This window comes from Prunus dulcis, chromosome 3, assembly GCF_902201215.1.
Source record: "Prunus dulcis chromosome 3, ALMONDv2, whole genome shotgun sequence".
In the NCBI taxonomy this organism is placed as follows: Eukaryota; Viridiplantae; Streptophyta; class Magnoliopsida; order Rosales; family Rosaceae; genus Prunus; species Prunus dulcis.
The window spans coordinates 8,724,199-8,793,572 of NC_047652.1; the positions used below are offsets into that span (position 1 = coordinate 8,724,199).

The 69,374-nt window shown below is 38.2% G+C and overlaps 9 protein-coding genes, 3 non-coding genes and 3 pseudogenes across 15 annotated transcripts in view; 10 read left to right on the forward strand and 5 right to left on the reverse strand.

Moving 5' to 3' along the window:
• The window catches only part of LOC117621689, a 2,225-nt pseudogene extending 1,315 nt beyond the window's left edge, over window positions 1-910 (forward strand).
• Window positions 911-24,350: 23,440 nt separating this feature from the next.
• On the forward strand, window positions 24,351-27,022 carry LOC117622254 (protein Mpv17). 3 transcript variants are annotated; one of them, XM_034352860.1, is made up of 6 exons: window positions 24,351-24,676; window positions 25,700-25,855; window positions 25,983-26,115; window positions 26,215-26,254; window positions 26,509-26,638; window positions 26,725-27,022. In XM_034352860.1, exons 1-5 carry the CDS (start codon window positions 24,425-24,427, stop codon window positions 26,594-26,596), a joined length of 669 nt encoding a protein of 222 aa, XP_034208751.1. In that variant the 5' UTR covers window positions 24,351-24,424; the 3' UTR covers window positions 26,597-26,638; window positions 26,725-27,022. The 3 variants fall into 3 exon arrangements, with proteins under 3 accessions (XP_034208751.1, XP_034208752.1, XP_034208753.1); XM_034352861.1 differs by having other exon boundaries at window positions 26,737-27,022; XM_034352862.1 differs by having other exon boundaries at window positions 26,070-26,115.
• A 795-nt stretch (window positions 27,023-27,817) lies between these two features.
• Window positions 27,818-29,482, forward strand: LOC117622255 (RING finger protein 215-like). The gene is made up of 3 exons (XM_034352863.1): window positions 27,818-28,251; window positions 28,339-28,424; window positions 28,900-29,482. Exons 1-3 carry the CDS (start codon window positions 28,093-28,095, stop codon window positions 29,330-29,332), a joined length of 678 nt encoding a protein of 225 aa, XP_034208754.1. The 5' UTR covers window positions 27,818-28,092; the 3' UTR covers window positions 29,333-29,482.
• A 1,083-nt stretch (window positions 29,483-30,565) lies between these two features.
• Window positions 30,566-34,789, forward strand: LOC117622256 (ATP-dependent zinc metalloprotease FTSH 8, chloroplastic). The gene is made up of 4 exons (XM_034352864.1): window positions 30,566-30,669; window positions 31,579-33,083; window positions 33,667-33,907; window positions 34,225-34,789. The coding sequence occupies exons 2-4, from the start codon at window positions 31,579-31,581 to the stop codon at window positions 34,561-34,563; spliced, it is 2,085 nt and encodes a 694-aa protein (XP_034208755.1). The 5' UTR covers window positions 30,566-30,669; the 3' UTR covers window positions 34,564-34,789.
• A 2,145-nt stretch (window positions 34,790-36,934) lies between these two features.
• Window positions 36,935-39,160, forward strand: LOC117622258 (pentatricopeptide repeat-containing protein At2g41080). Its single transcript, XM_034352865.1, has one exon. It carries the CDS (start codon window positions 37,003-37,005, stop codon window positions 39,013-39,015), a length of 2,013 nt encoding a protein of 670 aa, XP_034208756.1. The 5' UTR covers window positions 36,935-37,002; the 3' UTR covers window positions 39,016-39,160.
• Window positions 39,161-40,127: 967 nt separating this feature from the next.
• On the reverse strand, window positions 40,128-40,323 carry LOC117623670. Its single transcript, XR_004585196.1, has one exon. It is a non-coding gene; the product is annotated as a U2 spliceosomal RNA (small nuclear RNA).
• Window positions 40,324-43,249: 2,926 nt separating this feature from the next.
• LOC117623088 (pentatricopeptide repeat-containing protein At5g18950-like) lies at window positions 43,250-44,746 on the forward strand. The gene has a single exon (XM_034353942.1). The coding sequence runs from the start codon at window positions 43,535-43,537 to the stop codon at window positions 44,744-44,746; it is 1,212 nt and encodes a 403-aa protein (XP_034209833.1). The 5' UTR covers window positions 43,250-43,534.
• On the forward strand, window positions 44,676-49,083 carry LOC117623089 (annotated as a pseudogene). Its single transcript, XR_004585079.1, has one exon. The product of XR_004585079.1 is annotated as an NAD(P)H-quinone oxidoreductase subunit H, chloroplastic-like (transcript).
• Window positions 45,474-49,083, forward strand: LOC117621690 (NAD(P)H-quinone oxidoreductase subunit 1, chloroplastic). Its single transcript, XM_034352248.1, has 2 exons — window positions 45,474-46,026; window positions 47,168-49,083. Exons 1-2 carry the CDS (start codon window positions 45,474-45,476, stop codon window positions 47,704-47,706), a joined length of 1,092 nt encoding a protein of 363 aa, XP_034208139.1. The 3' UTR covers window positions 47,707-49,083.
• A 243-nt stretch (window positions 49,084-49,326) lies between these two features.
• LOC117623671 lies at window positions 49,327-49,522 on the reverse strand. Its single transcript, XR_004585197.1, has one exon. It is a non-coding gene; the product is annotated as a U2 spliceosomal RNA (small nuclear RNA).
• A 2,832-nt stretch (window positions 49,523-52,354) lies between these two features.
• Window positions 52,355-54,620, forward strand: LOC117623091 (pentatricopeptide repeat-containing protein At5g18950-like). Its single transcript, XM_034353944.1, has one exon. The coding sequence runs from the start codon at window positions 52,738-52,740 to the stop codon at window positions 54,499-54,501; it is 1,764 nt and encodes a 587-aa protein (XP_034209835.1). The 5' UTR covers window positions 52,355-52,737; the 3' UTR covers window positions 54,502-54,620.
• A 197-nt stretch (window positions 54,621-54,817) lies between these two features.
• Window positions 54,818-56,570, forward strand: LOC117623092. The gene is made up of 2 exons (XM_034353945.1): window positions 54,818-55,110; window positions 56,274-56,570. Exons 1-2 carry the CDS (start codon window positions 54,818-54,820, stop codon window positions 56,458-56,460), a joined length of 480 nt encoding a protein of 159 aa, XP_034209836.1. The 3' UTR covers window positions 56,461-56,570.
• Window positions 56,571-62,345: 5,775 nt separating this feature from the next.
• On the reverse strand, window positions 62,346-62,530 carry LOC117623673 (annotated as a pseudogene).
• A 1,125-nt stretch (window positions 62,531-63,655) lies between these two features.
• LOC117623672 lies at window positions 63,656-63,851 on the reverse strand. The gene has a single exon (XR_004585198.1). It is a non-coding gene; the product is annotated as a U2 spliceosomal RNA (small nuclear RNA).
• A 1,535-nt stretch (window positions 63,852-65,386) lies between these two features.
• The window catches only part of LOC117623093 (probable alpha,alpha-trehalose-phosphate synthase [UDP-forming] 7), a 4,425-nt gene continuing 437 nt past the window's right edge, over window positions 65,387-69,374 (reverse strand). Inside the window, exons 2-4 of the mRNA XM_034353946.1 lie at window positions 66,955-69,004; window positions 66,403-66,676; window positions 65,387-65,966 (exon numbers count right to left, since the gene is read on the reverse strand). Coding sequence (XP_034209837.1) covers window positions 65,655-65,966; window positions 66,403-66,676; window positions 66,955-68,933 — 2,565 coding nt within the window. The 5' untranslated portion in view covers window positions 68,934-69,004 and the 3' untranslated portion in view covers window positions 65,387-65,654. The remainder of the gene's footprint in view (window positions 65,967-66,402; window positions 66,677-66,954; window positions 69,005-69,374) is intronic.

Genomic DNA, 69,374 nt, shown 5'->3' on the forward strand with positions numbered 1-69,374 from the left:
ATATAAATTCAAGGTAAAGATTTAACCTTTTTGCATTATTCTTTTACCTTCTAAGACTTAATATGAATTGGTTGTTGTAGTCGTGCTTTTCTAGGATGTCGATATAGAAGATTCTTGATAGCATTCTTTTGGGAAATTGGTTTGCTTCTTTTTTGTTTTGCTATTGGGAAGTTAACTCGTGTGTGGAGTTTCTGTATAAAATATGCCTCTACCCCAGAAGGCTTTATATATGGACCAACATTTATGCATGATTGTCATCTAAAGATCCATAAATAACTCAACATATTCATGAATTGGTTGGTTCCCAATCAATTTGAACTGTCGTCTATGTTTTGATTCAGTCTGCGATTGTACATGGTTGAGTTTTATCTTTTGGGTAGATGAAGAGAGCTTATTTGAATTTCTAATGTTGGAAAACAATAAATTCATTTCTCATTTTGGAATATCCTTGTGTAAAAGCCACTTTTTCAAAATTTCCATAAGTCATAACTTTTTTGAGGGACTGAGGCAAAGCAATTGACAACTTCTATTTATTCTGTTTTGTTATTCTGTCTGCGTATCTGTTTTAAAATGGTACTCAGTAAGCCATTAAGAGAACATTAACCTAACACATTTGTTCAAGTATTTTTTTAAATTCCTTGGAAATGACCGGTATCTGTTCAAGTTTTTTAATTTTTGATGTCGCAACTGCTGATACAGGTGTGCAGGTTTGAAGCTGCTAGGAGAGACCAAAGCTCTTTTTCTGGAGGAAGATATTGCGGAGTTGGGATCAGATTTTTATTCGACTGACAGTTGTGAAGATTACGAAGATTGAAACAAGCACCCACACACCACACTGATAGAGGTGGTGCAGTCTAACAATGAGCTAAAACACCATTTTGTTAGAGCAACTCCACCCATTTGCCCTTAGTTATGGCAAGGGGGGAGATAGGGCAGTCACTATTTACGTGAATAGTAATTGTCCTTGCAAATAGTATTTTGTGTTTCCACCCATTGCCATGGCTAAGGGCAATTACTATTCATTTTTTTGTTTTTTTCACAACTTTTTTTAATGAAAATAATTAATTTGGATAATATTTTCAGATAGGTTTTCCGGGTTCCTACGTGTCAAGACTATTCATAATCGGATAAAATTTCAGGATAAGATTTTTGGATTCAAATTTCGGATGAATGACCCGTCGGAATAATTATGAAGCGTTTGCAATATTTCACCACCTCCCAACATTCATGATGGTTGAAACTTTTTTGCCACCCCCCGGTTGCACCGAACCACATTTGTGCTTGAATCATCTATTTAACAAAAAAACGGAAATGCAATAAATATTTAAAATATATTGGATATGCAAGTAACAAAAAAAATAATAATGGAAATGCAATTAACCTTACAAATAAATTAGAAGTGCAAGAAAATTAAGAAACAAGTGGAAATGCAAGAAATATTAACAACATATTGAAAATGCAAGAAATATTAACAAAATATTAATAATGCAAGAAATATGAATAAAATATTTAAAATGCAAGAAATATTAACAAAATATTGATAATGTAAAAAAAAAGGAACAAAATATTTAAAAGAAGAAATATTAACAAAATATTGATATTTCAAGAAATATGAACAAAATATTTAAAATGCACGAAATATTAACAAAATATTGAAAATGCAAGAAATATTAACAAAATATATATATTAGGAGATTAAACTTAATAAAACAAAAATTATAAAATACTTACCTCGTTAGTACGATTTTCCCCGCTTCTATAGTTGTCCATCGCTTTTGCTAGGGCATCTCTCCATTTTCCCAACTCTTTATTGAGAATTTTCCATCTACTAGATAATGTCATCTCCGTACGAGTAGACCCCGGAATTTTTTCACAAAATTCGGCATGAATTTTTTTCCACATATGAAAAAATTTCATCTCATTGCCGGACACGGGACAATAACAAATTTGGAGCCAAGTCTCACACAAGGAAACATCTTCCATGGTGCTCCAAGCCCCTCCGATTTCGATTGAAGAAGCCATAAAAATATGAAATAAAAATACAACGTGAAAAAGAGGAAAATGTTGAGTAAAGAGTGAATAATAGTAGAAGTATAATGAAATGTATGAGGATTGGTGTTGAAAGTGAAGAGTATTGATAGGTATTTATAGAAAAAAAAAATTCTGAATTTTTTAGAATTTTTATAAAAAATTTCGATTTTTTTTTTCATAGGTTTATTGCCCAAAAAATGCCAACCGTTGGATTGGATTCAGATATGCTGATCGGAGGGCTGGGGGCGCCACACGTGGCATCTTATCGTTGGAGCTGACGTCAGCGCCCGCGAGCAGAACTCGCCTTTGGGCTGGCCCGAGTTGGTGGGACCCACAAGCCCCCCGGGCTTGGGCTGGCCACTGGAACGAAATTTTTTTTTTCCCCCCCTAGCCTCGGGCTCGGCTGGCCCGTTGGACTTGCTCTTAAAGTGGGCTGTGAGCACCCTTGATTAATATTATATAGTTGGACACCAGAACTTTAATTGGCCTCTAACTTAGTAACCAGCTAGTGTTTTGTTTGATGATACTTCAAATATTTTTGGATTAGAAGTTAAATTTCTTATTATGTTTATGGAAGTACAGTGATGTTAAAGGCTTTGCTTATATCATCTTTGGTTGATTTGGTGAATGAAGTATGTCTTCAGTACGCAAAAATAATTATTGACGCACTTACAACTCCCAATGGTGTTTTTACCCATGAGCTTTGGTTTCTCTTGATGGACCGAAGGTTGATGAGGCTGAGGTTTGTTTTATTGTCAAAAGCTAGAACTTCTTGTAACTGAAAATATAAAAGTCGTGACTTGTTAACTTAACTGTGGCCACCACAGGGGATTTGCAGCTGAGCAATCAGATGAAATGAAATTGTTTCTCTCAACAAACAAAAGAACCTTGAAGTTGGGGAAGTGAAGCCACAATCAAGCAACAAGTCTTTCCAACTTCTCTCCATGATCACATATGAATGAAATAGTGAGATTTGTGTCTCTAAGGAAAACATATGAGAGGAGGACAGATCCGTTGCACGACAAACCCACAATCAGTACACTCGTTGACACTTAACTGGACTATGAATTGGAAAGGTCCCAAAGAAAAGTCTCCATATAGGAGGAGAGCAACCCCTCCTCAATTCTCATCTCCTCTTCTTTTTTATTTTGGATTAGTGAATAAGTTCATTAAGCGCTTTGAATCAGAAGCCTTTTGTTGTGATTTCTTCTGAGGCATGCTCATATCGAAGTTCACCTTCACTTCTTTTGGGCTATGTACTCAATCAGATCTTGCTCCCAAAACCCTTTATCTAACACTTCTCATCTTCTCTAAATTTAGTTCTACCTCCTATTTGAAGAGTTTACTATCCAATTGGTTTTTGCCATGATTAACATATTTGTTCGCTGTTATTCGCAATTAGATCACTGGAAACCAAATTTTCTCCAGATTTATCACATGTTTTGTGTTCACCTAAAGACTATATGCCCTAGTGGGTGGGATTGTGACTCTTGGGTTGGTTTAGCGCTTCGGTTATCTTGGGTTTTGTGGGGTGTCATTGAGATTTAGCTTAATTGTAGTGATGTGGGCTAGTAATTGTTCGTACAGCTTTTGTCTGCTTTAGTTTTGGTTTTTAGCGTGTTAATCTTCTTGTTCTCTTGGGCTTGGTTCTTTAGATGGTACAAGCGATAGTCTAAACTAGAGGGAGAGGGGAGGTTTGTCACACACACATGCGCACTACCATAGTGCCATAGAGGTTCAACTTTAGACCATTAGTTTGCAAGTCTTTTTCACTGTGCTACACTCTGTTAGCGTCATTTAGATATCTTAGTTTGTATTCTTGAACTTTATTTAAAGAACTTGTTTTTTTATTTTTAAAAAAGATAAATTTATAATATAACTCATTTCTTGCATTCATTATATATATAAACACTAAAACCTATAAATTGAAGAAAAAACCACAAAAAAATGACCAACTAATGTGTAAAGTACCACTGCTATCCTTGCATTATGATTTTTAGAAAGAAAAAAAAAAAAAAAAAAAACCTCTAATAGTAGTGCTGTAATTTTTAGGTTTTTAAAGGCTTGTGCAGTATATTTGGTCTCTTGGAAAAGTCAAAATGGACTAAAGCCTAAGGTTTAAGTATTGTAGGGTTTTTCTATATTTTGGACCGTACTTATGGGCTTACATGTGAACAACCAAAAAAAAAAAAAAAAACCCATTGGATCTAAGCATTTTTTTTGAGATAAAAACTCTAATAGGGCCGAAGATTTGAAAAACTAAGGATAAACTATTATAATTTTATCACATTTCCTTTTTTATATGTGGATGACATACTATTGTTTGGGAATGATAGTGAATACTTTACTTGGGATTAATATCTCTCTTGTGCAAGAATTCTGTAGTGAGGGCCTGATCCACATACAACCAATCACTTTAATACTTTGTTTAGTTACGAATCCACACTACTAGGCTCGGTAATTATAAACCTCAGTTTAAGGCCTTATAAGTCTTCCTATATTTCAGTAAGTTTTAGATGTGGGACTCTAGTGTTGTTTTAATTTGTGTAAGAGCTAGAGATAACTTGTATTGTAAGTCTGTTATCAGTAAAGGAAGGAACCTGAGGTGAATTGCAGACATCTCTCTTGCCTTTTTTTTCTAGTGTGTATGCTGCTAGAAAGGTAAGAAGCTGCTCGGAAGTATTCTCGAAGATCTTTCAAGCTTGACTTAAACACAGACATGGCAGTCCCACAACTTGTCCTGACGGACGCGCGATGTCCCACAGCAGTCAAAGTTTATGAATTTGATGATGTTTTATAAAGACTTGGATTGGTTGGTGGGGACGTGAAGCATCTCTCAAAAAGGGCTGTTTTTGTCCATGGCTAAACTCAAATGAACTGTTTTTGTCGCATATATCAGTCTGATTAGAAGAAATTTTAATCAGTTCGATTTATTGCATAGGATTAGAACCACAAAACTCATTTGCTGCTAAAAACCACTTTCATAATTTGAAATACAAATTATTCTGTTTAAGGTTCCATAATTCTCTAACTGTTTGTCTCCAACAGGGATTATACTTTTTCAATTCCAGCATTGTAGACTTCAAAACCGAACTCGTCCTTTAAATTTTTCAGTTTTTCATCTCCTTCATTAATAATTATCTGTACACTCAAATCCAATATAATCCAGAAAGGCATATGGGAGATGAGAAGTTCTGGATGACATTAATCAAGTACAAGAAAGTTATGGCAAGAGAATGAGGGACCAAAAGGATGACAATCTTAATGTAAGGGATAACTATTCGTACCAAAATTAACACGGGTTAATTACTACATTTGAAAGGTCAATCTTATGGCTTATTAACTAAAGGTCCAAACCACCAAAGGCTTATTCAGTATCTGCGAAGGCCCAAATGGTAATCAGCAAGCCCAAAAGCTTTTCGGACATATGCCAGCCTCGAACATTGACAAATGCGTGGTTAACAAGCGCTTCAGACACAAGTACCGCTTTGAACACAAGTGTCTGATGCTACAGTGTATCGTTTCAGACACAAGTGTTCGAAGCTACAGTCCAATTTGGACATAAGACTTGTCCGACGCACAGTCATGGTTTCGGACACAAGCGCTATAGTCCCCCTTCGGATGTAACAGATGTTCGATGCTATAGTTCCATTTCGAACAAAAAATGTCTGAGATTACACACTAAAGTGGACTAATAACCAATCGAAATTATTTTTCAACTGCATTTCATCTAAGCAAGCAGCATGAACTAATTAAACAGCAATTTGAGCTTTGGGTCGAAAACAATTCAAACTGCTTCGTTTATACAGGTGGTGCGCATTGATTTCTAACAAAACAATAAAGAAGTCTGCTCTGACAGGGAATATTCAGTCCCTGACAGGTAAAAAATGGTAAAAAACTCAGAGCTGGCCCATTGCGGCGCATCCTGTAGCATAGTCCCTAAGTTCGAGACTGAAGAGCATCTCCCCTGATCAACTTGAAAGGCATGCGCTTATTGTCTTGTGAATTCTTTATGGTTTGGAGCAGCAATGTCCATAAAGTCATCCTTTTTTTCTGAAGACCTTGAAGCCTATAAATAGAGGAAGAAAGCTCAGTATTAAGGATCCAACAGCGAATTAATCAAATCTATTTTGAACAGCCTTCAAAACACGCTTACTCTCGACAACCTCGAAGTAACCCAGACTCAAATCCTTGCAAAGCGTATCATAGAAGACCAAAGCCAAGTCTTGAATCGAATCCTCTCCGTGTCTTTGAGTTCCCAATTGACAACTCCTAATTGGAATTCTAATCTTTTCCCAAACACATACTCTGTCCAGTCCCCAGTTGACAACTCCTTATTGGAATTGACAGGACCCGATCCAAATTCCACTTTGAAATTCGAGTCGAACCCTGTGCGTGTCCGACACTTGGCGAATGTCGGGCACAATTGACCTATTTGCCCTTCTAATTACAACTTATTTTAAATTTAGCCTTGACTCCTACCGAAAATTCGGCAGAGTCTCCCCTGTAATCTGTTCAATCCCAAATTTACACCTGTCAAAACAAGCATGTATATTTATACAACCAACTGCCAGTACTTAAATATACATGCCAACAGTTCAATTCTTAATCTAGGGCAACATATTAGAGCAATTACTTATAGTTTACAGATGAGTAATCCTTTTACAAAACAAAACTTCTATAACAAAAGAAAGGCGCGGAAGACAGAAAAATGGCCCGGTGGTGGATTTCTGTGCACGTCTACAGCCTGGGGGCCCAAAACATTCAAAAAAATGTGAGTGGACAAAAATAAAGGTTTAGAAAATAGCATAAGAATATACTAACCCCCACTGTAAAAATAGTTATGTAAAACTGATTATTTAATCTGCATCTGAATCATACTAAAATCAAGGCATTCACATATTTATATACGTATATGCAAATCATAGTCAAGATCAATAAAATTCGCATAAAAGCACTGTAATCAATTTAAAACTACCACCTAGGTGTACCCTTTTAATTCCGTCAATTCCTGGTATCCGTCAATTCCCCTGGCAGGTCTCGGTGACACAAAGTCAACCTGAGCTGCAAACTGGCAGGATTCAGGGGACCGTAGTCAGACTGATCTGCATTCCTGGCTCTCACGGTCCGGGCGTCCCCAAAACTCGTGAGACAAATGTCAAGTGCACTGACAAAACTGAAGGCAAACTGGATGTCTATGGACATCGTAATATTCGAAGGCAACATATACTGAAGGCAACCTGTTTCTGTAACTGGGTACTTCAAGTGGTTTAAGAAAATATAAAATTTCTGAAAAATCTAAGAAATAACTGAATTTTTATTAAATCTGGAACTCTGCTGCCATTTATCTGACATATATATATATATATATATATATATCTCAATCTTTACTTTCCATATCTCTTTAGCATATTCAACAAAGCAGCATATAAATAAAGATATTTAACTTCACAAATCATGCTAGGAAAATCACAATCAATAAACTTATTCAAGATCAAGTAATGCAATTCATTTATATAAAATTATTTATAAAAGAAAAGTTCACTCACTCCTGGTCCGAGCAAGTTAGACATCCTGAAGGTCCCTCCTGTGGGTCTGCCTTGCCCCGAATGCCTGGTTAAACCACCATAAATATTTAATTAATAAAACTGCTCGGTATAAGTATTTAATTAAAACCCTGACCCGGCTCCTAGAAGTGCGTGCACTAACTTTAAAGTCATTCTTATGCCCACTTAAGCATTTCAGACGTTTAAAACTGTCTTAAAAGACCTGAGACTTCATGAAGCGATAAACTTCTATATTGGTCAATACGGAACCTCGTGGGATCCACGACCTCCAATTACCAATCTGAGAGTTCCTATAGGTTCCTCACATTTAAGTAACCATGTCCTGCTAGTCTGGTATGAATTGGACGGCCGGATTGACCACGATCGTGTAATCGCATAATTTCTAAACCCTAGCCCTAGGGTTCGCGATTTCGGAGTAACCGGGACTCCAATCCACTTTCCCTTGAATCCTACAAAATTCTAGAATTATCAAGAATAACATATCTGAAATTGAGTACGATCCAACTGCTCAACCGTATTGAACCCGAAAAACGCACAATATGAAAAACCCGTTCGAGGCTCAAACGGTATCCAAATTGAGATCCGCAAATTGCTACGCATTCGTGACAACCCAAGGATCGCATCAAGACACAGTGCCACTATCCCCGCCCACGCTCCGCCGCACGAGCCGGCAGCGATGGGTGTCCAAAGCGATTACACATTGTCAGAAAAACTCAAAACCAAGGCTCCAAACTCCTACCCTAGGTATAACACCATATTTGGAGCCACTTTTGTTCTTGGACCTACCCCAAAAACTGACCAGAAGTTGCCAAACACAGAGGCCGAAAATCGGCCAAATTTTCAAGTTCGAAAATCCAATAGCTACACTGAGAACTGATTAATTCCTACCCAACAGGCAGCTAGAACAGCTCGAGAGGTTCAAAATCCATACCTGGCTCTACGGAAACGGTGGTCGGAGGAGGGAGATCGGAGGCTGTGAAGATCGGGAGACACCAGCCGCTTCTTATCAAAATTCCGGAGAAACCGCGGCGGCTGGAGGCGGTAGCTGGCTGGGACTGGAAGAGGACGACTTCCCGGTCATTTTGGTACCGGCCACGTCCACAGCCGTGGTTGGTGGCCGGAGTTTCGAAGGGGAGAAGGGGACGACGCGGGAGAGAGGTCGAGGGAAAGAGAGAGAGAGAGAGAGAGAGAGAGAGAGAGAGAGAGAGAGAGAGAGAGAGAAATCTGATTTTTATAAAATCCCTTTTTGAAATATTTACGATTGTGCCATTGAGTTTCTTTTGACCATAACTCTCTCGTTACAACTCCGATTCGGTCCCGCTACGTGTCTATGAACTCATTTCACCGTGCTCTACGCAACGGTGTCTGTAGAATTGTCAAATTCCTTTCCGGTCAAAAAGTCAACTTTTCCCTAATAAAATATTCCAAGGGCAAAATTGTCTTTTCTCATAATAAATTACTCCTTAATTATGAATTTTGGGTTTGGGTTATTACAGGAATTGCATTGCGATTGTTTCTAACCAATATGCTCTGCCAGCATCGCTTGGTATGATTTGATAGTTGGTCTCGATTTCCAGCTCATTTAAATCAAAACTCCTGTCTTTGGTTTGGACAAGTACTAACTGCAGATATTTTGATAAACTTTCGTCGGACATACCTTTAGCACTGTCTCAAGTAGATTGTAGTTATGTTCGATAAGGCTCCTCTAGTTTTGTTGGAATCAGCTTTACTTTTAGTTGTATTTATTATTAAGTACATGTTGGATATATAATTGCTTCCTGATATTATTTCATCCATCAGACACTTTTCAAGCAAGGCTTGTCATTATACTCTTTGTCTGATGACAGTCTAACATCATCATCCATCTTGCATTTTATTCCATAACATGTGAAATATTAAAGTCGTCTTCATTGAGGCATAAAAAAGAACCTATCTAAAGCCAGATTTCCCTATTTAGAGCACAATGGCTTTGATTAGAAGATAAGAAAATAAGGGTACAACACTTTAAACATAATCTTCACTTCACTCCCTCTCTCTATTAGAAGAATATCACTAGTAGTGGCACGCCTATCACAAATCACTAAAGAGAAGCTTTCGAGCCACTTCAAGGCTTGGATCTCTCTCGCATCACTTCTTTCACCAATAAGCAACCGCTAGCTACCAATGTAGAGCCTACTAGCAGCCAAGGGCCTCGCGGTATTCAAAACCTGACGAATAATAACTAATCTTAAAAGAAATTACCAACAAGAAACTAAGGGTTTAGTTTCTCCATCTCCAACGTATAGCTCGAATGGTTTATATAGGAGTTTTCCAAGTAGAGGTTTGGTTATTAAACAAGCAATTAAGCTGCATAAAATGTTTCCACTGTTAAAAAAGCAATAAGTTGCACAAATGTTAACATGGTTTAAAACCAAATATGAATATATCAAATTAATACACAATTAAATCATTGCCAGTTACATTTGGCCTACACGTTTTCTCAAAATTTAAGACATTAAAATCCAAAACAAAGCTACCATAAAAGATCTGTAGGGGCTTTTTTTTCTTTTGGCAGCTACAAATGGGCTGGGCTGTCGTAAAGAGCAAAATGGCTTAAATTTCCCCCTTGTGTCTGAGTTCAAAGATCAGACCCCAAAATATTTCGAAAGGATAGTAAAGCCTTAGGAAACACCTTGGTTACTTTCACCAATGAAAATAATGGCTGCTTATAGATGAATTCTTAGAGCTTACAGGTAGAATCTTAGCTTGACATGAGAGGCTTGTGGCATGGGAGCAAAGTTGTCATGATTTTAGCACTGAATAGAAAATTAAGTGTTCATAGGGGAAAGATGGGGTATTAAGGTAGGAAAGAAAGGATTTGGCATAGAGGTTTGGTTGAGCATGAGGGAAAGAGAGGGATGGGTGGCTTGAGTATTTTTTTCGGTAGCTTGACAGAGACTCTGTCAAGTGCTACATTTAGTCGCACAAATTCAAGCGCGACAGAAAATTCGTCACGCACAATCCGTCGCGCAAAGAGAGTGAAGAAAGACTTTGCGCGACCAATTTTTCTATTTGTCGGGCAAAACTGTGCAACGGTTATCCTTCGTTGCACAAAAGGTTTAGGGACGACACAACTGTTCGTCGCACAAACTTATGCGCGACGAAAGAAGGTTCGTCGCGACAACAATGCACAACGGATAATATTCTTCGCGTGATTCGTGTCGTAGACATTTGTGGCACCAAGAGTTCTTCATCTCGCAATTCGTGTCTACAACGTTTGCGCGACGAAAATGCCGTTGTCGGGCATATCCTTTTTGCGCGACGAAAGACTTCGTGCGTAAGAATAAATTATATATATTTTTTTAAAAAAATTTACCATTTTTATTTTGTAAAATGTGAATTTGCGCAACGAGAAAGGTTTCGTCGCCCAAAATTAATATATATATGTATTATTTAATTTTAATATTACTTTTGTTTTTTTATTTTGTAAAAAAATTAATTTGGTTTTTTTTTTTTTGGTAATAAAATGAAATTGCAATAAAAAAAATGAATTGTAAAGAACACATTTATTATATAAAATAAAATAAATGTATACTACAAGAGAAATATTTAAAAAATAATTATGAAAATAAAAAACTAATCAAAATAATGTTCCAAAATCTACATTGTCGTCTGGCACATGCGGTTCGGAGGTCTGGGGGTCTACAGGGGATGTCGTCTGGTGGGGATGCTCGGGGTGGACGGGCTCGGAGGTCGGCGCATCAAAATGCAGGACTGGAATGCCGGACTATGCGAGGGACTACAGAATGACCGACATCTGACTTTGAAAAATGGCCACCTGTGCTGTCAAAGCAGTCACCTGACTGTTTGACTGCGCTGATGAACGGGGTTTGGGTTCCCTCCGCCTGGCATTCCCCATCCCTCGACAATATGTCCCCGGTCTCCTCCCTAGAGTCTGATCCAATGTCTCCGTCAAGATCTGAAACCCAGCATCATGTGGAGGATCCACAGACTCGATCGGAGTATCGGGAGGAAGTTGGGAGGCGGACTTCTGAAGAACCAACTGGCTCCTCTCCACCATCGTCGTCTGTTTAGCATAACATAAAATATAAATTAAAACATTCATATAATAACCTTTAAACTTGAATGCGTAACATAAGAATTAAAATTAAATAATACTTACTGAAGGGACTCGGTCAACTCATTCCCAGGTCGAACATAAACGTCGCCAAAGACGTCGATCTCTGGGAATTTGGACCCCCCTAAATTGAACAAGAGAAGAAAAATATTAGTACGAAAAAATAAATTAAGAATAATGACATATTAAAAATTGAATAAAAATTATTTTATTATTACCTGCCGCCATGCATCCATCCTGTAGGAGAAGGGCCTAGAACCTGAATGATGGAGAAAAGTCTTCTTCTTCCTATTGCCCTTATTGACTTTGGCTTTATTCTGTTATACAAAAAATAAAACGTATTAGTTGAAATTGAAATGAAATATAAAAAATTAAATAAACATTAGTAAGAAATATATAATAAATTTGAAATTCATATTACAATTTACCACAAAAGCAGGCACCTGAAAATGAGCGCAGAGTCACGCCCAACTATCCTCTCGCCCCTTAAGCTCCTTTGGCAACCCTCCTGAAGAGCGACTTGTGGATCATCAAACGCCTCAAAATAGTGGTGCAAGTCGCTCTTCCACTGTTTGTACCTCTCAGAGATGAATCTGTTGACGTACGCCAACGACTCGTCTTAGAGGTCCTCCAAGTTGCAGTTCGTCTGCAATAAATTAATTACATACATTAAATAATAGAAATATAAATTTTGAAAGAAAAAGAATTAAAAGGCCTACATACTGACAACTGGCCGTGAACCTCCGTCTTGATCTCGTCAGGCATGACCTTCTAAGACTTCCATTTCATCGGGCAATGGCTCCGAACGACATGACCAATGTCGTGGGCCAAGGAGCTATGCAACTCCGCCGTCGGTGCAGCCCGATGTCTCTCGTCGTATCCGATGTTGATATGACTGTTGGTCACTCGGATGACCTTCGCCGTTTTCAACTACCGACACGGCCCTCGGGTGTTCTTCTTGACTGCAAAGAAAGATGACATTAATGTTAAATGAATAACAAATTTAACAATAAAATACACACACAAAACACAAAAACAAAAACAAAAATAAAAATAAAAAGAACTGGAGTTGAAGGCAAAATCCGTTCGAGACTCAAACGGTAACCAAATTCCAATCCAAAAATACCTACGCCCTCGTGACAACTGGGGGGTTGCACTAGGACCTAATGCACGACTGCTACAGTAGCCCACGCGCCACCACAAGCACCGGCAGCGCGTGGGTGTCCAAAGCGATATCAATCGCCGAAAAATTCTAAAAACTAAGGGCCAAGGTTCCTACCCTAGGTTGAAAACATCAATTGGAGCCACTATTGTTCTCGGTCCTACCCCGAAAAATGGCCGGAAGTGGCCGGAATTTAAATTCAAAAACCGGCCGAAACTTAGGTTTAAAATCGATTGCCCTATTGCAACAATTAATGAAATCCTACCCAACCATCAGCTAAAGCATCAAAAATAGTCCAGAAACCATACCTCAGGTGTCGGATTTGGTCGCCGGAGGAGAGAGAATGAGGCCGGCGAAGATTCGGTGAAAACCGAGCAAATTCCGGCAGCAAGCTCGACGGCGACGTCGGGGAAGCTTCGGGGATCGAAGGTTGTGGCGGCGCAGTCCAAATTCCAGTGGGGTAGGGGGATCAGCTGACGGCAAAGAGAGAGAGAGAGAGAGAGAGAATTAGGGCAAAAAATCAGAAATTGGGGAAGAAGGAGGTCATCGGGTCGTTTCTGAAATTTTATTCGATTTTGCGCGACGAATAACTAAAAGCGTCGCACAAAATATTTTAAATGATTCTTGCGCGACGAAAGAGATTTAATTTCCGTTACGCAATGTTGTGAGTCCGCCAAAATTTGGTATCAGGGTAGGGTTGTGCTATTTTGCGCGACGCATAGATATATGTTTCGTCGCTTAAGGTTGTCATTCCGCCAAAATTTTGGGATTTAGGTTTTAGCGGGAGAGAGAAAGTGAAAACTTTGCGCAGCGAATATGGAACAGCGTAGCGCATGGTTGTAATTTCGCCAAAATTTGGGGTTTAGGGTTTATTGGGGGAGGGAGAAAAGGTAAAAGGTCTGCCGAGATTGCGCGACGATAAAGTCCCCTTTCGTGGCACAAGCTTTTGATTGCCAAAAATTTGGGCTAAGTGTTCAGGGGGAAGAGTGATGAGATTGCGCGACGAAGATTTATACATTCGTCACGCAAGCCTACTTTCTGTACCCTCGCCAAAAATTTGGACCAAGTGTTCAAGGGACAAGAGGGTGAAAGGTCTGACTGAAATTGCGAAAAAATTAAAACAGTAATTCTCACGGCAAAAACAAATACTATATTTGTTTTCTGGAGATAATTTATGGGATTATGGGCAAAATATATGTTCAGAAGCATCCATTAATTGATCACCACCACTAGCGAAAAGGTGAATAATTTGCAGAACCCAATCCACCCAGCAATTTGTCCAAAAAAACAAAAACCCACCCCAGCAACGAAACAAAATAAAGAACAAAAAGATGATTGTGCGTGATGTGGGGTTGAGCAAGCGACCAAGACCTCACACCACCTCAGGGCATAGGGCCTTCTAGCATCCATTATATCAAGCATTTGTTAATTGCTAACTACCCATGGCGAGTAGGGGGTGCCATGTTGGGCTGGGGCTTACCCAAGATTCGCATACAACCAATCACTTTAATGCTCTGTTTAGTTACAAGTCCACACTATAAGGCTCGACAATTATAAACCTCAGTATAAAGCCTTATAAGTCTTCCCATATTTCAGTAAATTTCCGATGTGGGACTCTAGTGTTGTTTTAATTTGTGTAAGAGCTAGAGATAACTTGTATTGTAAGTCTGTTATCAGTAAAGGAAGGAATCTGAGGTGAATTGCAGACATCTCTCTTGTCTTTTTTTTTCTTTTTTTCTTTTTTAAGTGTGTGCGCTGCTAGAAAGGTAAGAAGGTGCTTTGAAGCATTCTCAAAGATCTTTCAAGCTTGACTTAAACACAGGCATGGCAGTCCCCGGACTTGTCCTGGCAGACGGGGATGTCCCCTAATTTAACCGGGACAATTTTCATGTTTTTATTACTTTCTTGCAGTTCGTATTATTTACCATAATTTAATAATTTTACATTTTCTTGGTCATCTATATGTTTTCTTTTTCAATTATGATTTCTTAATGCAGTTAAGGATTATTTTTTTTTAATCTTTCTATTTCAACAATCAGTAAAGGTTTCATGAGGAGACTACTTTGACTACTGATTTCTAACCTATTCTCTTTCTTTCAGGTGACTTTCTATATATTTTTTATATATTAGAATTAATGGCGAAGTTAGAAATTCATGTTAGAAAGGGCATGTTAGACCTTATAAAAAAAAAATTCAGAAAAAAGGCCATATAAAAGAAATTGACTTTGGTATAAAATCGGTACAGTAGGAGATAAATTAATGATTTTGTTATGTTAATTTGCAATGAAGTGTTCTTTTCAATTTCTAATCTATAAGTCTGAACATTTAGAGAAGACAAATAACTAAACAAAATATGTAGAAAGACCTCCAGCAACCATTTGAAAAAGGAAAAAAAAAAAATATGAGAGGGGGCATATGGGCCCACTTTAGTCCTTTGATGGCTCCACCACGGATTGGTTGATGAGTCACGTGAATGTTTAGAATTTTTAACAACTTAAATTAATGATAACATTTATAAATTGGTGTGAATAATATTTCCGCAGTGGATACAATAATTCTCAGTTTTAAACTCGAGGATGAAGTTCTTCTCATGTTGATCGAAAGGCCAATTCATGATTTGTATGTGAATTAGCTAGATGAATGGTTCATAGACAATATTTTTTTTAATCAACAGACAAAGCGGAAGTCAAATTTCAGACATATTTTAACAAAAAAAGAAGAGAAATATCTCTAAGCATTATCAGCACGGGCGGAGCCAAATAGTCCCAAGGAGCTGTGAAGACAAAAAATGTCACATTGGAAAATTGAGAAACCTAACAAGGGCTTATAAGGAGTTGGGCTACTCCTTCCATTTCCTATAATCTTGCATAATCAAATAGTTGACTTAGACTAATTAGGAATGTACAGCTCATTGACACTCCCCCTCAAGTTGGAGCATATATGTCGTCAATGCCCAACTTGCTAAGTGAGCTGTGAAATACCCTGCCTGTGACTGCTTTGGTGAGGACATCTGCAAGTTGATCTTCGGATTTAACAAATGATACCTTAATGATCTTTGCCTCGAGCTTCTCCTTGATGAAATGTCTGTCAACTTCAACATGCTTGGTTCTATCATGTTGCACTGGATTATGTGCAATATCTATTGCAGCTTTGTTGTCACAATTCAGTTGCATGGCATGTTTGGGTTTGAACCCCAATTCCTCCAACAAATTCCTTATCCAGAGTAGCTCACATACTCCGTGCGCCATACCTCGATATTCTGCTTCAGCACTTGATCTTGACACTACTTTTTGTTTTTTACTTCGCCAAGATACTAGATTGCCTCCTACAAAGGTAAAGTATCCAGATGTAGATCGCCTGTCAGTAATAGAGCCCGCCCAGTCTGCATCAGTGTGACCCTCAACATCTAGATGACCATGTCGTCCGAACATCAATCCTCTTCCAGGAGATGACTTCAAGTATCTCAAAATTCGGTTTACCGCATCCATGTGGGCTTCACTTGGTGCATGCATGAACTGACTCACCACACTTACAGCATATGCTATATCAGGTCTAGTGTGTCCTAGATAGATTAACTTACCCACAAGGCGTTGATATCTTTCTTTGTTGGTGGGTACTTGATCAGGATATTCACCAAGCTGATGATTCAACTCCATTGGCGTATCTGCTGGTTTGCTTGCTAACATTCCAGTGTCAGTCAAAATGTCAAGGATATATTTCCGTTGTGATAGAAATATTCCTTGTTCTGAACGAGCCACTTCGATGCCTAGGAAATACTTCAGAGCACCAAGATCTTTCATTTCAAACTCACTTGCCAAGTGGTGCTGCAATGTTGCCTTTTCTACTGGGTCATTCCCGGTAACTACCATGTCATCAACATATACAATAAGGGCAGTGACTTTACCTTTCTTATGTTTCAAGAAAAGAGTATGATCTGAGTTACTTTGCTTGTATCCAAAATCCTTCATTGATTTGCTGAACTTTCCAAACCATGCTCTGGGTGACTGCTTCAAGCCATAAAGAGACTTTCTCAGTTTACACACCATGTTGCTAGTATTGGGCCCCATCTTGCACCCTGGAGGGGAATCCATATAGACTTCTTCTTCTAGGTCGCCGTGCAGGAAGGCATTTTTGACATCAAACTGGTGTAATGGCCAGTTTAGGTTTGCTGCCAGAGAAAGAAGGACCCGAATTGTGTTTATCTTGGCTACAGGGGCAAATGTCTCCCCATAGTCAATCCCATAAGTCTGAGTATAACCTTTCGCCACCAATCTTGCTTTGTATCGTTCAATGGTGCCATCTGCCTTGAACTTTACTGTATATATCCATCTACAACCCACTGTTCTCTTCCCTTTGGGAAGGATAGTCATCTTCCAAGTGGAATTCTTCTGAAGAGCCTCCATTTCATCATTCATCGCTTGAGTCCACTTGGGATCTTTTAAAGCTTCCTGCACATTACTCGGAATAGATACAGTGGATAATTGACATACAAATGATGCACATGACGGAGACAACCTATGTAGGGACACATGATTAGCAATAGGGTATTTAACTTTTGTTTTTGGGTCCGGGTCATACTGTTGTCTAGGAATCCCTCTAGTGGTACGAATAGGTAACTGATAACCTGTGTTTCCTGTATGACTCGACTCATGTAAAATGCTTAAGTTGGAGTTTAAATGCTCAGTTACCTGCGAGGAATCTTCAGGACCTGATTGGATGATTGGTGATGGTACTGTAGTAGGAGGGAAATTATCTGAACCATCATCTGGAGTTTCCAGTAACTCTTGATCTTGTTGCACTACTGTAGCTGGTTGCTCGGACACTGACTGCTCTAAAACAGTTTGTTGAATTTGGATGCTCTGAGTATCTTCTGCAAAGATAGAGCTCTCCCCCTGCAGAGGATGCTTAGAAACTCCCCCTGAGTAATAGAACTCACTCTCGTGGAAAGTCACATCTGCGGTAACATGCATGGTCTGAGTGGGAGGATGGAAACACTTATAGCCCTTCTGAGTGTCAGCATAACCCACAAAGACACAACGCAGCGCACACGGATCAAGCTTGCCACGCTGATGTGGATACACCTGAACATAAGCAACACAACCAAAGAGACGTGGTTCGAGATTTGGTGTGGATGGCATGGGGAGAAGAGTGGTCAATGTCTGAAATGGAGTTTGATACTGAAGAGTGCTGGATGGTGTTCTATTAATGAGGTAAGCAGCAGAACAAAGAGCCTCCCCCCAAAAATGATGAGGCATACGGGCCTCAAATAAAAAGGCACGAACAACCTCCAAGAGATGACGATTCTTACGCTCTGCGACGCCATTCTGTTGTGGTGTATAGGCACATGTGGTTTGATGAACAATTCCATGTTGACTTAAAAAAGTATGTAGGTCATGGTTTACGTACTCTCCTCCATTGTCAGATCGAAGCGTAGTGATTTTCTTGTCAAACTGAGTAGCAACATATTGATAAAATAACTTGAATTTGGCGGTGACTTCACTTTTCTGCTTTAAGGGAAAAACCCAGGTCATCCGGGTGCAATCATCAATAAACGTCATAAACCACTTAAAACCGCTAATAGTGGGAACTCGTGATGGTCCCCAAACATCAGAATGGACAATCATGAAAGGCAAAGAACTTTTATTCAATCTTAATGGGAAAGAAATACGATGGCTTTTGGCCAAAATGCAAGTTTCACAATGAAAGTCTGATTCAGCAAACTGGGAAAACAAATCTGGAAATAAAAGTTTCAGATAACCAAAAGAAGCATGCCCTAATCGTCTATGCCATAGCCAAATTTTCTTCATCCTGATAGACTCATCTCCTTTCACATGATGTGTCTGACTCAATCTTGTACTGCTGTCTTCTGTCAAGTCCAGATAATACAACTTTCCTCTCCTAGTACCACATCCAATCACGGTCCTGGTGAGAAGATCCTGAAATAGACAATACAATGGCCAAAAACACACGGTACAATTAAGGGAATCAATGATTTGAGGAACAGATAACAAGTCATAGTCGAGTGAAGGGACAACTAAGACATGATCAAGACTTAATGAAGATGTAAGAGATAAAGACCCTTCTCCCATAACTTGGGAGGTGGTTCCATTGGCACTGGTAATGTGTGTTTGGCTTGATGGTTTGGTAGAGTGCAACCCAGTAAAACTAGATGTCATGTGATCAGTAGCGCCAGTGTCAATAATCCATGATCTATTACAAGTAAGTGAAGATGTGCAAGAGGTACCTGAGGTGGCCAAGGCCTTGGAGCCAGATGTACCTGATGGAGGTTCTGATGCAGTCTTCTCGGATGACTGAGCGGATGCAAATGAGGCTCTGGTAGAATCCTTTTTTCGCCCTTTGTGGACCCATCCTTCTGGATAACCAATGATCTCATAACAGCCCTTAATTGTGTGGTTATCTAAACCACATTTGGTACACTTCATTGGAGGCCAGTTACGAGTAGGGTCGACACTATAGTTGTTCGGCCGAGATTGTTTGGACCTCGCAGTAGCCAAGGCCGTGGCTTCGGAGGTTACACCAACTTCAGACATGGTTCCCTGTCAGTTACTTTCTCTTTTAATATGTGCATATGCGGCCTCCAGTTCGGGTTTTGGCTCCATCCGCAAAATCTCTCCTCGAATTTGATCGAAATTATTGTCCAAACCTGCAAGAAATATATAAACTCGGAGACGATCAACCTCTTTGCGTCTAGTCTCAATGTCTTTCGGATGCTCCATGGTGCTTGGACTTAATTGATCAAGCTCCTGAAAAATCTCAGTGAGCTCACTGTAATATTTGGCAACTGATGCGCCAGCTTGCTTAATTATGAATGACCGTCTGTGAAGGTCGTAAATCTTGGCTTCATCAGTACCATCTGAATAGGTCTGCTTGATTGCAGCCCAGACTTGCTTTGCTGTGTCATAATGAATAAATCGTTTAATCTGATTAGGTTGCATGGTGTCGAACAACCAACTCTTGACTTGGCAATCCGATGCACGCCATTTATTAAATGTGGGATCTGTGTCTGCAGGTTGTGTAAGAACCCAAAACAAATATCTAAAAAGAAAGAAAATATCTAAAAAGTAAGGAAAATATCTTCTAGCGAATATTTTACCCTCGTATTATTTAATGGGGGAAAATTTGACCTTTTGATCGAGAAAGAATTTCGGAATGCCGCTTGAGCCATTGCGTAGAACGCGGCGAAACGAGTTCGTAGACACGGAGTAGACCCGAATCGGGGCTGTAACGAAGAAGATATGGTCTAAAAACCGCGAAGGGCAAAACGGTAATTTGGCCAAAAAAGTCAGATTTTTATCTCTCTCTCTCCTCTCCCCCGTCACTTTCTCTCTCTTCCTCTCTCTCCTTCCGCGCGAACTGGGCCGTGCCACCCTTCGCCTTCTCGGCGACAGCCCGGCCACCACAGGCCGAGCTGCTCTCCGCCGTGGGTACCATCGGGTCCGCCTCCGTCTCGCCGTCAAGACCTGACCGACCTCCACCCCGGGGCCGCCCTGAGCTGGCCGGAAAACCATGTTTTCCGACGGAGGTTCGTCCGAAGCCACCTGAACTTCCAGCTCGAAATTCTCCTTCGTTTCTCCACCAAATCGATCGAGTAAGGTATGGTTTCTAAGCTATTTTTCGTGTTCTAGCTGATGGGTGTATGGGTTTCAATCGATTTTAGCTCTAAAGCGATCAATTTTCGACTTGAATTTTGGCCGAAACTTCAGCCCCCTAAAACTACTGTTTCTGGTCACTTTTTGGGGTGTGTCCAAGAACAAAAGTGACTCCAAATGGGGTGTTTCACCTAGGGTAGGAGTTTGGAGTCTTGGTTCTGAGATTTTTCGGCCACCCGAAATCGCTTTAGACACCCGAATCTGCCCGCGAGTGCTGGGGCGCGTGGGCGAGGGTGGTGAAGTAATTCTGTACAGTTTTGTGACCCTCGTGTCGTCACGAGCACGTAGGATTTCGCGGATCTCAATTCGGAGTCCGTTTGAGCCCTGAACGAATTTTCCATATCGCGCGATCCGTGGGTGCAGTAACGTTAAATAGTCGGATCGCGATGAATTTCGGATATGTCGGTCTACATGATGTGAGGATCGTATAGGATTCAACGGATTGCAAATCGGAGTCCCGGATACTCCGGAATCTCGAACCCTGGGGTTAGGGTTTGGATTTTAAGCGATAACGCGATTTTGGCTAATCCGACCGTCCGTTTCGAACCAAAATCGCAGAACATGGTTCCTTTTCTGTAGGAAATCTTCAGAGGAGCCCAGATTGGCCATCGGAGACCGTGGACCCACGGGGTCCCGGATCGGCCGATCTGGCAGTTTGTCGCTTATTAAGGTTTCGGCTCTCTTAAGGCCGGTCTAAATGTCTAAAAAGCTAAGGTGGGCATAGGAGTAACCTGAACCGAGTACACGTATTTCTAGGAGCCGGGGGCAGGGTGTTTAGTTAAAATTCTTTTTATTCAGCAGTTTATTAATTTAATCTTTATGGGTAATCAGGCACTAGGAACCCGACAGGATTACAAAAGAGACCTTCGAAGAGTCAAAGTAGCTCGGACCATCTGTGAGTGGACTTTCTTTCATGAATTATTTATATAAAATGAGTTATATAGAGGTTTTCCATAAATAAGATTTTATAAGTGATTTTATATTGATTTTATATAAAAGAGTTTTTATAAACGAGTTTATTTGACAAAATTCCTTATTTGATCTTGAGTAAGCTTTATTGTGTTCCGAGCATGATTAATACAGAAATATTTCTATAAGTTATGTGCTGCTTACTTTTACATGCTTAAGAGTTATAGAAAACAGATTTTGAGGCTTATGAAGAAATAGCAGCACAACTTGAGATTTCAATTGTTATTCAGATTTTTCTAAAGGATTTTATTTTAAAACCACCTCGTACCCATTAATTTTTGGTGATTACCCAGAGTTGGACCGATGTCTACGGACATCCAATCCGATTTCAGTTTATGTCAGTGCACTTGACTTTGCCTCACGAGTTTCGGGGACGCTCGGACCGTGAGTGCCAGGATTTGCGGCTCGGCAGACTTGGTGTCCCGAGACCTGCCAGGATTGCGGCTCGGCTGACTCTGTGTCCCCGAGACCTGCCAGGATTGCGGATCAGGCTGACTACGGTCCCCTGCATCCTGCCAGAGCGACTCGAGCTGACTTGGTGTCATCGAGGAATCTGCCGGCGGGACAGGCTGATCATAGTCCCCTGATTTCGCCAGTTTGCGGCTCGGGTAGCCTGCGTGACGCCCGAGACCTGCCAGGGAATTGACGGATAAAACAGGGGTACAATTAGGTGGTAATTTTTAAAGAATTTTAAGCTCTTTTATACAGTTATGACTTTCAGCTATTTTATACTAGCTTCTCTGATTTTTCAGGCATTGATACATTTATATAGTTTTGTTCAGTTATATAAGGTTTGAGTACAGTACTTTTATACAAGTTTGGTTTCAGTGTTTTATACAAGCTTGATTTCAGTGCTTTTGAATAAAATTTATCGAGCTTGAATATGAATTACATAGAATGCTTGAGTTTAGTATGCTTTAAATGGAGAGTAAGTATTCAGTTATTTAACAATTTTTATAATGGGGGTTATTATGATTTTTAAACTGTTTTCAAGAATCTTACGTTTGGTCCACTCACATTTTCAAACTGTTTTTCACCCTCAGGCCGTAGAAGTACGCGGGATCCACCACCGGGCCAATCATAGCTTCCGCTCCATCAAGTAAGGTAGAGTTTGTAGAAAATCCTTGAAACCTGGAAAACTTAGATTATGCTCTGATATCTAGTATTAGTGGAAAAATGGAAGTGAGATCTGTTACTTGAGACATTCTGGCTGTTGGGATGGATTTACTGATTGTTTAACAGGTGAAAAATTTTGGGATTGGTCAAAATACAGGGGAGACTCTGCCGAAATTTCGGCAGAAGTCTAAGGGAATTTAAAGAGAATTTGAAGCAAGAAGGGTAAAAAGGTCTTTTGTGCCCGACATTCGCCAGGTGTCGGACACGCACCGGACTTGGCTCGAATTCCAAAGCGGAAATTGGGTCGGGTCCTGTCAGGTTGGGCAATATCATCAGTCAAGTGGCCATGTTTTCTCGCCCAGCTATCTTCATCTCTATGATTTGATGCCATAAAGAATAATTATTCTCATCCAGTTTGATTCCTGCGGAGAAGTTGGAGGTGTCACTCTGCAAAGTGACGATTTGTGTGGTAGTTTTGGAGCCTCCCGACACCAAGGATTGATTGGTGTTTGCTGACCCATCATCGTTGGCCATGATATTGGCTGACAACCAATGAAAAAGGACAAAAAAGAAATATCAAGTTGAGGAAAAGCAAGTGAACGGAGGACAAAGCCAATAAGACAAACTGTTTTGCAATAAGAAATATCGGGTTGAAAGGGGGAAAAAAAAAAAAAGAACAAGGGGAACGGTTTGAATGGGTCTGTGAGTGGAAAGTGATTTGCAATATTGCAAAACGTGATTTGACTAGAGGAAAGGTTTGAATGGGTTTGTAAGATGGAATATGGGTGGTATTGGTGCTGGGTTTGTGAGATGGAATATTGCTTTTTGGTGTTGATTCTGGTGCTGCATACTAGATGGAATATTGCAAAACGGTGATTTGAGATGGAATATGGGCTGGTGCTGGGTCTGTATGACGGCTGTTGTTGCGGAAGCGATTAGAGTTAGGGCAAGAGACAGTCAAGCTTGACTGCTCTGATACCATATCAGATTGGTAAAAAAATAATACTTCATTCATATATCTATATATAACAAATAGGAAGGTTATATATACAGAGCCTAAGAAACTATTCTAGGAAAGTAATTATGTTCTTATAATCTTGCATAATCAAATAGTTAACTTAGACTAATTAGGAATGTACAGTTCATTGACAAGGTTTGGTATTCTCTAATTTCAGACCCTGAATTTGCTAAACTGTAACTTGCACAAGCTGAGGCATGTCGTCTGCTCGGCCCGATATGGGTGTCAAGAACCCTTTACTTGGTTGAGCCTGAAGACAGCTCTGATTTTGACTTGAAGGACTCTGCCTGTGATTATGGCACATCCAAGAATTTTCGCAAATGTAAGATCCGGTTGCGCAATGCTAACCAGGCAACCAAATGCAATGCCGAACAGGAAACGTACAACTAAAAGGAAACCTGCTCCAGCAGCTCATGAGACTTATATCAATGTGTGGGTAATGGAAGATTATGGTGCACAAAAATCTTGGACAATCCACAATTTGGGTAATGGAAGATTAAACTTACATTTAAAAAAATAAAAACACATTCAGGGATTTTGGGGTTAGAAACGTGTTTTACTTTGAGACTTTTTTGTTTCTTGTTTAAATTAAATTAATATGTTATGCAGTAAAAGTAAAAGTAAATTGTTTTGATCTTCGGGTTGGACACAAACCCGGCCCGAACCCTACCCGTGTCCACTGTCAGTAACCAAACACACCATACAAAATCGAAACTATTCTCAAGAGAAAAATAATAAAAAAGAAATTGTGCTTGTCTTCCTTGCTTTGAGAACATGAATGTTCTTGGCGGTGGAGGCCATGGCGGGTTTTGGGGTTGGAACCCTTCACCGAGAAAACCGAAACAACAAAGAAAAAGGCGATTTGATTCGAAATCCCAGTCCTCCAATTCTGCGGAGGCATCCGGAGGAGCCGGTCACTGGTTCCCCTTAAAGCAAGCCGCCACAGCTGGCTCACTGGTTCTAACAGGAGACACAATTGCTCAGCTCAGCCAGCGGTGGACAAAAGCCAAGGCTCTTAACCAACAGGTTTGATGAACTTTTTCTCATTTTTGTTTATTGGGTTTTGTTTGGTTGCTGAGAAAATGTAGGAAAAGGTTTAGGTAAGAATATAAAAAGTGTTCGGTCAGTTTCTTTTAGGACATACTCCTTGTGAAGAAAATGTTGGGATTATATGCCGTGGTTGGTTGCTGAGAAAATGTGGGAAAGAGGAACTTGAATGGTTTCACTGTTGGGATGGGGTGGGGAAAATTTCTCCTTTTTGCCTGTTTGGGTGCTCAGCAAATGTGGGAAATGCAAGTTTGACACTTCTAATAATTTTTTATAGCTGGACTGAAAGAAGGAGACATTTTTGGTTTCTATGGTTTGGGTATTAGGAAAATGAAGTTTCAGTTTTCTGTTTGGTTGTTCATAGTTTTGTGAGTAACAGGCACTTGAGACTTGAGAATTTTTTTTTTTTCTGTAATTCTGAGGGGAGCACCGGCATATAAATTTGCAGGCGGATGCTGTTTTTCTTCAGTGCCCCAAAGTTAGTGCAAATGCTCATACGTATGCTCTTTTTGGTTGTATATACTCTGTGAATTTTAGGAAAGCTTGTTTTTATTAATAATATTACTAGAATAAGTGCCGAGTATGCCAGAATAAATGGAGTCTATATCATGTTGGATGGCCTCGTTAGACCTTCCAGCTATAGGTTTTGTCTGCTAAGCCAATGCTTAGTCAAAAGATTGTGATTCTAAGGTTGTGGAGGGTGGAATGATGGATCAAGACTTTGTTCTTTGAAAAATTTGGCTCTCCTAGTTGTTTTGCTTGCAGAAAATTCAGTTCTAGGTTGGAAACATATTAGGGCTTTCATGGCGTGCTTCCTAGTCAATTTTGGTGGTCCATCCTCCGGGCCTGTTGACTCTTTTGTAGCTCAGTCAATTGGCCTTGTCATGTCCAATCTTAACTTAAGGCACTTCAAATCACTTTGTTATAGTTTATTTATTGTGAGGATGCTTTGTTACATTGTGGTCCTTTGAGTTTAGTGTTTGACCAAAGCCTCTTTCTTAGGATGGAAAAGATGCTCTCCTCTCAGATCATGATTGGCTTCGGGCACTTCGGATGACTTCCTATGGGTTTCTTTTATACGGCCCCGGTTCCTATGCTTGGTACCAGTTTCTTGATCATTCTTTACCTGCGACAACTGTAGGGAACCTACTACTGAAGGTATGACCGTTTTTTATAAATATTGAGGTAGTATCACCTTATGGAACTTGGAAACCACAAAAAAATTAAAAATTTAAAAAGCAACGCAAGCCTTTAAAATGTACCTCATAGCTTTCATTTCTTACAGGTTTTATTAAACCAAATTGTGCTTGGTCCAACTGTGATTGCTGTTGTTTTTGCATGGAACAATTTATGGCAAAGGAAACTCTCACAGCTCCCGGACAAGTACCGGAGAGATGCTTTTCCCACTTTACTTTATGGTAAAAACCTCTTCTGATTGATATTTGTGTTCACTTGATACTCCAGTTCAGATTTCAATAACTAATAACTTTTCATTTTGATTATTATTATTTGTGCAGGATTTAGGTTCTGGATACCTGTCAGTTTATTGAATTTTTGGTACGCCTTTTTCTCTTATCCTCTTTTTTTCTCCTTTTTCCCCCTCATCGGTATGGGTAATCCAGAGCTTCTGTTTATACATTTTGTTAGACGCAGCATTGAAAACTGTTTGTAAACGTTAGTTTCTGTATGACCCCCTAAATGTGGCAAATCGTTTCCAAGAGCATCATACTTTAGCATAGATTTCAATTTTTAATGTCAAAATTAAGTAGTACTTTTGTGTGATAGTTTAACCTCAATGCCTCTCTATACAGGGTGATACCTCTTCAAGCCCGTGTAGCTTTCATGTCTGTGGGCTCAATATTCTGGAACTTTTGTTTGTCTTCAACTTTGAGCAAGTAAAATCTGCGTATTTTAGGTTATTTTATATCAGCAAGCAGACTTGTGAGTATCTTTTGCATATCCAATCTCTTCAGTGGTTTTGAGCTTCTTAATTCTTTCTGGTTTATGTTATTTCTCGCTTGTTCCTGGTTAATCTGCAGGTCCGGCATCTGGTACATTCAAGAAGAAAATGAGGACCAGAAGCACCTTTTTTAATTGAAATTCATATGCTTCAAATTTAAAGACGAATGATTGTTGTAACAGCTTGGACCTGGTGAACTGATCTTTTCCTGCTTGCCAAAAGAAAAAAAAACAGGAAAACTTGGTAATTACTTGATCGTTTGCATAATTTTTCATTTGTGTAACTCAAACTGAAGCATGTACATTTTTTGAGATGAAGATCTTCAAAGCTATTGTCACCTCCTAATGGAGATTGGATTACAATCATTTCTATTTTATACTCCTTACTAGTTCAATCCCACCTCCCCATGGGACTCAAATAGAATTTAAGTTGTACATTTTAAAAGGATATGATTTTGCAATTAAACCACTCTGAGAGTAAACAAATAAATAAACCAAACCAACTACTGCTGTCGGGTGTTTTTAAAATTTTAAAAAAAAAAAATTAAAAAAATTAAAAAAAAAAAACTGAAACTACCACTTTCAGTTGTAGATTTTTTTTCTTTTAAAACAAAAACTATTACACTAGTTTTTTAGTTCTAACACGTTTAGAAATGTTCAAATTTGTCATTACTAAATACATGATATTTGTTTATGAGATTTACACTCAAGACTTCTTCCGCTAAAGTGGAAATTAGATGTCATTAGACTAAATTAAATTTTAAATTGCTTTTTTACATGCATTGATGCATTGACAAAGTTGATGGGGCCAAAAAGTGACAACTGAAAGCTCAGGGGAATAAACTTTTAAGAACAGGCAAATGCAGAGTTCACTTGTCATTAGAGAATTTCAGAACTGCAATATCAACGGATAGAAAATTCTGTAATTTCTGAACAGAGACAACCGTCACCCTTTACCAAAGAGGATTAAAGGTTTCTAAAGAAATCAAGAACTTCACCAATCAAATACAATCATCCATGTGTGCATGAGCGATTGTATACATCAACGATAGCTTAAGCGTGTTGTGTGAGAACGCATGCGTGCCGATGCTGGGAAATCTCTACCGTAGAATACGTTGTCACCTCAATCACATAATCACAGAAACAGGAAAAATATCCCATTTTGGATGGGGTAAGAATCGATTCCTACCTTACTTTCCGTCGAATCTGTTGTAGCTTTTTCACGTAAGCCACCAGACAAAAGGCATCTATAGAATGAAGAAACCATCACATACTTCACCACTTGACATTACAATGCGAAAGTGTGGAGCATAAAAGCAAAAGAAAACATTGAGAAGTTATAAGTATTCCCTAGTGCCTGAAAGACCTTCAAGCAGAGGAAGGAATAAAAGCTCATAAAATCCCAAAACCATCAACATTGCATCTAACCTTACACCATGAGCAGAAGCACCAACAATAACACTCCAGCCTATTCTCCTCCTCTTCTTACCTATCATGATCCGTATGACTACTTCTTCGGAATCAATGACGATATTGGTGAATGGCCTTTCGGACAATCTATTAGTCCCCTGTCTGATAATTTTCAAGCCACCCAAGTGAGTATAGTCTTGTCCTCTCTTTCTTTATCGTGCTATTCAAAGATGATGAGATTGTGACATGAATTGTTTTGGTTGCATCAACAGGCTACCAGAACAGGTGCATCGGATTCAAGGCGACCATTTGAGGGAACGCAAGCACGAGCACAAGCACAACCTCTTGGCTTAGCAGGGTAATACAATCAATTAAATGATTAGTATACACATGTATGAGGTTTAACATCAATAATTTTCAACTTATGTGCATAGAAAAGCTGCAAAGTTTCTAGTTCCATATGGAAAATTTTAATCAACTACAGTAAACTAAAGTTACTAATTTTTGGAATAACTTCATTCCCAAGTCTTCTGAGGTGACCTCCTTTTCTGCCAATGTTTGCTCATTTGATGCTACAAGTATTCAAGAATTAGTAAAGCTCTAAGCCTTTAACCATACATATACTTACTTTCTGTTACTAATACGGACGTAACTTGACAAATTATATATCAGTCATTGGATTAAACACAGGCGAATGAGACTTATAATGGGCGAAAAGTGAAGTGCATCTCATCTCAACCGTAGCATCCATTACTTGTGCATTCTTATTTATTTTCTATCCATCTCTTATTAATTTGGGATCACCATCTATACATATATATATGAAATTGCAGATCAGCAGCACCGCCAGGTTCCCGAATTCATATTCTGGTCCTTGGCGATGAAATGGCAGGACGGGGAAACCCCTGGAGACAGATCACCGGCAACCAATGGAACGCAGCCGCCCCGTCTAGGCTGGAACTGGACTCAAGATTGAGCAACACTGAGCAAAAGCGGGCATTGCAGAAGCTCAAAAAAGAAATATACAAACCTTTTAGGAGACTATCACAGAAGGTCAACTTGTATTACAGAGACACGGTTGTGAATGCGAATGAAATGGAGAATGATGAAAATAGCAAGAGGTGCGCCGTTTGCTTGGAAGACTTTGAGCCCAGACAAGAGGTTATGCTCACACCTTGTAGACACATGTTTCATGAGGAATGCATTGTACCATGGGTGAAAAGCAATGGCCACTGCCCTGTCTGTAGGTTTGCAATATGTGAGTAAAGCAAGGGAGGCTGCTCTGAATCCTTAGCAACAAAAACAATCAAAATATCTTATGTTGAGGCCAATGCTTATGTTGAGACTATCACTCGAAGTTGTATATCAAATGAAGATTGTACTTAAAAAATGCCCAAATGTTTGTGGCTTTAATTAGAATGCCAAAATGCTTGCTAATACTCCACATATCAGGAACTATCTCTTACCAGCTGCTTCTTCAGAAAGCGCTTTTATTGCTCATAATCATTTTTAAATTTTTCTGTCAAACCCAGTTAAAAGTGTTTTCGTTTGTCACAAAGCGCTTTTAACCCTTTTGAAAGCGCTCCCCGAATGAAGATAGTTCCTGATATGTGGGGCTCTGGCCTCTATATTTACATCGGATTAGCCTGTTGATGAATGTATACCTGTATTTTCAACGTTTCACTTTCATGTTGTGGTAGCAAAAACGTACACGTAACCCTATTGATCCCCAAAAGAAACCAAATTGAGAAAAAATTATCATAGAATTATTTCTCATTAGAGGTCGGTATTGATACATGTCTTTCAACTATCTTCATGTTCACAAGCAAAACTAAATATTCAGTGACAGTACACTTGCATTGACTCCTGTTTAATGTGATGAGAAAAATCAAATTATAATCTATACCTCTATTACAACAAATAATTTTGTAATTCAAACAAAATTTAAGGTTCTTTGCGTCACGTGTATAAAGATCGTCTTAATTAACTCGAATTTTAAAATTGTAAAATAATCAAAATTCCTTTGAATATATTATATTCTTGAGAGTTCTGTAATTATAAAATAATTGTTGACGAGATTTGAACTCAAAATTTTCTTCGACAAGATGAAAATTAGGTAAAGGTGCCACTGATGAAGTGTTTACCGACTGTTTTAGCAGATTGAAAAGAGAAAAAAACAATGTTTTTTAAAAGTTTTGATTGCGTCCACATGGTGCAAAGTGTGTGACGTGTACTCTTTTTTTTCCCAATTCCTGGCTTAAATATGTGACGTGCCCTGTTAAGATCCCCAGCATAAGAACAGAAAAATTAAAAATTAAAAACAAAAATCTTAAACGATTTCCAAGTCCTCTGACCGAAAATGAATTTTCTTCAAAAACGTCCGATAAAAATCCAAACAGGTGAAAAAGACAGGAACTAGCCACTAGCATCAAGCCACGTACGCTGTTCTGAAACCACATCCACTCCATCTAAATACCATTTTGCTTCTTCATCCTTCCTTCCCCTCTCAGCTCTCTCTGCACCAAAGGGTCCAGAGCTATTTATCACGCTCGCCCTTCTTAAATCCACATTCTTTCCCTCGGAAAAATCCTCCCTTTTGCAAGGTACAAACTTCTTCTACTGTTACTTAGCTTGAATTAGCTTGTATCTGTGATGGGTTTGTTTTCAATTTTTCAGTTTCAGTGCATTTTAGTCCATAACTTGCCTTGTGCCCATATGGGTTTGTGTATTTCTATGCCTATGTCTTGATATTGGTACTTTGGAAACAAAAAATCTGGAGAGGGGTTTGGTGGGTTTGGCCTGAATGTGAACTCTTTTAATTTTTTGTTGCTGTCAATGGGATGGGATGCTTCTTTCTTGAGGTAGCTAAATATTATTCATAATTAAGCTTTATTTTGCATGTATTTGTGGGTTTATTGAATCAGAAAGACCATCTTTGTTACCAGTCCTTCAATTTGTCCCGTAATGGCTTCTTTCATTTTCTCCTCGTGCACATAAAATTTATGCTATTGTGTTTGCTTTTGATTAAATTCATTTTCTTCTGAAGAAAAAAAAAAGTAACTGAAAAAAATCATGTGTTGGGTAAAACTACATTAAAGGGTTAGTTGAACTTGAATGTGTTGCTATTGGGTTGTCCGTTTTAAAAGTTTATCTTGTGGCTATTCCCTCTTTCCATTTATGAGAAATTGCTTAAATATTGTGATATGGGTGAAGATCTTGGAATTCATTCATGTTGTTCTGTAAAATGTTGAATTGCTCTAATTTCTACTCCAGTAATGTTTATTCATGTCACCTTTTGTCTTAAGGTCATTATTATAATGCTATGTCTTGAAATAAAGCTGATTGCATCTGCCCCCTTACTGTGATATTTTTTGTCTTGCATGGCTGTTGAACTACTTGATTTAATTTCCATAATCTGACAGTCATTCTTGACATTGCAATACTCATGCATTTTTTTTTGGATTTTTCATTAATTCATTAACTTACAAGCACCTTTCTTGTTGTACTCACAGATGGCAGCATCGTCAGCATGCCTTGTGGGGAATGGGTTATCTACCCATAGTACTAAACAAACTTTGAGCAAGGACTTTTCTGGGAGACATCTCTTGCACCCTTCAGCTCTGCCATCATTGGGTAAGGTGACCAAAACATCTATCACAAGGGCATCGCTGGACCAAAAGCAGCATGAGGGAAGAAGAGGCTTTCTGAAGTTGTTGCTTGGAAATGTGGGAGTAGGAGCTCCTGCTTTACTTGGGGCAGGGAATGCTATGGCAGCCGATGATCAAGGGGTCTCTTCTTCAAGGATGTCTTATTCTAGATTCTTGGAGTATCTGGACAAGGGCAGGGTGACAAAAGTTGATGTATTTGAGAATGGAACCATAGCTATTGTTGAGGCTGTTTCTCCTGAGTTAGGAAACCGATTGCAGCGAGTTCGCGTTCAACTTCCTGGACTAAGCCAAGAGCTCCTCCAGAAGTTCAGGGAAAAGAACATTGACTTTGCAGCACATAATGCCCAAGAAGATTCAGGCTCTCTTTTATTTAACCTGATTGGAAATCTGGCTTTCCCACTAATCTTAATTGGGGGTTTGTTCCTGCTCTCAAGGCGTTCATCTGGAGGCATGGGTGGTCCTGGTGGGCCTGGATTTCCTCTACAATTTGGTCAATCTAAAGCCAAGTTCCAAATGGAACCGAACACTGGAGTGACATTTGATGATGTTGCTGGGGTAGATGAAGCCAAGCAGGATTTTGTGGAGGTTGTGGAATTCTTGAAGAAGCCCGAGAGGTTCACTGCTGTTGGGGCTCGAATTCCTAAAGGGGTTCTTCTTGTTGGTCCTCCAGGAACCGGAAAGACTCTGTTAGCAAAGGCAATTGCTGGTGAAGCTGGTGTTCCATTTTTCTCCATCTCAGGTTCTGAGTTTGTTGAAATGTTTGTTGGTGTTGGTGCTTCCCGAGTTCGTGATCTTTTTAAGAAGGCCAAAGAGAATGCACCTTGCATTGTATTTGTTGATGAAATTGATGCTGTTGGACGGCAAAGAGGAACTGGAATTGGTGGGGGAAATGATGAAAGAGAACAAACCCTTAATCAGCTTTTGACAGAAATGGATGGTTTTGAGGGCAACACTGGTATCATTGTGGTTGCAGCGACTAACAGGGCAGACATTCTTGACTCTGCCTTATTGCGGCCTGGCCGATTTGATAGGCAGGTGTCTGTTGATGTCCCCGACATACGGGGCAGAACAGAGATCTTAAAGGTTCATGCTAGCAATAAGAAGTTCGATGGAAATGTTTCCCTAGATGTTGTAGCCATGAGGACACCTGGTTTTAGTGGAGCAGATCTCGCAAACCTTCTAAATGAAGCAGCTATATTGGCTGGTCGGCGTGGGAAGACGGCAATTTCACCGAAAGAGATTGATGATTCAATTGATAGAATAGTGGCTGGAATGGAAGGAACAGTAATGACAGATGGAAAGAGTAAAAGTCTGGTGGCATATCACGAAGTTGGTCACGCCATCTGTGGGTAAGTGATAATTTAGTCTGTGGTTCTTGTTGTCTACAAATTCTCTTTATGATAGTTTTCATCAGGCCAAGGTTCATTCTTTACACTGGTTTCCTCTTCGCATTACACCCATGAATATTCTGCGATATGAATCTTACTTTTTTTTTTTTTTAGTTATGTTATTTTACAGATATAAAATTAGGTTTGAATGTTTGAATTGTAGTATATTAATATCATCAGTGGCAAAGGAACCATCCAATATCTTAAGACCATAGAAACTTGTTTAGGTTTTCTACAAGAGTGTTCATTACTTCATTCGTGATCCAAGTTCATCAACTAAATTTTATAAAAATGCGTTTTAACTTCTGATGGTATAGCGTTGAATGTTATAGGTTCGCACCAATGCTCACCTTTTTGCTGTATGCTTTTCTCTCACTCTCATTTCTACTCCCTTGCACCCATCCTATCATTTGATATATCCAAAGATATCTTACTTAGCTTGTTATTACTTGTGCTTATGAAGCTCAAATACCTTGTAAGGAAAATTGTAGAAAAATGGAACTTAAATAACCCACACAATGTTTTCATTTTTTCTTCAATGCAGGACATTGACTCCAGGGCATGATGCTGTCCAAAAAGTGACCCTGGTCCCTCGAGGTCAGGCACGGGGTCTTACCTGGTTTATTCCTGCGGATGATCCTACCTTGATCTCCAAGCAGCAACTATTTGCAAGAATTGTTGGTGGGCTTGGTGGTCGAGCTGCAGAGGAAGTGATCTTTGGTGAGCCTGAGGTGACAACAGGTGCAGCTGGTGATTTGCAGCAGATCACTGGTTTGGCCAAACAGGTAACTGAAGATATTCATTATCTGGTTATAAATAACTGTCGAATTTCAGTGATCCTTGGTCTTATGAAATGTGGCTTGAAACTCTAGTTCTTTCGTACTTTAGAAGCATAAGAGCTTTATTATATTGTTACTCATGTTAGCTTCCCCATAGACCGGTTAAGGCAGACATTTGAAATTGCCAGTTTAAATAGTGGTTTCCAGTCCTATTTGTTGAATTCCTAGTGTGGCTCCGAAGTTAACTGCTTTAAGAGCACCCTCTCGTTAGCTCTTTACCATATTAAATCAACTGTACTGAGACTTAATTGGCGTTGTTGCAGATGGTCACAACCTTTGGAATGTCTGACATTGGACCGTGGTCGTTGATGGACGCATCCCAGAGTGGTGACGTCATAATGAGAATGATGGCAAGGAACTCAATGTCAGAAAAACTTGCTGAAGACATTGATTCTGCTATCAAGAGATTATCCGATGAAGCATATGAGATAGCATTGACCCACATAAGAAACAACCGTGAAGCAATTGACAAGATCGTGGAGGTCCTCCTTGAGAAGGAAACAATGACTGGGGATGAATTCCGGGCACTTCTCGCTGAATTCGTTGAAATCCCAGTTGAAAACCGGGTCCCTGCTTCAGTTCCATCACCAGTCGCTGTTTAGGTAGTGAACTCATACTGTCATCGACACTTAGCTAAACGTCTGTAATTGGTTAAATGTATAAAGCTGTAATTTTTGATCATATGTAAAGTACTGTAAGTTGGAATGACCAAATATACTTGGGCCCTTGGTCTGTTTGAAAATCCTTGTGACTCTGCAGACGTAAACTGGTAGGTTTTTGTTCGCTCTCTGCTCACACGATGCTCAAGCTATAATGAGCAGATTATTAGCCATGGTTTCACTGTTCATTTAGGTCAAATCAGTAAGTTCTAGTTTTGCACTACATCATAAGTTGCATTGAATGGTTTCTCTTGAGAATTATAGGTGGTAGATTGGTAAGTTACGATCTGGATGAATGTACTAGCCCTCCTGCAATTTACCAAACTATCATTTGTTTCGATTCGATATTGAAGCTATGCTTAAACAGATAGCTCTGGGTATATTGGTGCTTCTCTTTCCTTCTACCAATGTTAATCCTCCAGTGACAATATGTTTTGGCCATGGACTTTTACCTATTTGATGCGTGAATCCTTGACAAAAGAAAATTCCTCACTAGTATCTTATAGTAATTTTGATGCTCATATATAAGATTAGTATACAATGATGGAGAAATATTCTAAAAAAAAGAAAAGTGAAAAATGCAAGTAATTACGAAATACATTAGATTTTGTGAAAAAGATCCTTCAGTCAAAATGGTCTCTTTCAGTAAATTATCGGAGATGCATAAATTTTCCAATTCTAAACTGACTCTCTCACTCTTTAGCAAGATACTTCCTAAAAATAAAATTTTAAAAACGAAAATATAAAGATTCAGTCTGTAAACCTTCGTTAACAATCAAGAAATACCCAATTCAGTATTTACCAAAAAAAAAAGAAAAAAAAGAAAAACCCAATTCAATAAAAGGTGCAAAACACAAAGATCCAACAAAGATAAATTAAATTCGTTCCTTCTACTTCAAAATTTGGACCAACCATATTCAGATAAATCAGCAACTAACTTAAATCTTTATAGCTGGAAGCTCTGACAGACTGAAAATGATCATTACCCAAGAAATAAAAAATCAAAACAAAAGGCCCGATCATGGAAGAACAAATTCGCAGTTCATAGTAAATTAGTATTGAAAATAAAGAGTAGTAGTAGCAAAAGAATTGGTACGTTTGATTAGGCTTTTTTTTATAAATAAAAAAAAGTAAATTTCATTAAATGGAAGCATTGGTTACGATAAGGTCATCAAGAATACAATTCATTAGCCACACAAAGCCTTCTTCTAACTAATAATAAGGACCTTCTTTGTGTAAAGCAAAACGGGCAATAGCATGAACCACTTTGTTATACTCCCTAAGTCGAAATTGGACTTCAAGAAAACTGCATGAGCAAGTCTCTCACATCATCCATAATGTTGCCGAAAGTAGTCCAAATAGTCTCCTTTGAATTAATCATCATAACATCTTCAGAAAAGTCAGTTTCTATTATGAAAGGGAAAAAACCAGCACTTGCAGCAAATAAAACTCCTCTACAGATCGCTTGAAATTCTGTAGCTAGAATGGAAACCCTGCGAGGGCTTTGCATGGCTAGGGCAGCCATAAAAACTCCATAATCATTACGAACAACTGTACCTATACTATGCAAGCATGTTGCGTTGTCAGTAGCTCCATCAACATTGAGCTTATAGAAACCTTCAAGGGGACAACTCCAAATCTCATTTTGATTAGCCTTACAAGCACGTGGTTCTTCTAGAGATTTATAAGATTCTTCATAGCTCAAAACTCCTCTCAAGAAGATGGGTCGGATTATGCACACCTTGACCATCAAGATTATCATTTCTAGCTTTCCACAACATCCAACAAATGTAAGCAAATTGCTCCAACTCTAGAAGACAAAACTGTTTTAGCTTTCTCAAAGAAATCAATGAAGCTTAACATATGCCACTGCTCAACAGCAAATCCTAACATAGAAAGCCTCCATACTTTCTTGCTTAGTTTGCACTCCCAAAAGGCCTTTTGGGATTACTTTTCTGCTCACGGTTGAATATGGTGAGTAGGCTGTATTTATTAAAATTACATTTATTTTGCAATTCAATATATTATTTTTTGTCACTTTATATTAGGGTAAATTAATAATACAATAAATAATTTGATAGTAAGGTGTACTCAGTTAATTTTAAGGTTCGTTTAACACTCATTTTAGTATGAAAAAATTTAAAGAGTATCTATATATTATACTTCATTTGAAAAATAAAATCCAAAAGGATTGACATGAATTCTTTAATACTTCTGTCTTTTTAATAAAATAAAAAAGGGAGCACCATTCATAAATTTTATTGTACACAAAACCCTGTAAAATCTCAAGATCGAGTAAAAAAGAAAAAGGAACTTCCCGCCACAGCACCACCTTGATAAAGTTCCAGTCCTTGCATATTTTGAATACAACTCGCCAGCCAGATGTATGGGGACAAGTCTTGCAATTCCGTATTCAACACTATACGCATTCCCACTTCACGCTTTCTGTCCACAAACACCTCCAGAGTTGTATCTAAGCTTGGAGACTCCGCCGCAGAACAGTTGAGCAGCCTCTGCTCTAAAGGACATATCAAAGAAGCCTTTGAGAGCTTTAAATCCGAGATATGGTCAAACCCATCTCTCTTCTCACACCTCCTCCAAGCATGCATACCCAGAAAGTCACTTTCATTAGGAAAGCAGCTCCATTCTTTGATTATTACATCTGGGTGTTCCGTGGACAAGTTCGTATCCAATCACCTCCTCAACTTTTACTCCAAAGTTGGAGACTTGGGAGTAGCGTTAACTCTGTTTGGTCATCTGCCAAGGAGAAATATTATGTCTTGCAACATTTTGATCAATGGGTATGTGCAAAAGGGTGATTTGGAAAGTGCCCAAAAGGTGTTCAACGAAATGCCTGAGAGAAATGTGGCTACGTGGAATGCCATGGTCACGGGTTTGACCCAGTTTCAATTTAATGAGGAGGGGTTGGGTTTGTTTTCGGAAATGCACGAGTTGGGGTTTTTGCCTGATGAGTTCACTTTGGGTAGTGTTCTTAGGGGATGTGCAGGTTTGAGAGCATTACATGCTGGGCGACAGGTTCACACTTATGTGATGAAATGCAGGTTTGAGTTCAATTTGGTTGTTGGGAGCTCTTTGGCTCATATGTATATGAAGTCTGGTAGCTTGGAAGAAGGGGAAAGAGTAATTAAATCACTGCCAATTCGAAATATGGTTGCTTGGAATACTCTTATTGCTGGAAAAGCTCAAAATGGGCATTCTGAGGCAGTGTTGGATCAGTATAATATAATGAAAATCGCAGGTTTTCGACCTGATAAGGTCACATTTGTGAGTGTTATTAGTTCATGTTCGGAATTGGCAACACTCGGACAGGGTCAGCAGATTCATGCTGAAGCAATTAAAGCTGGGGCTAGCACAGTTGATGCGGTCATTAGTTCCTTAATTAGCATGTATTCAAGATGTGGGTGTCTTGAAGATTCTCTAAAAGCTTTCAAGGAAAGTGTAGGTGGAGATGTTGTACTACGGAGTTCTATGATTTCTGCTTATGGGTTTCATGGACGAGTAGAGGAAGCCATTCAGCTGTTTGAGGAGATGGAGAAGGAAGAATTAGAGGCAAACGATGTTACTTTCTTAAGTTTGCTTTATGCCTGCAGTCATTGTGGATTGAAGGAGAAAGGGATTGAGTTCTTCAACTCAATGGTAGAAAAGTATGGGTTGAAGCCTAGACTAGAACACTATACATGTGTGGTTGACCTGCTTGGCCGGTCTGGCCGTTTGGAGGAAGCTGAGTCAATGATAAGATCAATGCCTGTTAAAGCAGATGCTATCATATGGAAAACTTTGTTATCTGCATGTAAAATCCACAAGAACGCAAATATAGCAAAAAGGATTTCTGAAGAAGTTATTAGGCAAGATCCACAGGACTCGGCTTCTTACGTGCTACTTTCAAACATTCATGCTTCAGCTAGAAGGTGGCAGGATGTTTCTGAGGTGAGAAAAGCCATGAGAGATAGAAAGGTCAAGAAGGAGCCAGGCATAAGCTGGCTGGAAATTAAAAATCAAGTTCACCAGTTCTGTATTGGTGATAAATCACATCCACAATCTAAGGAGCTTGATATGTATCTTCAAGAACTAACATCCGAGTTGAAGTTGCATGGTTATGTGCCTGATACTGGCTCTGTTTTGCATGACATGGATAACGAGGAGAAAGAATACAACTTGGCTCACCATAGTGAGAAGTTGGCAATTGCTTTTGCGTTAATGAACACACCTGAGGGTGTACCGGTAAGGGTGATGAAGAATTTGCGTGTTTGCATTGATTGTCATGTTGCTATTAAGTACATATCTCTAATAAAAAACCGAGAAATTATTGTACGTGATGCTAGTAGATTTCATCACTTTAAAAATGGGAAGTGTTCTTGTGGAGATTACTGGTAAGGGAGGTCATACTGGTAGGTGTTCTTCATCTGATTTAGAAATGTTTTGAGATTACTTTCATTTTTTATGTCTGTAACCACATCATTCCAGAATTGGGGAGAACTCTATTTTATACAAATAAATGAGAAACCTCTGTCAACATTAACAGTAACGTGATACTCGTTTCATTTAAACTTGGTTTCCAAGTAGTATGCTGTGGGTTTTTCAGGATGATGAAAATAGATAATATATGGTTAGGCTGTAACGTTCTTTGTAATTGGGTATTTTATGGATACTGTCACAATTCTTGCCATAGCTGGTGCCATTCTTTTTCCTTATCTTTTGTATGCAGCATAACGGTAAGGATGACCAAATCGAAGGAAGGTGAAGACGACATTGACAAAGTTCTTGGAATTCCCATCATGAAATTTTCATATGTTGACTTGCAAGTTGCAACAGAGGATTTCAAGGAAGAACTTGGAAGTGGAGGCTTCGGTTCTGTGATCAATGGAGTTATGGCAGATAGCACAATGATTGCAGTGAAGCGGTTGGATAACAGGGGCCAGGGGATGAGGGCGTTCCTAGTTGAAATTGATACAATTGGGAGACTTCACCATTTTAACCTCGTAAGGTTGATCAGATTTTGTGCATAAATTTCATCCACTATATGAATATATCACTTGAGGGGTCTTTAGAAAATTGGATTTTCAAGATATTAGAGCAGCAAATGGTCTAGAATTAGATTTGGAAACTCGAAAGAAGATTATACTTGACATAGCCAAAGGGGCTTATCTTCGTGAAGATTGTAGGCAGAAAATAATACACCCTGATACAAACCGCATGATATTCTCTTGGATGAAATTTCAATGCCAAAGTTCCAGATTTTGGGCTGTCGAAGCTAATCGTAAGAGATGGGAATCAAGTGCTAGGAACTCCAGGGTGCCTTGCCCTTGCCAATAGTCACTGTTAAAGTGGGATGTTTATAGCTTTGGAATTGTTCTTATTGAGATAGTCACAAGAGGGAGAAATGGGGATCGCTCAAGCTCAAGCCTATTTACTGCAAACGTTGCAGAAAAGAGCTCAAGAGTGCCTCCCAACAGGTCTCATCTTGTATCAACTTTGAACTAGATTTGGTGGGGTGCGCCAAGCCCATGCAGTAGTGCAACACTTGGGCGACGCTCGAGAGCCCCAGTAGCAAGCTACCGTAGCGGGACCTCCCCCTAAAGAAATTAATTTAATATCGTGTGGGCCATTGGCCCACGTATCAGATATTAAACTGATAAGAACAGATACTACACTTGATCTTAGCCAAAAGGCCGAGAAAGGTATGCTTTCTCTCTTGTTTGGTTTCTGCTTTTATACACCACTTCACCAACACACTTCTCTCCTGCAGCCGATGTGGGATATGAAACTTCATAATGTTTTTTATATTACTTTTGAAATTATATATTATATACTTTGTGATGTTGAGAAGGACCAAATTGGAGGAAGAGGAAGGTAATAATCTTGTTGAGCAAGTTCTTGGAATGGCAAAAATCATGAGGTTTTTTGATCACATGATGAAATTGCAAGCTGCCACAGAGGATTTCAAGGGAAAAACTTGGAACTCGAGGTTTTGGAAGAGTTGGGAGCCTACACTATATGAATTAAGAGCAATTGTATTTTCAAGAGATCAGAGCAGACCAACGGTATAGAATTGGATTGGGAAACTCGAAAGAAGATTAAACTTAGACATATATAGCCCAAGTATTGGCTTATCTCCATGAAGATTGTAGGCAGAAAATAATACATTTTGATTATAAAAAAAATGCCAAAAAGTTTCTGAACTTGGGTTGTCCAAGCTATTTGCCAGAGATGAGAGCCAAGTTTTATCCTTGTTGGCAACCAAAATTAGAAAATCATAAAGGTGGTGATGTGAAATAACAAAATACGAGAGTAGGTTCTTTATTTCTTCTTTTTCATGCTTACTCTTTCAATAAAACTTATCAAATGCAGACAACCTATCTCAGATGGCAAGTCCTTCCAATCTATGAAGATCTCTACGTTGAAATTGCTTTCACTGCTCCCAAAGCACCAGGTAATCAATCTCTTTAACCATGGTGTTACTCTGCAAAATTGACACTTCATACTTCATTGACTTAAGCATAAGAGATACTTCGGTTAGTACCATATTGGTGCCAAGGTCCTTACCGATCTTCTCGTCTTGCAGATCCGCTCTAAGTTGCCAAAGGAACACTGAAGCAGCACTTGAAGAATTCATTCCCCTTTTAAGTTGACTTCAGTTTTGAACATCAACAATTGTGTTCACTTTGGTTTTTGCCTTTCGACCTATGCACCATTATTTCTTTATGGTCAAGCATTGCATCCACTAGTTTTACAACAAATGAAACTCTCTTTTTTTTTTTCTTTTTTTTTTTTTTGAGGCTCTTGGCAATTTTTTAAACATTGTTTCAGTTATCAAATTATAATTTACCTCTTCCGACAAAACAAAGAGAGTATAATTTACCTCAAAAGGTTGTCTATGCCCTTAGAGCAGTTCCACTCATTTGTCATGGCAAAAAGGTAAGGGTAAGTAAGGGTGGGTACAGTTTACATGAAGAGGTGTCTGCCTTAACAATTTTGTATTTACTTTCCCACCCATTGCCACGGCAATCCAAAGACAATCACTATTCACATGAAATTAATTTTATTTATACTTATGATATGAGGAGAGGTATTCATAAAAAAACAATTTGATAAGAACATTCCTAGGTAAACAATGTATTTTATTTCAGAATTCTTTCCAAATTGTTTTTTTCAATTTTTATTACATAAAAATTGCTAGCTATTGGATGGAGAAAAAAATTTGAATATGATGCCCTAGGAGTTGCCACATGGCGCACATGACTGTTCGAGATTTCTTCGCTAGACGAGACGTGTGCTCGCGAATAATTTATTTGCTAACGTCAGCTCCTTCAGTAGCATCTCGGGCTGGTCTTGCCTGATTTTGATGGAGCCCACAAGTTGCTGGGGCTAGGTTTGTTGGTGTGGGGGTCTTTTTCAACCCAGGTCCCTTTTTGCCACAAGCAATGGATGGAAGTGCTCTAGGGATCATTATTTGGCCCGCGGGCTAAAAAGGGTAATCTGAGGCCCGATGGGCTAAAGCCCGACTTGATGGTTAGGCCCGCTCGGTCCAACTCGTTCTAAGATTGGCTAGGGCTTGGGTTTAGGATTTGAAACCTTTGCAACCCACTGTCTGCCCCGACTAGGCCCACCTATGGCCCAGCTAGCCCGAGTAGGCCCACACATGGCCCGATTAGTTCAGCCCGAGTAGGGCCTTCCATTATCTTATTTCCATCCAAAACATTTAAGTAAATGTCTTGTCTTTTTACTTTAATTTATTTTTATATTACTCCATTTACTTAAGTTTACAATGTAAATAAGGAAGTACCCCTAATTTGGATTCAATTAAAAATATGGAGATTCACTATTATACCCAATATAGGGGCCTATATTATTATTATTTTTTCTATAAAAAAACTATATATGAAATGGATTTTAGAAATTCACCCGAAGCTCATTTACAATATAACAACGAGGTTTTTAATTTTTTATAAATTACAAAACTGCCATTGATTTATTAAAACAAGCCAAACCTCAAAACCTCATAAATAAATGAAACCAACACACTCAATATGGCATTAAAATAATTTAATAATCAAAATTAATTCAATAAGGTTAGCTGTCATTTTTGGGGTTTTTTTTTATATAGAAATTAAATGATGTAGGATGTATCTATATCATTAATGTTAAGTGCCCGTTTGACATTGCTTTTGGGATGATAAGTGATTTAAAAAAAAAAATTGGGAAACCCATCTGGTTTGGTAAACAATGAGAATCACTTATTGTTAAAAATTGTTGTAAGAGAAAATTATAAGGGAAAACAGCTAATGAGGTGCTTTTATTTTCTGATTATGTAGGAATCAATTTCGAAGAGACACTGGATTTAATAATTATGCGGGAAAAGTTTACCAAAAGCCAAACTGTTTTCTCTCACAGTTGATTTTTAATAGCGATTATTTTCACAGCACAGCAATGTCAAACTGGCCTTAAAAATGGTATATGAATGTCTCTTACCTTTATGGCTAAATTGTCAAAATCGCCATGAACTTTTTTCCTTAATCCCAAAATTGAAACTTGAACCATTGAAAATGATAATAATTGGGTCCTATCATCCCCCGACGCTCCATCTCTGGATATACTACGTGTCGTTTTTGCAAAATGGGGTTGGCGTATACTGCCGTCTGCCTGCCGCTGTCCTGGGTAGTAGACAGAGACGATAGAATCGGAAAAACCCTGCTCCAACTGGTTGGTTCGCATATTGACGCCATGGATTCCCTCCACAGCCTGCACAGCTCTGCTTCAAAGCAAAGCCATCTAATTGTATGTAAAAGTTCCTACTTGAACCTTTTTTTTCCCAACATTTGTTCAGTGATTTTGAGCATCATTTTCAACATCGACACAGAGTATTCAATTCATAGCTAGAAAGAGCAAAAGGTTCATGGCCAGAGCTCCATCTTCAATCTTAATCTTCCTCCGCCAAAACCCTCGTGCCCGCCAAAACCCAAATACCCAAATCAGATACCATACAACAGAAACCAAAGTATGTGACTTTACAAAAGTTGTCCAACATATTTGTAAGATTATTAGAACAAAACCCAGATGGGAGCAGGCTCTGCCCTCTGAGTACCCTTCTTTCAATTTCTCTGATCCCCAGTTTTTCACCGAGCTTTTGAAGCTCCAAAAGAATGTGCTTTTATCGCTTCGATTTTTCTTCTGGTTGAGCTCTCATAATGGGTTTTCACCCGACCCCATTTCGTGTAAAGCGCTTTTCAGTGCCCTCGTGGAGGCTAAGGCCTGCAATGCTGCAAAATCTTTTCTTGAACATACCAGTTTTAGCCCTGAGCCTGCCTCATTAGAAAGTTATATTCAGTGTCTTTGTGAGGGTGGATGTATTCAGGACGCGATTGATGTGTTTTATAGGTTGAAAGAGGCTGGAGTGTGCCCTGCTATAATGACTTGGAATGCTGCTTTGTCAGGTTGCCTTAAGGTTGGGAGGACTGATTTTGTTTGGAAATTGTATCAAGAAATGATAGAATGTGGTGTTGTAGCAGATGTTGATGTTGAGACTGTTGGGTATCTCATTCAAGCTTTTTGTGCTGATAACAGGGTTTCAGAAGGTTATGAACTTCTTCGACAGGTTTTGGTAAACGGACTAGTCCCTGAAAATGCTGTTTTCAATAAATTGATATCTGGGTTTTGTAAGGAGAAGCAATATACTAGAGTATCTGAACTCCTCCATACCATGATTGCAAAGAACCGTGTCCCAGATAATTATACATATCAGGAGGTAATCAATTGGCTGTGTAAGAAAGGAAAGGGGCTTGAGGGTTTACGTGTTTTTAATGATCTTAAGGATAGAGGCTATGCTCCAGATATTGCCATGTATACTACCATGATTCATGGTCTTTGTACAATAGGTTGGCTTGGGGAAGCTAGGGAGCTGTGGTTTGAGATGATTGAGAAGGGATATCATTCAAATGAGTACACATACAATACAATGATTCATGGGTTTTGTAAGATTGGCAATTTTGAAAAGGCCAAGATCTTGTACAAGGAGATGTGTAATAAAGGTCATAAAGAAACCACAGTCAGTTACAAATCTATAGAATTGGCAACAGCAATCCAAATTAAACTGTGTTCTGTTTTATGAGAATGATGCATAATTATTTTCGTATCGGAGGAGTAGCGGCCGATCTACCTCATGGTTGGATAGATAAATGTTTGGATTTCTGCGATTATTTTTTAACAAGAGTTGCTGAATATCAAAAACTTATTACACGAAATCCTATTTTTTTAGAACGAGTCGAGGGAGTAGGCATTATTGGTAGAGAGGAAGTAATAAATTGGGGTTTATCGGGACACCCTAAACCCTTCCGGAATACAATGGGATCTTCGTAAAGTTGATCATTATGAATGTTACGACGAATTTGATTGGGAGGTACAGTGGCAAAAAGAAGGAGATTCATTGGCTCGTTATCTAGTCCGAATTGGTGAAATGATAGAATCTATAAAAATCATTCAACAGGCTCTGGAAGGAATTCCAGGGGGACCCTATGAGAATTTAGAAATACGATACTTTGATAGAGAAAGGAATCCTGAATGGAATGATTTTGAATATCGATTTATTAGTAAAAAGCCTTCTCCTACATTTGAATTGCCGAAACAAGAACTTTATGTGAGAGTCGAAGCCCCAAAGGGAGAGCTGGGAATTTTTCTGATAGGGGATCAGAGTGGTTTTCCTTGGAGATGGAAAATCCGCCCCCCGGGTTTTATCAATTTGCAAATTCTTCCTCAGTTAGTTAAAAGAATGAAATTGGCTGATATTATGACGATACTAGGTAGTATAGATATCATTATGGGAGAAGTTGATCGTTGAAATGATAATTGATACACCAGAAGTACAAGATATTGATTCTTTTTCTAGATTAGAGTTTTTAAAAGAGTTTTATGGAATTATATGGGTGCTTATTCCTATTTTGACTCTTGTATTGGGAATCACAATAGGCGTACTGGTAATTGTATGGTTAGAAAGAGAAATATCCGCAGGGATACAACAACGTATTGGACCTGAATACGCCGGCCCTTTGGGAATTCTTCAAGCTCTAGCAGATGGGGCAAAACTGGTTTTCAAAGAAAATCTTCTTCCATCTAGGGGGGATACCCGTTTATTCAGTATCGGGCCATCCATAGCAGTCATATCAATTTTAGTAAGCTATTCAGTAGCTCCTTTTGGCTATCACCTTGTTTTAGCGGATCTCAATATCGGTGTTTTTTTATGGATTGCCATTTCTAGTATTGCTCCGATTGGACTTCTTATGTCAGGGTACGGGTCAAATAATAAATATTCCTTTTTAGGTGGTCTACGAGCTGCTGCTCAATCGATTAGTTATGAAATACCATTAACTTTATGTGTGTTATCAATATCTCTACGTGTGATTCGTTGATACATAGACATAAACTTTTCTTTATTCCTTCCTTTCAAAGAAAGGGTTGGAATGAATTAAGTAGATGTAGATATCTTCATTTTTTTTTATTCATTATTCGGGTTGATGAACTAAATCAAATAGTTATATGAGTGAAAGAAAACAGCTTATATATAAATTCGCAGTAAAAAGATTGAGTCTCATTTTCTATGTATAAGAGTTAGAGAGTTAAGCGGAAATAAACATAAACAGAAGCGACCGTTTCCCCCAAGATTGGTTGATTAGTCATCCTGACTTGAAGCGGGCTCAAAAGATCAACCATATTGAGTTTTCACTATCATTTGTATGTATTACCACAGGGGGGGGTTGAACAAAAACGAGTGGGTGGTTAGAAACACCAAGATATGTAAAGGATTAGTAATGGAGATTATGTAAATTCTCCAAAAGGACATTTTTACATAAATATACAAACAAAGAATACTCATTGGGGCTTTAAGTTGGTAGAAATGATCAGGCAATACTCCCCACGACACGATTCCAATCCAGAGTATGCTCCTATCCACAGATTAAATAAATAACTATTGGGAACGAAATAATCCTTTACTTTATTTTGTAAGCCCCCTTTTTCTCAGAAATAGAAAGAAGAATAGGAACGAAAAAAAGAGAAAGAAATCCAATTCCAATAAAAAAATAAAAAAGATACCTTTTTTATTTCCCAGATACATATTAATAGATATAGAATTTGTGTCATAATTCATGAATTAATTATAGAATTTTTTTCGTAAGTGAAATAAACGGGTTATTGATATTTCTACAATAAGTATTTTATTGAAGAATTAAGTTATTACTCAACAAAGAAGAATTAAAATTCTTATTGAAATTATTAAAGTTAAAGAAAGGGTGAGATCTATTCAGAAGTACCTTTTTTATTTATTATTAAATAATTATAACAGACAGAATTCAATTGGTCTAATTTAGGACCGTCCAATAGATTTTTACTTTATCCATCCTACAAACGTACCAAGATAAAACAATACTGACGCGATCCTTAGATTTATTTCTGGCCTTTAAGGAGCCGTATGAGGTGAAAATCTCATGTACGGTTCTGTAATAGCGATGGTAACAGTAATGGTATCACCGACTATAATTATCTAACAGTTCAAGTACAATTGATATAGTTGAGGCGCAATCAAAATACGGTTTTTGGGGATGGAATTTGTGGCGTCAGCCTATAGGGTTTATCATTTTTATCATTTCTTCCCTAGCAGAATGTGAGAGATTACCTTTTGATTTACCCGAAGCAGAAGAAGAATTAGTAGCAGGTTATCAAACCGAATACTCGGGTATAAAATTTGGTTTATTTTATGTTGCTTCCTATCTAAACCTATTAGTTTCTTCATTATTTGTAACAGTTCTTTATTTGGGAGGTTGGAATATCTCTATTCCGGACATATATGTTTCTGAGCTTTTTGAAATAAATAAAACATGTGGAGTTTTTGGAGCGACAATTGGTATCTTTATTACATTAGCTAAAACTTATTTGTTCTTGTTCATTCCTATCACAACAAGATGGACTTTACCGAGGCTAAGAATGGACCAACTATTGAATCTTGGATGGAAATTTCTTTTACCTATTTCTCTCGGTAATCTATTATTAACAACCTCTTCCCAACTCTTTTCACTGTAAGGTAAATTTACAACTTGTCTCAAACAAGAGAAATAAACAAACATAAAATTATTCATAATATATATTAATGATATGTTCTCTATGGTAACTGGGTTCATGAATTATGGTCAACAAACAGTACGAGCTGCAAGGTACATTGGTCAAAGTTTCATGATTACTTTATCTCACGCAAATCGTTTACCTGTAACTATTCAATATCCTTATGAAAAATTAATCACCGCGGAGCGTTTCCGCGGTCGAATCCATTTTGAATTTGATAAATGTATTGCTTGTGAAGTATGTGTTCGTGTATGTCCTATAGATCTACCCGTTGTTGATTGGAAATTGGAAACTGATATTCGCAAGAAACGGTTGCTTAATTACAGTATTGATTTCGGAGTCTGTATATTTTGTGGTAATTGCGTTGAGTATTGTCCAACAAATTGTTTATCAATGACTGAAGAATATGAACTTTCTACTTATGATCGTCACGAATTGAATTATAATCAAATTTCTTTGGGTCGTTTACCAATGTCAGTAATTGACGATTATACAATTCGAACAATTTTTAATTCGCCTCAAAAAAAAAAAGTAAATCTCTTGATTAAAGAATAATTTATAATTACTTTACTAAGACTATTACTTTACTAATAAATAATACTAAGGTTCATTTTTTTTTGATCTAATCTAAAGGAATCGGGTTTCTTTCGTTTTGTTTGGTCAATAACTACAAATCCCAACTGTTGATTAGTTGGTTAAGAATCACGTCTTAATTTGGATTGAAAATCCATTAATTAATATATCTGTAATTATTTTTACATATATAGTTTCAAATGAGAACTACTCTTTCAGATAACGAATTTAATTAGTCCAATAATTGTACTTACATTTATTCATATCCCTTAGGATTTAATTAGGAATTGCTCAAAAATTATAATTTTTTTTCTGTTCGGATTTCAATAAGGTCATGAAAAACATTTCGATTTATTTATCTCTTATTTTACATATAATGGATTTGCCCGGACCAATACATGATTTTCTTTTAGTCTTTCTGGGATCGGTTCTTATACTAGGAGGTATGGGAGTGGTATTATTTACCAACCCCATTTATTCTGCCTTTTCATTGGGACTGGTTCTTGTTTGTATATCCTTATTCTATATTCTATTAAACTCCTATTTTGTAGCTGCTGCACAACTCCTTATTTACGTGGGAGCTATAAATGTTTTAATCGTATTTGCTGTGATGTTTATGAATGGTTCAGAATATTACAAAGATTTGAATCTTTGGACCGTTGGGGATGTGGTTACTTTGCCAGTTTGTACAAGTATTTTTGTTTTACTCATGATTACTATTACAGATACGTCATGGTACGGGATTATTTGGACTACAAGATCAAACCAGATTATAGAACAAGATTTGATAAGTAATAGTCAACAAATTGGAATTCATTTATCAACGGATTTTTTTCTTCCGTTTGAATTGGGGATTTTTAGCTTTGGAATTGTTCTTATTGAGATAGTCACAAGAGGGAGAAATGGGGATCGCTCAAGCTCAAGCCTATTTACTGCAAACGTTGCAGAAAAGAGCTCAAGAGTGCCTCCCAACAGGTCTCATCTTGTATCAACTTTGAACTAGATTTGGTGGGGTGCGCCAGGCCCATGCAGTAGTGCAACACTTGGGCGACGCTCGAGAGCCCCAGTAGCAAGCTACCGTAGCGGGACCTCCCCCTAAAGAAATTAATTTAATATCGTGTGGGCCATTGGCCCACGTATCAGATATTAAACTGATAAGAACAGATACTACACTTGATCTTAGCCAAAAGGCCGAGAAAGGTATGCTTTTTCTCTTGTTTGGTTTCTGCTTTTATACACCACTTCACCAACACACTTCTCTCCTGCAGCCGATGTGGGATATGAAACTTCATAATGTTTTTTATATTACTTTTGAAATTATATATTATATACTTTGTGATGTTGAGAAGGACCAAATTGGAGGAAGAGGAAGGTAATAATCTTGTTGAGCAAGTTCTTGGAATGGCAAAAATCATGAGGTTTTTTGATCACATGATGAAATTGCAAGCTGCCACAGAGGATTTCAAGGGAAAAACTTGGAACTCGAGGTTTTGGAAGAGTTGGGAGCCTACACTATATGAATTAAGAGCAATTGTATTTTCAAGAGATCAGAGCAGACCAACGGTATAGAATTGGATTGGGAAACTCGAAAGAAGATTAAACTTAGACATATATAGCCCAAGTATTGGCTTATCTCCATGAAGATTGTAGGCAGAAAATAATACATTTTGATTATAAAAAAAATGCCAAAAAGTTTCTGAACTTGGGTTGTCCAAGCTATTTGCCAGAGATGAGAGCCAAGTTTTATCCTTGTTGGCAACCAAAATTAGAAAATCATAAAGGTGGTGATGTGAAATAACAAAATACGAGAGTAGGTTCTTTATTTCTTCTTTTTCATGCTTACTCTTTCAATAAAACTTATCAAATGCAGACAACCTATCTCAGATGGCAAGTCCTTCCAATCTATGAAGATCTCTACGTTGAAATTGCTTTCACTGCTCCCAAAGCACCAGGTAATCAATCTCTTTAACCATGGTGTTACTCTGCAAAATTGACACTTCATACTTCATTGACTTAAGCATAAGAGATACTTCGGTTAGTACCATATTGGTGCCAAGGTCCTTACCGATCTTCTCGTCTTGCAGATCCGCTCTAAGTTGCCAAAGGAACACTGAAGCAGCACTTGAAGAATTCATTCCCCTTTTAAGTTGACTTCAGTTTTGAACATCAACAATTGTGTTCACTTTGGTTTTTGCCTTTCGACCTATGCACCATTATTTCTTTATGGTCAAGCATTGCATCCACTAGTTTTACAACAAATGAAACTCTCTTTTTTTTTTTCTTTTTTTTTTTTTTGAGGCTCTTGGCAATTTTTTAAACATTGTTTCAGTTATCAAATTATAATTTACCTCTTCCGACAAAACAAAGAGAGTATAATTTACCTCAAAAGGTTGTCTATGCCCTTAGAGCAGTTCCACTCATTTGTCATGGCGAAAGGTAAGGGTAAGTAAGGGTGGGTACAGTTTACGTGAAGAGTGTCTGCCTTAACAATTTTGTATTTACTTTCCCACCCATTGCCACGGCAATCCAAAGACAATCACTATTCACATGAAATTAATTTTATTTATACTTATGATATGAGGAGAGGTATTCATAAAAAAACAATTTGATAAGAACATTCCTAGGTAAACAATGTATTTTATTTCAGAATTCTTTCCAAATTGTTTTTTTCAATTTTTATTACATAAAAATTGGTAGCCATTGGATGGAGAAAAATTTTTGAATCTGATGCCCTAGGAGCTACCACATGGCACACATGATTGTTGGAGATTTCTTCGCTGGACGAGATGCGTGCTCGCGAATAATTTATTTGCTAACGTCAGCTCCTTCAGTAGCATCTCGGGCTAGTCTTGCCTGATTTTGATGGATCCCACAAGTTGCTGGGGCTAGGTTTGTTGGTGTGAGGGTCTTTTTCAACCCAGGTCCCTTTTTGCCACGGCACAAGCAATGGATGGAAGTGCTCTAGGGATCATTATTTGGCCCGCGGGCTAAAAAGGGTAATCTGAGGCCCGATGGGCTAAAGCCCGACCTGATGGTTAGGCCCGCTCGGTCCAACTCGTTCTAAGATTGGCTAGGGCTTGGGTTTAGGATTTGAAACCTTTGCAGCCCACTGTCTGCCCCGACTAGGCCCACCTATGGCCCAGCTAGCCCGAGTAGGCCCACACATGGCCCGATTAGTTCAGCCCGAGTAGGGCCTTCCATTATCTTATTTCCATCCAAAACATTTAAGTAAATGTCTTGTCTTTTTACTTTAATTTATTTTTATATTACTCCATTTACTTAAGTTTACAATGTAAATAAGGAAGTACCCCTAATTTGGATTCAATTAAAAATATGGAGATTCACTATTATACCCAATATAGGGGCCTAAATTATTATTATTTTTTTATATATAAAAACTATATATGAAATGAATTTTAGAAATACACCCGAAGCTCATTTACAATATAACAACGAGGTTTTTAACTTTTTATAAATTACAAAACTGTCATCGATTTCTTAAAACAAGTCAAACCCCAAAACTTCATAAATAAATAAAACCAAAACACTCAATATAGCATTAAAATAATTTAATAATCAAAATTAATTCAATAAGGTTAGCTGTCATTTTTTGAGTTTTTTTTATAGAAATTAAATGATGTAGGATGTATCTATATCATTAATGTTAAGTGCCCGTTTGACATTGTTTTTGGGGTGATAAGTGATTTTAAAAAAAAAAAAAGGGAAACCCATCTAGTTTGGTAAACAATGAGAATCACTTATTGTTAAAAATTGCTGTTATAGAAAGTTATAAGAGAAAACAGCTAATGAGGTGCTTTTATTTTCTGATTATGTAGGAATCTATTTCGAAGAAACACTGAATTTAATAATTATGCAGCAATAAGTTTATCAAAAGCCAAACTATTTTATCTCACAATTGATTTCTGATAGTGATTATTTTCACAGCACAGCAATGCCAAATTAGCCTTAAGTATGGTATATGAATGTCTCTTACTTTTATGGCTAAATTGTCAAAATCGCCATGAACTTTTTTCCTTAATCCCAAAATTGAAACTTGAACCATTGAAAATGATAATAATTGGGTCCTATCATCCCCCGACGCTCCATCTCTTGATACACTACGTGTCGTTTTTGCAAAATGGGGTTGGCGTATGCTGCCGTCTGCCTGCCGCTGTCCTGGGTAGTAGACACAGACGATAGAATCGGAAAAACCCTGCTCCAACTGGTTGGTTCGCTTATTGACGCCATGGATTCCCTCCACAGCCTGCACAGCTCTGCTTCAAAGCAAAGCCCATCTAATTGTATGTAAAAGTTCCTACTTGAACCTTTTTTTTCCCAACATTTGTTCAGTGATTTTGAGCATCATTTTCAACATCGACACAGAGTATTCAATTCATAGCTAGAAAGAGCAAAAGGTTCATGGCCAGAGCTCCATCTTCAATCTTAATCTTCCTCCGCCAAAACCCTCGTGCCCGCCAAAACCCAAATACCCAAATCAGATACCATACAACAGAAACCAAAGAATGTGACTTTACAGAAGTTGCCCAACATATTTGTAAGATTATTAGAACAAAACCCAGATGGGAGCAGACTCTGCCCTCTGAGTACCCTTCTTTCAATTTCTCTGATCCCCAGTTTTTCACCGAGCTTTTGAAGCTCCAAAAGAATGTGCTTTTATCGCTTCGATTTTTCTTCTGGTTGAGCTCTCATAATGGGTTATCACCCGACCCCATTTCGTGTAAAGCGCTTTTCAGTGCCCTCGTGGAGGCTAAGGCCTGCAATGCTGCAAAATCTTTTCTTGAACATACCAGTTTTAGCCCTGAGCCTGCCTCATTAGAAAGTTATATTCAGTGTCTTTGTGAGGGTGGATGTATTCAGGACGCGATTGATGTGTTTTATAGGTTGAAAGAGGCTGGAGTGTGCCCTGCTATAATGACTTGGAATGCTGCTTTGTCAGGTTGCCTTAAGGTTGGGAGGACTGATTTTGTTTGGAAATTGTATCAAGAAATGATAGAATGTGGTGTTGTAGCAGATGTTGATGTTGAGACTGTTGGGTATCTCATTCAAGCTTTTTGTGCTGATAACAGGGTTTCAGAAGGTTATGAACTTCTTCGACAGGTTTTGGTAAACGGACTAGTCCCTGAAAATGCTGTTTTCAATAAATTGATATCTGGGTTTTGTAAGGAGAAGCAATATACTAGAGTATCTGAACTCCTCCATACCATGATTGCAAAGAATCGTGCCCCAGATAATTATACATATCAGGAGGTAATCAATTGGCTGTGTAAGAAAGGAAAGGGGCTTGAGGGTTTACGTGTTTTTAATGATCTTAAGGATAGAGGCTATGCGCCAGATATTGCCATGTACACTACCATGATTCATGGTCTTTGTACAATGGGTTGGCTTGGGGAAGCTAGGAAGCTGTGGTTTGAGATGATTGAGAAGGGATATCATCCAAATGAGTACACATACAATACAATGATTCATGGGTTTTGTAAGATTGGCAATTTTGAAAAGGCCAAGATCTTGTACAAGGAGATGTGTAATAAAGGTCATAAAGAAACCACAGTCAGTTACAACGCAATGATGACAGGGCTGTGTTTACATGAAAGAACCGACGAGGCATATGGATTGTTCCAAGAAATGCACCAGAAGGGTATTGTTCGTGATTTGATAACATACAACACTGTAATCCAAGGTTTCTGTAAGGAGGGCAAGATAGTAGAAAGTATGAACTTATTCCGAGAGCTCCTGGCTCAAGGTTTACAGCCATCAACTTACTCATACACCCCACTTATTCAAAAGCTTTGTCAGGTTGGAGCAGTACAAGAAGCAAAAGGTTTGTGGAATGATATGAAGAATTTAGGTTTGGAACCAATTGTCGGTACTCATGATTATATCATCATTGGGTTGTGTGATCAAGGAGATGCTGCAGAGGGAATGGAATGGTTCATAGAAATGTTAAATAGTAAACTTAAACCAAAGCAGGAAACATTGGGAAGACTGGTTGAATGTCTCACACAAAGAGATAGGTTGGATGATTCTTTACTTGTTTTAGAATTTATGTTTAGGACAGGTTATGCCCTGGAAAAAGGCATATGTCATTCCCTGGTCAATAAGCTTTGCTGGGAGGATAACCATTTTGTTGAAACATGCCTAGGGGAGATCTTAGAAGGAAAGTGATGTTTCAACTGTTTTTGAGATGTTCCTTGTAACTTGTGTAAGTTACTTCTTTTTTACAGGAAACTTCTGTAAGTTACTAATAATTAGAAATGCATAAATGATTTTTCGCTTCCTTTCAATTATTTTACAGCTAGTAATCATTTTGCAGCGTGCTTTGTATGATTATTTATTGTGTTATGAAATTTGTTAATGAGTAAGGGGCTGTTTTTTTTGTTGTTGTTGTTGTTTTTTTTTTTTTTTTTTTTTTTTGTTTTTTTTGTTTTAAAAGACTTGAATGAAAGTTACAAAAACCCTAAGTCTGAGTAAGATATCACAAATGGGTGCCAACGAGTTTAAGAGCTCGTCAAGGGTATGGGCATTGTCAAGTACATTGGGTCCTATTCATTTGTGGCCTGTGGCTATACACAGGCTACATATTTCTACCCAGATGGCAAGAGCGTCGAGACCAATGCCCCATCCGTGTCATTCTTCATGGCTCTGGCAAGGGAGGGCATGGACATTAGGGCTTTGTTTTCGTATCAGAGAGAGAAACAACGGCACAGGGTGTAGCCATTTTCTGAAGAGGCTCCACAGTGATCCCGATACGCTTAAATACTGTGGAAGCATGTGGTATGCACTGAAATTTTTTATTTAAATACATAGTTTTATTAATATATATATATGTATGTATGTATGTATGTATGCAATTATGTATGTATGTATGTATGTATGCAATTATGTATGCATGCATTGGATTCTGATTGCAAATATCTGTTTGAAAGTGAGCCTTTTGGTGTTGGATTATTTAGTACATGATGGTATGGTCTGTCTTTGACATGCAATGTTGCAGGTTTGTTGAGTTAATATTAACTATGCTTATAGGGATTAAAGGCTTTTTTTATATTCTTTTTTAACCAATTTAAGTTGAATAGATGGTAAGCCGAATGCAGTTTATTCCTGATGCGGTTATCAAACTGGACTCCACTCCACTCCACTCCGCTCTCACCAGCCATTGTCAAACGCTTTCTTGCTCTTTCTAAGTTCTTTAGCTGTCGTCGTTGGTTTCTAAACTTTCCATGATCTTCGTTTATTAATCAAGTTGGTAAGCCTAATAGATGTTTCTTTGTTCAGATCTGTATGGTTTTCTTCTTTTCCTTGGGCACATAAGGCAGCTATGTATATTTGAACACCTCTGAAAAAAAAAATGATACCATACAACAGAAACCAAAAGAATGTGACTTTACTGAAGTTGCCCAATGCATTTGTGAGATCATTTGAACAAAACCCATGGGAGCAGACTCTGCCCTCTGAGTACCCTTCTTCAATTTCTCTGATCCCCAGTTTTTCACCGAGCTTCTGAAGCTCTAAAAGAATGTGTTTTTATCGCTGAGATGTTTCTTCTGGTTGAGCTCTCATAATGGGTTTTCACCTGACCCCATTTCGTGTAAAGCGCTTGTCAGTGCCTTCGTGGAGACTAAGGTCTGCAATCCTGCAAAATCTTTTCTTGAACATACCAGTTTTAGCCCTGAGCTTGCCTCATTTAGAAAGTTTTATTCGGTGTCTTTGTGAGGGTAGATATATTCAGGATGCAATTCATGTGATTTATAGGTTGAAAGAGGCTGGAGTGTGACTGGCTATAATGACTTGGAAGGCGGCTTTGTTGGGTAGCCTTAAGGTTGGGAGGACTGATATTATTTGGAAATTGTATCAAGAAATGATAGAATGTGGTGTTGTAGCTGATGTTGAGTTGAGACTGTTGGATATCTCATTCAAGCTTTTTGTGCTGATAACAGGGTTTTGGAGGGTTACGAACTTCTTCGACAGGTTTTGATAGATGGTTTGGTCCCTGAAAGTGCTGCATTCAATAAATTGATTTCTGGGTTTTGTAAAGAGAAGCAGTATACTAGAGTATCCAAACTCCTCCACACCCTGATTGCAAAGAACCGTGTCCCAGATAATTATATGTATCATGAGGTATAATCAATTGGCTGTGTAAGAAAGGAAAGAGGTTCGAGGGTTTACGGGTTTTTAATGATCTTAAGGATATAGGTTGTACAATGAGTTGGATTGGGGAAGCTACGAAGCTGTGGTTTGAGATGATTGAGAAGGGATATCATCCAAATGATCACACATACAATACATAAAGGTCATAAAGAAACCAGTCAGTTACAACGCAATGATGACTGACAGGGCTGTGTTTACATGGATGAACCGACGTGGCATATATATTGGTCCAAGAATGCACCAGAAGGGTTTTGTTCGTGATTTGATAACATACAACACTGTAATCCAAAGTTTCTGTAAAGAGGGCAAGATAGTAGAAAGTACGAACTTATTCGGAGAGCTTAAAGACTTGAATGAAAGTTATGAATACCCTAACTCTAAGTAAGATATTACAAATTGGTTCTTTAGCTGTCATCGTTGGTTTCTAAACTTTGTATGATCTTCGTTTATTAATCAAGGTGATATGCCTAATAGTTGTTTCTTTGTTCAGATCTGCATAGTTTTCTTCTATTCCTTAAGCACATAAAGCAGCTATGTATATTTGAATACCTAAGCAAATGGGTTTGGAAATATGCTTTAGCTCTATTCTGTTCCCGTATTTTCAGTTCCAATATGTACTTCTTAATTGGCTTCTGTCTAAGTTAATTTTTGGTTACTTTTCTCTGGATGTTAAAGTAGAATTAACTCAGATTTGTATGCTACTTTTTTGTGTTTGAATTTGTTCCCCTTTGATGCAGTTTTCAGATATCTCTAAAGAAACTACATATCCTCTAGACTATGTTGCTTCTACATATCTCTGATGAAATATGTTGAAATTTGGGTGTTGTGGATTGTTCACTTCTATTGAAATGCAGCAGTCGTGTGCTTGGGCGTGTCCTGCATATGTAATTACTTTTGTGCAGCTTTCAAATTTTTGCAGAATTTTATTTACCATAGTTGCTAAGAAAATAACATTTATTTTGTAAAATTTTGTTTTACGTTGACATCTACTCCTTGCATCGTCTTCCTTTTTTTACATAATTAATTTCTTATTAGTTCCGCAAAATGATTGTGCTTAAATTTCAATTGTTTTCATTCTTCCACTGTTGTAAACCATCAGTGAGTTTCGTATCCTCCTATGTGTGGCTTTGTTTTGTTTTGATTCAGTAATCTAATTCGTAGTCTTATAAAGACAAGTTCTAGCATTTAAGTTTTTGAGTGTGCTATAAACTTTGTGAAAACTAGAAACTTTGTGATAGACGGATGACCATACTACCTTCAACTCCTAAGAATGTACTATTACTAACATTGTGACGTATCTGACCTCGACTGGAGGATGGGTTGAGGAAGAAGATGACGGTGAACGCTATTGTTCGTTATGTTTCTGCTTCTGTAACGGATCCATACCAGACACTGCAGATGCAACTTTGTGCCACTGACTCGATGTCCTTAAGGCTTTTAGATAGCTTGCATTGCAGCCTTATTTATTTGATTTTGAATCATTTATGTTGTTAGCCAGAAAAACAGACGTGCTTTTCTTCTTTTCTTAACAGTTGTGAGTTTTAATTTTCTGTTTGTCATGTGATATATAGAGGAAGCAGTTGGAAAAATATAGTTTCACCGAATCAATGAAGCTTATTGCTGTTCTCTCTTGCAAAGGATGAGAGAGAATATACATAGTATCAGTTGAACTAAACTAGGAAAAATATTGTGAACTCTTTTAAAGTTGGTTATAATTTTTATTGTAAAAAGGTCACAAAGTAATGTAATCAGTTGACAAATGTTAATGTAGGCCGGTTAGGATGAATTAAGACGGTATTAAATACGTCATTATCCTTAATATATTAAATACTTTATTTTCCAAAGAAGTTCTGACCATAGTTGCACTTAAATTCGAATCCTCTTTCCGCTTAGACTTAGAGGTGCAAGATCGAATCCTCTTGAAAGAAATTCAAGTTGCTTTTGTACGTAAAACGAATACAGACGGTCTCTTTCATGCTCTTCGTCCTTATATTCATTCTCTCTTGGAGAACATGGCTTCCAAATTTCTTAGGCAGTGAAGCAATTAGAGCACTCCCACCACAATAGGCTGGCTCTGGCAGGACAGGGCCTAGGCCCGTGAAGCGCTTCCAGCGTGCAAATGCAACACAAGCAACAGGTGGGGGCCACCAACCCAGACAAGCCCAAAGGCAAATCTAGCTCGCACTATTGTCTGAAGACTGGTGACGCCAAGCTGCTGTGAACGCAAGATTTTGAATTTATTTTACCGTCGGTAAAATAAATTCAAAATTGTGCGCTAACGCTAGCCCTGCTTTTCCCCAATGGATAGAAGCCACATGGCGCTTCTTGGGGGTCCGATCCAGTCTTTCTGCTCCAATCCAACGGTTGCCAATTTTTTGTGGAAAAAAAAATGAAATTAAAAAAAAAAATTACCAAAAAATTCTGAATTTTGTTTTTCTATAACTACCTACTAATATTCTTCATTTTCAACACCAAATCTTAATACAAATTCTTCTCCTTCCAATATTATTCACTTTCTACACCAAATTTTCTACTAAATTTCGTTTGTGTAAAAATACAAATGGCTTCTTCTATCAAAGCTGGAAGGTCATGGACAACCATGGAAGATGTTTTGTTGTGTGAGTGTTGGGTCCAAGTTGATCATTGCCTGACCATGGGCAATGAGATGAAGTTATCTCATATGTGGAGAAAAATTCATGTCAAATTTTTTGAAAGATTAGGTTCGACTCATATGGAAATGACATTGGCTAATAAGTGGAAAATTTGAATAAAGAGTTAGGGAAATGGAGAGATGCGTTGGCAAAAGCGAGGGACAACATTCGAAGCGGCGAAAATCTTGGCAACGAGGTAAATTATTTGCATTTTCAATTTTTATTTTTATTTTTAATTATAGATTATGCAAGCACAAATGTGGTTCGGTGCCATTTGCGAAGGCAAAAAATCTTTCAACGGTCACCAATGTTGGGAGGTTGTAAAAAATTGTTCGAGATTCAAAATTATTCCCACAAGTCCGACTGTTGTGTTGAATGAGACGCCGTTCCATGATTCATCGACATCGGATTCACCGTTGGAGTCCCCGATGAATCAAGACTCACCAACCCAAAGGAAGCCGAGGCCTATTGGGAGATAGGCGGCAAACGCCAAGAAAGGGAGCAATTCGACCAATGATTGTGCAAAATTTTGGAGCAAATTGCTATTAACAACACACTGCGAATTGAGAGAGACATGAAAAGAGATGCGGCTGACAAGGCAAGAGATGAAGCATTTGCAAGAGAAGTGGAGTATGCACACAAAGTCATTTTGGATGCAAGAACTAGGGGATGTTATGAGAAGAGGGCTTTTCCGTGATGATGGACCTGGCAACATGGATTAGTTAAATGATGAAAACCATTAGGTTGTATTGACAGAGTTGCCATTTATTAATTAGTTGTATTGCTTGTCTTTTATTTAATTAGTTGTATTGCTCGTCTTTTATTGAATAAAGAAAGCATTCAATAATATAGCTATTTATTTAAAACATTGCACACATAAATAAATTTAAAAAAAAGCATAATTCATTACAAAACACAAAGAAAGCATAATTCATTACACAATACAAATAAAGCATGATTCAAAACAAAACAAAAAAAAAAGCATAATTCAAAACGGAACACAAACTAAAGCATATTCAAAACCAAGCATTAAACTTGACTTCATTGACCATGATTGTCTTTCACCGCCCATCAAGTCAACTTGACATTTTTCGTGAACATAAAAAAATTCCATTTTCGTATAACGGTCAATCATATGGTTGTTGTAACGACCATCCCTAATCAACGGTTCATGCTCCAGTGGTTGTCTATTTGGTCCCACATGCCGTTCATAAATTCTTGTCAATGCCGTGTTCATGGGATGAAGTTCGAACATTTCTAGTTCATCATAATCATACTCATCCTCCACAATCATGTTATGGAGAATGATGCACGTCATCCTAATGCTCTGAAACACCTCTTCTTCAAACATATGAGCAGCCCCCTAATGATTGCCAACCGAGCTTGGAGAATACAAAAACACATTTTCACATCTTTCCTATAACCTTCTTGATAGGCAGCAAAGTAATTTTCCTTTTCCAATTGGGGAAACGGAATTGTTTTGACGAATGTCATCCACCTCGATAAATTCCGTCTGCTAGGTAGTATCCACCCTAGTAGACGGTATTGTTGATTTCATACGTGATCTGAGGGGCTTGACCTCTCAACACATCGTTGAACACCGGGGATTGACCGAGCACGTTAAGGTAATTTTGAAATCCCTCAACTCCGAAAAAGGAATGCCAAACTCAGGTATCGAATGATGCAACAGCTTCCAGAATGATACTTTTTTTGCCCTTCCTATTCCCATAATCTCCTTGCTAGGCAGTTGAAAAATTCTTCTACTGCCAATGGATACAGTCGATGCTTCCAATCATGCCTGGGAAACCTCGAGCCTCGACTTTTTATAAAAGCTTTTGGAGGTCCTTGGGCATAGATTTACGGAGGTAATCCCTCGTGTAGAGAGTTTCGATTACATCACAAAATCTAACCAAGCTCTCTTGGATAGTGGATTTCCCCATTCTAGCAATCTCATCCACCTAGTGTGCAGATGTGCCAAATGCCAGCATCCTTAAAGAAGCTGTAAGTTTTTGCTCCGAAAGAAGATCCAAATGCCTAGTAGCATCGTATTTCTGAATGAAATATGCGTCGTAATTGCAAACATCATGCATGATTTTATTGAACAAATGAGGTTGCATTCTATATTGCCCTCGAAAATCAAAGCCAGAGTACAATGAATTTGGGATAAAATAATCTTCCAAGAGATTTTTACCCCGAGAATGCCTACATCTGTCCACGTTCGAGCCATGGTCGGGTTGTGAACCACAGTGGTGTTGGCTTGATTGATGGACCATACCCACTGCCATGGCAACTTGATCATCATCTTTTTCCCACTCCCTTTCTTCTTCAGCTCGTTTGCGCATTCTTTCTTCATTTTCTCGCTCTTGCCTCTCCAACAACCTCCTAGTAGCATCGTATTTCTGAATGAAATATGCGTCGTAATTGCAAACATCATGCATGATTTTATTGAACAAATGAGGTTGCATTCTATATTGCCCTCGAAAATCAAAGCCAGAGTACAATGAATTTGGGATAAAGTAATCTTCCAAGAGATTTTTACCCCGAGAATGCCTACGTCTGTCCACGTTCGAGCAATGGTCGGGTTGTGAACCACAGTGGTGTTGGCTTGATTGATGGACCATACCCACTGCCATGGCAACTTGATCACCATCTTTTTCCCACTCCCTTTCTTCTTCAGCTCGTTTGCGCATTCTTTCTTCATTTTCTCACTCTTGCCTCTCCAACAACCTCCTCGTGTAAGACATTGAGAGTAGAATGTGTTTTCTAAAATATGAGAAATGAAAGGATAGAGATGATGTGGTGTGAGAGGTCTGAGTTGAGACTGCGGTTTTATAAAGTGATTTAGATGATAGATATGACACGTGGCGCAATTTTAGAAAATAAAAATCTTATATGAAATATGATATTTGAATTTTATAATAAATATCAACACGTGGCAACTGAAAATCTTTTATGAAATTTGAGATATTAATTTTATAATAAATATGGACACATAGCAACTGAAAATTTTATCCGAAATATGAGATATGAATTTTATAATAAATATTGACATGTGGAAACTGAAAATCTTATCTAAATGAATCATTCAAGTATAAAATATATATATATATATATATTACAATGAATAATAACTGCCCTTTGTCATGAGTGGAAATGCTATTACAACACAAACTTGAGTTTAAAGATAATAAAATGTTGGAACTAAATTTGATGGGATGCACCACGCCCATGCAGTAGTGCAACGCTCGAGAGCCCCAATAGCAAGCTACTGTGGTGGGCCCTTCCCCTAAATAAATTAATTTAATATCATGTGAGCCAATGGCTCACGTATCAGATATTAAACTGATAAGAACAGATACTACACTTGATCTTAGCCAAAAGGCCGAGAAAGGTATGCCTTTTCCCTCGCTTGGTTTCCCATTTTATATGCCACTTCTCCAAAGTACTCCTCCTCTGCAGCCGATGTGGGATATGAAACTTAATTTTTTTTTTTTAATATTACTTTTGAAATTATATATTATATACTTTGTGGGGTTGAGAAAAACCAATTGGAGGAAGAGGAAGGCAATAATCTTGACGAGCAAGAAGTTAAGAGGAAATTTTTTTTCTTTTCCATTTCAGTTATTATATGGACCAAGCTTGAGTTGAATTTAGAAGGTTGATGAGCCTGCCCAGCAATTGGAATTTGACTGCAATCTGAAAATACACTTTGTGCAACAACAAGGTGTTGTTCTAAACATGGCAGCAATTGCTCATGAAATTGTTTCTTGAAAATGACTAGAACCTCTGATCAAACCATTAGCTAAGGCCAAAAGATCGAACCCTCAAACTTCTAAACAAATTAGGTTCTGATGGTTTTTTATTATTGTTTTAATTTGCATATCATCCACCGTCTTATACCTGTGTGGGCCTTTTGAGGATTTGTAGTTGTGATGTTTTTGTCCCATATTGGAAAAATTGATGTTTTGCATAAGAGTTTAAAAGATATAACTTTTTAGTCTATGGTCAACGAATTGCCTCTCCAATAAACTCCTCGTGTAAGACATTGAGAGTAGAATATGTTTTCTAAAATATGAGAAATGAAAGGATAGAGATGATGTGGTGTGAGAGGTCTGAGTTGAGACTGTGTTTTTATAAAGTGATTTAGATGATAAATATGACACGTGGCGCAATTTTAGAAAACAAAAATCTTATATGAAATTTGATATTTGAATTTTATAATAAATATCAACACGTGGCAACTGAAAATCTTTTATGAAATTTGAGATATTAATTTTATAATAAATATGGACACATAGCAACTGAAAATTTTATCCGAAATATGAGATATGAATTTTATAATAAATATTGACATGTGGAAACTGAAAATCTTATCTAAATGAATCATTCAAGTATAAAATATATATATATATATATATATATATATTACAGTGAATAATAACTGCCCTTTGTCATGAGTGGAAATGCTATTACAACACAAACTTGAGTTTAAAGATAATAAAATGTTGGAACTAAATTTGATGGGATGCGCCACGCCCATGCAGTAGTGCAACGCTTGGGCTACGCTCGAGAGCCCCAATAGCAAGCTACTGTGGTGGGCCCTTCCCCTAAATAAATTAATTTAATATCATGTGAGCCAATGGCTCACGTATCAGATATTAAACTGATAAGAACAGATACTACACTTGATCTTAGCCAAAAGGCCGAGAAAGGTATGCCTTTTCCCTTGCTTGGTTTCCCATTTTATACCCCACTTCTCCAAAGTACTCCTCCTCTGCAGCCGATGTGGGATATGAAACTTAAATTTTTTTTTTTTTTTTTTAAATATTACTTTTGAAATTATATATTATATACTTTGTGGGGTTGAGAAAAACCAATTGGAGGAAGAGGAAGGCAATAATCTTGACGAGCAAGAAGTTAAGAGGAAATTTTTTTTCTTTTCCATTTCAGTTATTATATGGACCAAGCTTGAGTTGAATTTAGAAGGTTGATGAGCCTGCCCAGCAATTGGAATTTGACTGCAATCTGAAAATACACTTTGTGCAACAACAAGGTGTTGTTCTAAACATGGCAGCAATAGCTCATGAAATTGTTTCTTGAAAATGACTAGAACCTCCGATCAAACCATTAGCTAAGGCCAAAAGATTGAACCCTCAAACTTCTAAACAAATTAGGTTCTGATGGTTTTTTTATTATTGTTTTAATTTGCATATCATCCACCGTCTTATACCTGTGTGGGCCTTTTGAGGATTTGTAGTTGTGATGTTTTTGTCCCACATTGGAAAAATTGATGTTTTGCATAAGAGTTTAAAAGATATAACTTTTTAGTCTATGGTCAACGAATTGGGGCTTGGATCCTTCAATTCTATCGTGGTATTAGAGTCATGTTATTTGCATGTTGTTACCACATATGTGTTGCTCATTTGGATAACCTGGCTCTGATACCATAACAGAATTCTGTTATCCATAATAGAATTAAAGGATCCAAATTTTTTGGATTTGGTGTTTTTATTTATATATTTATTCGTAACTTTTAATTCCCTAGAATATATAAATGGTTTAATTCCAGAGAACCAGACTTTAATACAATCCAAGCATCCGGATAAGAGAAACCGTTCTCTCAAAAAAGTTTATTTGCTGCTTTATTCTATTGTTTGAGAACAGGGATATTATTTGTTTACTTTATTTTTTGTGGAAGGATATTATTTGTTTACTGAGTTGTGACCATACTTATATTTACTAAAACGTTTTCGTTTAGAATAACTAATTTTGGTCTGTTTGTTCTGTTATACCCTCCAAATTTTAGTCATTTTGACATGTAGTTATGAAATTGGGGATATTATGCTAGGAGCTTTGGGGTGGCATTATCTTCATGTGCAGATTATAGCCGCTACTGAAACTTACAAGTTAACCTCTGTACAAAAATTCCATTGTTAACGTTCAACCCACCGCCGTCAAATGATTGGGCGTGAAGCATCTGTAGGTGGTTTTCTAAGTACGCCTGCCGTCAAATCCGAGGGCTCAACCCTGGACATGCAGTGGAAACTACAAAGCTGGAGCACCAGGCACCATTTCAACAATTTGATGCATGTTCTAAGTTCCTGCCAAGTCTAAGCATACTCTTGAGTATAACACTTTCAAAGTCTGAACTTTCCAGTTGCCAGAGTGCACAAATAAAAAAGTAAAAGATTGAATTCTTCTTCAAGATTGCAAAGCTTAATGTTATAGTTTTATGAAGATGATTACCATGATGAGACTCTGAATAGTAGAATCTCCCAAGATTGCTACCTCTTGCTTCCATTTTCATTCCAACTTAATGATCAACCAATAATTTGCTGTTATCCGTCTGCTGAGAAACTATATACAAACAAAATGGGGGAAGCAATATAGGAAAAACTACCAAATTTATACACTATCCATACCCTAAATATGGTAAAGATGCCTCCTGCCTAATCTATACTTCTGTCTCAAAAATAATAACTCTGTTATTGAAAAAACAACAAAATTTGACTCTGTTTTTCATGGAGAGCTTTCACATCCTTCTTCAACGGGTGGCAAAGAATCAAAGGCTTCAGAAAGACATTCAAGCATGTTTATCACTTCCGTTGTATCATCCAAATAATAAGTAGCCTTGCTAGGCTTTTGTCCAACCGTGCAAGCGAAAACTGAAGGATTGGGAGAGAGAATACTTCTCAGCATAGCATTATCAAATATCTCAAACATGTCCTCATCAGATCTGTCATCACCAATACAGAGCACAAAGTCTGCATGTTTTCCATTCTCAGCCATTGATGAGAAAATCTTCTCTGCTACGTGTCCTTTACTAACTTCCTAGAATCATAAACAAACAAATAGAGGTGAAAAAAAAAAATTATCTTTCTCTGGATTCTAGATTGATATAACTGTTTAACTTTATACATGAAATAAAACAAAGTCTATAAAGAAAAAATTCTGAGACACTAATGATGGCCTATGCCAGCAATGGAAACGACAGCAGGGTAGCAGATCAAAGCAAAGTTTTCTATCAATAATGAGACCCTTACCTGGCAGTTAATGGTCAGAGTAACAACCAATACATGTCCCAAATGTATATTTGAATTGAAAAAAGAAAAGAAAAACGAGGAAGTAACGAGGACCATATAGGGGAAAAATGTATCATGTCAAAAAGAATTGAGACATCTCTGAACTACCACACAAGAAAAAAAAAGAGGGGAAGCGTAGAAGAAGTTTATTGGAATTGCAGAAGTTGTGATTCATGGATATATACCTGAGGCTTTACTTCTACAATGAACTGACCCTTCTTGACAGCAACAGGTTCATTTGCTAAGACACTCTCTAAATGGTCTAACATCTCCTTTGCCTGGGAGGACCCAAAACCTGGGTCTGCATCACGATATTGCCAGACCAAAGCACTTTCCTTAGTTTCAATAGAAGAACCATCAGTAGACTCGGTATACAATTGCATCACTGGTTCAACGATTTTCATCCAGCCAAACTCAAAACCCTGACGACAGATTTCCCACTCCTGATTTTGCGACCATCTGAGAAGTTTCATAAATTGGTGTTAAAATTTCTTGAAAGTAAAAGTTCTTGTTTAAGCACTCTCCTAGCACAACTTATTCATCACTTCTTGAAAATAAAATTAAGATGAATCAACTGCAAACAATAAGTTTACTATAGCTCCCGCATCTTTGCTTTCATATTTTCCCATCCTTTGGCAAAAGCGCAAGCTATACTTTCAAGAAAATTGTACCATAAATTCTGACATTTGAAATACAAGTGACCTGAGAGAGAGAGAGAGAGAGAGAGAGAAGCACACCTCAAGAAGTACCCATGTTCTGCCGCAATTCCAAGCCTTTGACAGGGAGAAAACCACTTGCTTAAGCTCTCCCTCCCTCTGCCAGTGACAATGAAAACTGTATTTTTTGGGTCCGTACAAAGTGTGTTCATAATTGAGATTACCTTCTGACTGGGGGACTTGTCAATTGAGTTCTGGGGCATTACAGTACCATCGTAGTCCAACAGAATGGCCCTAGTCTGTGCCCCCCTATAAGCAGATATAATAGCATCAAGTGACAGCTTTCTGAAATTAGGATCAAGGGCCACAACTCTGAATCCGAAGCCAAAACCAATTCCCCAGCATCTTCTCTTAAAATGGTCTGCACAAGCTCTCTGCATGTCTTGCAAGAAACTGCGGGACCAATAAGCCACATCATGTGTACTTACATACCGATAATGCTTCTCGTGTCTTAATTCTTTCTCTGAATCAAGCATTGAAATGGCGACATTCATTGCCTCCCCAGTTGTTTCAACATTCCATGGGTTGATACGGATTGCCCCACTAAGTGATGGAGAACATCCAATAAATTCCGACACCACTAACATGCTCTTCTTTGGGCCATCGAAATTTGAACAAGATTTAGAACCAGTTATTCCCTGTCTACAGACAACATATTCATACGGAGTAAGGTTCATCCCATCTCTAACAGCTGTCACAACAACACACTCAGCAATGTTGTAATAGCAAATCCTCTCATTAATGGAAACTGCCCTGTCAATAAGAATTATTGGCTCATAGCCTGGTCTCCCAAATTGTTCATTGATCCTCCGGCAGCTTTCTTGTATTTCTGCAAGTATTTCTTCAAAATCTATTCCTTTACCTCTAGCAGGGTTTAGAATCTGGACCAGCACAGCCTTTCCCTGCCACCTGGGATGCTGCTTCAGCATTTGTTCCATTGCTAGAAGTTTCAAATTAATACCTTTAAAAATGTCAGTATCATCTACACCAAGCAACATTGTTTTCCCTTGAAATTTTTGTTTAAGCTCCGCCATTTTACTCTCCTCATCCGCCACTTTCATCACCGACTCTATCCAGTCCATATGAACCCCAACTGGCATAATCTTGATCCTAATGGTCCTTCCATAAAATTCCAATCCTAAGTAACCTCTCTTTGACTGATATGCCAAGCCCAACATCCGACTGCAACAAGTGAGGAAATGACGAGCATAGTCAAAGGTATGGAATCCAATAACATCGGAGTTGAGTAAAGCCTTAAGTATTTCTTCTCTTACAGTAAGAGTGCTATAGATCTCAGATGAGGGAAAAGGGCTGTGAAGGAAAAATCCGATCCTAACCCGATTAAAACGCCTCCTTAAAAAGGTTGGCAGCACCATCAAATGGTAATCATGAATCCAGACATAATCTTCATCCGGGTTTATAAGCTCAACTACCTTTTGAAAAAACAACTTATTAGCTGAAATATAAGCTTCCCACAAAGATCGATCAAATCGGCCTCCTTGATCAGCTGAAAATGGCAACATGTAATGAAACAGTGGCCACAAATGCCTCTTGCAGAAACCATCATAGAATTTTGACAGAATATCAGGGGGTAGAAAAGTAGGAACACATCTAAATTTATCCAATAAGACCTGGGACACATCATCCTGCTCTCTAGGATCAACAGAGACCTTCAATGACCCTACATAAAGAACCTCCATGTCTTCTGGTAGTCCATCCTTAAGGTGCAATAGCAAAGCATCCTCATTCCAACTGAAAATCCAGCCTTTATTATCCTCTCTCCTGTTTGCTTTCACAGGAAGTTGGTTTGCTACAATAATCATCCGATCTGAAGCAATTGATGATGGCTGATCAGATGACACACTACGTGCTTGATCATCATCAACATCTGACAAATTGCCCGGAGCTGTATTCACCCTCGGAAACCGTCTCCTTTTCCCCTCCATTGTAGGGAAGTTCCCTGATGCCAAATCTAAAAGATTTACGTATGACTTCGACATTATTTCACAACCTTTATAAATGGATAATCTCACAAGACTCTTTTCCACTCAAAATAGCAAAATCACACAATCTGCATATAGCCCATCAATTTCACATCAGTAACAAAAAAACAAAAATCCTAATCCAATCCTACATATTATAAATTCCAAAAGTACATAACACAGAAAAACGAAAGGTAAAACGTTCCATAAAAAAACATAATATAACAAGAAGAATCAGCCAAAGCCATACATGGTTCAATGCAGTGAAAATCAGACACAGAACTAAAGAAACTGAAAGAGCAAAGATTTTCATTCCGAAAACAACAGAAACTACTGACATATCCAACACATATTCTAATCTTACAGATGCAAAAAGCCCAAGATTCTTTTTCCCTCTGAGTGGGTTAACTTATACCACCGAATGTTCTCAAGAACCCAGCTTTTCCACAAAATGTAACA

Bases quoted from the DNA above. Each gene is read 5' to 3' on its own strand.
- LOC117622254 (XM_034352860.1), top strand. From the start codon at position 24,425: ATGAATGTTCTTGGCGGTGGAGGCCATGGCGGGTTTTGGGGTTGGAAC. The intron at 25,856-25,982 runs GTATGACCGTTT...CATTTCTTACAG, and splicing joins TAGGGAACCTACTACTGAAG to GTTTTATTAAACCAAATTGT. The intron at 26,116-26,214 runs GTAAAAACCTCT...TTATTTGTGCAG, and splicing joins TTTTCCCACTTTACTTTATG to GATTTAGGTTCTGGATACCT.
- LOC117622255 (XM_034352863.1), top strand. From the start codon at position 28,093: ATGAGCAGAAGCACCAACAATAACACTCCAGCCTATTCTCCTCCTCTT. The intron at 28,252-28,338 runs GTGAGTATAGTC...TTGCATCAACAG, and splicing joins ATAATTTTCAAGCCACCCAA to GCTACCAGAACAGGTGCATC. The intron at 28,425-28,899 runs GTAATACAATCA...ATGAAATTGCAG, and splicing joins CAACCTCTTGGCTTAGCAGG to ATCAGCAGCACCGCCAGGTT.
- LOC117622256 (XM_034352864.1), top strand. From the start codon at position 31,579: ATGGCAGCATCGTCAGCATGCCTTGTGGGGAATGGGTTATCTACCCAT. The intron at 33,084-33,666 runs GTAAGTGATAAT...TCTTCAATGCAG, and splicing joins GTTGGTCACGCCATCTGTGG to GACATTGACTCCAGGGCATG. The intron at 33,908-34,224 runs GTAACTGAAGAT...GCGTTGTTGCAG, and splicing joins TCACTGGTTTGGCCAAACAG to ATGGTCACAACCTTTGGAAT.
- LOC117622258 (XM_034352865.1), top strand. From the start codon at position 37,003: ATGTATGGGGACAAGTCTTGCAATTCCGTATTCAACACTATACGCATT.
- LOC117623088 (XM_034353942.1), top strand. From the start codon at position 43,535: ATGGCCAGAGCTCCATCTTCAATCTTAATCTTCCTCCGCCAAAACCCT.
- LOC117621690 (XM_034352248.1), top strand. From the start codon at position 45,474: ATGATAATTGATACACCAGAAGTACAAGATATTGATTCTTTTTCTAGA. The intron at 46,027-47,167 runs GTGTGATTCGTT...ACCGACTATAAT, and splicing joins TGTGTTATCAATATCTCTAC to TATCTAACAGTTCAAGTACA.
- LOC117623091 (XM_034353944.1), top strand. From the start codon at position 52,738: ATGGCCAGAGCTCCATCTTCAATCTTAATCTTCCTCCGCCAAAACCCT.
- LOC117623092 (XM_034353945.1), top strand. From the start codon at position 54,818: ATGGGTGCCAACGAGTTTAAGAGCTCGTCAAGGGTATGGGCATTGTCA. The intron at 55,111-56,273 runs GTATGCACTGAA...TGCTGATAACAG, and splicing joins AAATACTGTGGAAGCATGTG to GGTTTTGGAGGGTTACGAAC.